The 72,089-nt window shown below is 35.9% G+C and overlaps 3 protein-coding genes across 5 annotated transcripts; 2 read left to right on the top strand and 1 right to left on the bottom strand.

The window, feature by feature from the left end:
- The first annotated feature begins 14,054 nt into the window (after window positions 1-14,054).
- LOC136209399 (dihydroneopterin aldolase 2-like) lies at window positions 14,055-23,391 on the top strand. Of its 3 annotated transcripts, XM_066000849.1 has the most exons (4): window positions 14,055-14,241; window positions 14,469-14,561; window positions 20,825-21,029; window positions 23,021-23,391. In XM_066000849.1, exons 3-4 carry the CDS (start codon window positions 20,833-20,835, stop codon window positions 23,223-23,225), a joined length of 402 nt encoding a protein of 133 aa, XP_065856921.1. In that variant the 5' UTR covers window positions 14,055-14,241; window positions 14,469-14,561; window positions 20,825-20,832; the 3' UTR covers window positions 23,226-23,391. The 3 variants fall into 3 exon arrangements, with proteins under 3 accessions (XP_065856921.1, XP_065856922.1, XP_065856923.1); XM_066000850.1 differs by lacking the exon at window positions 14,469-14,561; XM_066000851.1 differs by lacking the exons at window positions 14,055-14,241; window positions 14,469-14,561 and adding an exon at window positions 19,003-19,074.
- Window positions 23,392-25,297: 1,906 nt separating this feature from the next.
- LOC136209729 (uncharacterized) lies at window positions 25,298-36,949 on the bottom strand. Its single transcript, XM_066001301.1, has 7 exons — window positions 36,796-36,949; window positions 33,799-34,018; window positions 32,733-32,812; window positions 31,467-31,628; window positions 28,082-28,192; window positions 26,964-27,030; window positions 25,298-25,840 (listed from the first exon to the last, which is right to left on the bottom strand). Exons 2-7 carry the CDS (start codon window positions 33,926-33,928, stop codon window positions 25,557-25,559), a joined length of 834 nt encoding a protein of 277 aa, XP_065857373.1. The 5' UTR covers window positions 33,929-34,018; window positions 36,796-36,949; the 3' UTR covers window positions 25,298-25,556.
- Window positions 36,950-59,278: 22,329 nt separating this feature from the next.
- LOC136208682 (large ribosomal subunit protein uL3y-like) lies at window positions 59,279-64,214 on the top strand. Its single transcript, XM_065999793.1, has 6 exons — window positions 59,279-59,435; window positions 60,529-60,633; window positions 62,425-62,535; window positions 62,717-63,021; window positions 63,110-63,519; window positions 63,754-64,214. Exons 2-6 carry the CDS (start codon window positions 60,549-60,551, stop codon window positions 64,010-64,012), a joined length of 1,170 nt encoding a protein of 389 aa, XP_065855865.1. The 5' UTR covers window positions 59,279-59,435; window positions 60,529-60,548; the 3' UTR covers window positions 64,013-64,214.
- The last annotated feature ends 7,875 nt before the right edge of the window (window positions 64,215-72,089 follow it).

The following is a 72,089-nucleotide window of genomic DNA, read 5'->3' as shown; positions in this document are numbered from 1 at the left end:
TTTACTAATGGTTAGAAACCGAAAAAAAATGTTAACCGGCCGAAATAATTGGTTAACCGATTAGTGGTTAACTGAATTTAATAGACTAGTGTATGGTTAGTGTTTTTAAAAAAACCGATTAAATGGTTAACCGACCGAATTAACGTTAATGGACTGGTTAACTGACCATGTGCACCCCTAGATGTTACAAGTTTAGTTTTTTTTTTAATATTGTTGAGATAATAAGCCAATATAAATATATTTTGAAAGTATTGTAATTTTTTTTTTGTTAAAGATAAATTTAATAAAAAATAGAGTATTTTTTATTTGTTACTTTTTAATTTTTTAATTTTTTTAACTAATTTAGTTTGAACAAACTGAATATTGGTTCGACTATATTTTGCTTTTACATACCCACTCACAATGGCACGTGACCTTTTTAAACTAAAGCTCTGTTCTTTATCACTTAATTTCAGTAACAATCAGTTCAATTCAGTTCAGTTCAGTAGCAATCACTTCACTTCAGTTCAGTTCAATTCAATTCAGTTCAGTTCAGTTTAGCATTCAGTTTCAGCAGTCAGTTTCAGCATCCAGTTTCAGTATTCAATAATTTATCATTATTTATTATATTATAATTATTTATATATAATTAATTTTTTTTGGTAGAAACAGGAAAGGAAAACACAACAACAAAACACCTAACCTGGGATCAGCCTAGGAAAGCTAACCCCAATCCTATCCTCTAACAGAAGAGAAGAAAGAAAGGTAGGAGGAACAGAAAGGGTAAAAACACCAAGCATCCCCTCATGCCCAGCTGCCGCCAAGCGATCCGCAACCCTGTTTTGCTCTCGGAAGATGTGGCTGAAACTTAAGGACTCAAAGGACGAGGAAATCCGTTTGATCACTTTAATAAGATTACGGCTACTGAAACAAATAGCATGATTCTCAGAAATCATGTTGATGGCTTCCAAGTTATCGGACTCCACAGCTAACCTCCTTACACCCAGATTTTTGGCAAGCTTGATGCCAGAGAGAATACCCCAAAGCTCAGCAGAAAAGGAGGAGCCCATCCCCAGATTCTAGGTAAACCCAGACAGCCAGGCGCCCCCCGAATCTCTGAGAACCCCACCGGCAGCAATCTTTTCATTATTGAGGCAGGAACCATCCGTATTCAATTTAACCACCCCATCATTAGGCCTGCTCCAACTGACAAGGTGGACATCTCTACTCTGGGTGGATCTAGCAAGGGAATCCCTTTTATAGCTCTCAGTAATAACAGAGAGTTTTTCGAGAAGAACTCAGGTAAGTTAGGAATAAACATCTTTTTAACACCAAAAAGCTCCTCGTTCCTCCACTTCCAAATTTGGTGACAGATGATCGCAAAGAAAATGTCACCATGCTCCAAGTTAGTCAAAAGTTTCCCACAACCCCCATCAGAGAACCAGTCATGCGCAGCATGGGAAAGGAAGGAAGGAAGAATATGGGGAGGGAGAATCTCCTTCCAAACCTCTTTACTCTTAGAGCAGTCCCTAAGAGCATGGCAAACAGTTTCCTCATGGCCTCTGCATCTACTGCAAGCTCCCGAGTCCACCAAATGCCGTCTGTGCCTATCCGAATTCGTAAGCAACCTGTCCTTAACTCCCAACCACAGGAAGCTCCTAATACGGTAAGGGACTTGAAGGGCCCAAATGGCCTTCTAAGAAAAAGAGAGAGAGTCGGACTTGTTGAGGGTGAAAGCTTCAAAGGCCGATTTGCACGAATAAACTCCATTTCTGGACAGAGCCCAGCAATGCCTATCCTTGTCATCCTCATGATTGCTAATCTTCACTCCCCTAATTCTAAGGAGAGTATCCAGACTAAGGAAGGTTTCAAATTTCGACCAAATCCAGTCTCCTTCAGAGTCAACCACATCAGCAATCCTCCAATTGCGGAAAGACATAGGCGGGGGGAGGCTACAAACTTCTAAAAGCGGTTTATCTCCAACCTAGATATCATTCTAGAAACTGATGGACTTGCCATTACCCACCTCAAGGACAACCCCTGAGCAGAACTCGGCAAACACAGCACTAAGCCCTTTCCAGAGGAAGGAACAGTTGGCAACTCTCTCCTTAGGGCCTCCAAAAATTTTATCTCTTCGGTACTTACCACAGAGCAGACGAACCCAAAGAGAGGAGGGGCATTGCCACATTCTCCAGAGAAGCTTCATAAGCAATACTTTGTTGTTATCTTTAGCTTGTCTGATACCAAGACCCCCAATGCTTTTAGGCTGGCAGACCTCCTTCCAAGGGACAAGATGAATCTTCTTCCCTCCTCCAGACTCTCCCCAAAGGAAACGCCGGTTGATTTTATCTAGCTCATTGAGAACAGGCTCAGGCAGCCTACAAGCTTGCATGATATGATTGGGAGTCGCACAGTTGACCGACTGGATTAAGGTGAGGCGGCCTGCCATGGACAGAGAATTAGCTTTCCAACTAGCGCACAATCCATTAGCTCTATCCAAAGTCTCTTTAAAAGAGGCTTTAGAAACTCTGTCGCTATGGATCAGGACCCCAAGATACTTTCCCAAGGAAAGAGTAAGAGGAATACCAGAGACATCACTAAGTCTCTTGCACACACTTATATCCATATTCTTGGAGCAAAGCATTCGAGACTTATGGACATTGATTTTCTGGCCAGAAGCGGCGCAGAAACAATTAAGAATCTCCAAAACCACACCAATCTGCTCCTCATTCCCTTCCACAAATAACATAATATCATCAGTAAAGAACAGATGGGTGATAGGAGGGCAGAACTTGTTGATGGCCACAGGATGTAAAATCCCCTTGCTCACAGCCTCTTGGATCAAGTGAGACAGCCTTTCCATAGCAATTACAAAAAGGAAAGGGCTCATAGGATCACCTTGACGGATTCCCCTGGAGTGGGAGAACTCATCAGACATATCTCCATTGATCATAACTTGGAAAACAGGGGAAGAAATACAATCTGCAATCAATCTCCTCCAGTTGTCCGGGATCCCAGCTCTCTTTAAGCTATCAAGAAGAAAACTCCAATTTAAACGGTCATAGGCTTTCTCCAGATCCAGTTTGAGCGCTACAAAACCTTTCTTACCCTTCTTCATTTTCATGGAATGAACCATTTCCTGGGCAATGACCACATTGTCCATCATTTCCCTGCCAGGGACAAAACTGCCTTGGTTCTGGCCTATAATCTCAGGAAGAATACGCCGGATCCTATTAGCCACAATCTTAGTAATAGCTTTATATAACACATTGCAAAGACTAATCGGTCTCATCTGTAAAAAGGAGGAAGGCTTTTCCACTTTAGGGATAAGGACCAGGAGGGTTTTATTCACCAGACTGATGTCGTTGGAACCACTGAAAACACCTTTCACAAAACTGTAGATGCCTTCCTTCACAGTATCCCAGTGTTTATGGTAAAAACTTGCAGGAATACCATCAATCCCTAGAGCCTTAGTAGCCCCAATACTGGAGAAAGCAAGGTCAATTTCTTTCAGGTCAATGGGATGGAAAGCTTCTTTGATGGCATCCTCCTCCAACCTAGGGAAAGAAATCCCAGAGAGAGCTTTATCCAGATCAACCTTGTCCTCTTTCAAAAGGACTTTGTAGAAGTCGAGGGCCAGACGACGAATCTCTTCATCCTTATAGACCCAGTCTCCATTGGAGTCTTTAATAGCATCGATCCGGTTCCTCTGTCTCCTAACAATAGTCGAGAGATGGAAAAACATGGTATTCCGGTCTCCATCCTTAATCCAAGCCTTCCTAGATTTCTGGAACCAAATGAGCTCTTCCTGTCTGAGCACAGCTTCCAATTCATTCTGGAGAGATCTAAGTTGACAACTCAGACTATGATCGAAACGGATCTCCAAACAGCGCTGAATGCCATCAATTCTTCTTAAAAGTTTATTTTTCCGTCTGATAATATGGCCAAAGATGTTTTTATTCCATCCCACCACATTCTTCCTAAACCCCTCAGTGGCGAGGAGAACATTAGAATGAGGCTGCCAATTATCTTTAACAAAATTCCTAAACTCCGGATGGGACTCCCAGGCCACAAGGTACCTAAAAGGTCTATTCCCTTTACGCCGACATTTAACCAGATTGACCAGGATAGGACAATGGTCAGAATGACGGAAGGGGAGATTCAGCACGTTCATCTTCAGAAATCTACAAATGGCCGCAGCATTCACGTAGACTTTGTCCAACCGAACAAACGCGCTATTTCTTTTCCAAGTAAACTTATGGCCAGCGGCTCCCAGGTCAGACAGCCCGTATAAATCCATATTCTTCTTGTGGTTCAGGCACCGGTTGATATAATGATTCCCCCCCCCCCTTTCTGGTCACTCATCAGGGCAATATCATTAAAGTCCCCAGCAACCATCCAAGCATCCACCATGCTTGTACTAAAAGAGAAAAGGATTTCCCAGAGTCTTTTCCGGTTAATTAGAACCGGATCAGTATAGACAAAGGTAACAAAGAAAGGTTTGTTGCCAGGGTAACACACCTTACTATGAATGAATTGCTTATCCATACTGATAATATCAATACTAACGCGACCTGGCTTCCAAAAAAGCCAAATCCCCCCTGTCCGACCAGTAGCCTCCGATCTAACACAATTCCAATGTTTGAACTTTTTCACCACCTCATATGCTTTAGAACCACTAACCTTGGTTTCAAGAAGAGCAAAACAAGAAGGATTAAACTGCTTAATAAGATCATTGACATGGATGCGGGTCGCCTTGCTAGCCGCACCTCTAACATTCCAAACAAAAAAGTCCATCAGAAAGAAGACTACTGACCACAGGCCCAAAACCTAGCGCAGGTATTTATTCGGGGCTCCTGAGAGCCTAGAGGAGGTGCCAGCAGGCCCTCTTTTGTCCCAAGAATCCGAAGAACCATGGTTCTTTTTATGGTTAGCCTTAGGTTTCTTCAAATTCAACTTATTAACTCCCAGAGACTTCCCAGGTGGGGCATCAACAAGAGATTGCAAATTACTAACCTCATTAGGCTTTACAATCCATGTTGAGCCAATGATCTGGGATTTCCCCTTAGCAGAAACTTTAGAGTCGAAAAGAGGATTAATAGAGTCACCTAGGATTGAAGCTGGCTCGGCAGACTCAAGGCCTGGCATGCTTAACTCCATGTTCTCATTAGATAAATCTGAATCCTGACCCTCCTCAAGAGATAGGACTCCGAATCTAGAACCTGAACCGGAAGCAGAAGCAATACCAGCACCAGTCTTAGTATCAGGAGGCCTAGCCTTTATCTCATGAGCAACTTGGGGAGAACTTAACTCTTTCCTGTTATCAGGAATTTGATTCCGAATAGCATTAGCTCGTGGCTTTCTTCTGGCTGGCCTTTTGGCCAGCATCCAGGGACCAAAGTTCTTCCCTTCCCCTTGCCTCTCTTCAGCTTGACCTATGATAGGCACCACCACCTCCTCAACCACTTTCCTTCTTTTAGGGCAGCCATCATAAGTGTGGCCAAACATTCCGCACTCATAGCAGATATTGTGAATACCTTCATATTCGATAAGAAAGACCTTATTCCGAACTGAGAATTTGGACAGAAGAGGCTTAGCCAGATCAATGTCAATACAAACCCTGGTAAATTTGCCTCTCTCTGCCCCAACGGTAGTTTTGTCAACATGGTGAACTCTCCCAACCAGGCCACCAATCTTATTCAAAAATCTCTCATTATAGTACTCAATGGGTAACCCTGGGAATCTAACCCAAGTAAGGATCCTATTCACAGAGCAATCATGAGGATTAAAATTTGGGACCCAAGGCCTCGGCGCCATATATATATATTTTTTTTGGTAGAAAAGGAAAGGAAAGCAAAGCAAAACAAGCAACTACACCGGGATTAGCCTAGGAAAGCTAACCCCAATCTTATCCTCTAAAATAAGAGGAGAAAGAGCGATAGGGGGAACGGTAAGGGTAGAAACACCTAACACCCCCTCATGGCCTGCCGCCGCCAAGTGATCTGCAACACGGTTCTGCTCTCGGAAAATGTGGCTGAACTCAAGGATATCAAATGAGGGGCTAAGCCTCTTAATAGCTTTAATAAGGTTGCGGCTATGAAGACCCATGGTATGACTACCCAAAATCATATTGATGGCCTCCAAGTTATCTGACTCCACAGAAAGCCTCTTAACACCCAGCCTAATCGCCAGCTGGATCCCAGAGAGAATGCCCCAGAGCTCCGCAGAGAATGAAGAACCCAAACCCAAATTCTGGGTAAACCCAGAAAGCCAGGCGCCTCCCGCATCCCTAAGAACACCTCCGACAACAATCTTACCATTACTGAGGCAGGAACCATCAGTATTCAGCTTCACAACCCCCTCTCTCGGCCTGCTCCAGCTCACGAGGTGGACATCACTACTCGGCGAAGATCTGGCAAGGGACTCACCTTTGAAACTATCAATAATAGAGGAGAGTTTCTTCAAGAAGAACTCAGCTAAGTTAGGCAAAAGCACAACTTTATTATAATTTATTATAATAATAATTATTATTTATCTATTTCTTATTATTATTATTTATAGTTTATCATTATCTATAAATTAGATAAAAGTCAAGAAATGATAGTTTATTAAAGTATATATCGTTTAATAAAAAAAAATTAAAACTAAAAGTATGCATCCATATTTAAAAATTAGGAATTGCATCCATATTATGAATTATTTCTCAAATTTACCGAATTTATCAATGTTAGGGATAAAATTGCACCATTTTATACGTTAGAGGTAAAATTACTCCTGACCCAAAACATTATTTTTGCACTTTAACCCTTAATTAGAATAAAAAGTTAAGAGTTTGTATTCATATGAAGATTTGTATTTAATTTCATAGGCTTTAAATTATATGTAAATTTGTGTTTGTATGTAATTTGTATTTTTAATTTAAATTAGACTCATTTTTATTTAATTTCATAGGCTTTTATCGAGCCAAGATTTTATCAACCGTGACTTTTATTTGATATTCAATTTAGTTTTATCTTTAATAATATATTTATTTATTATTGATATTATTAAGTTTATTAGAAGAAAGGAGGGGAGAAAGACCGCAAGAAGAATCACGGAGGCTTTGAGGGCTCTGCTAGGTTTCTGGTTTTCCGTCGTCTGATCCTTTCCTCCAACCGCCGACGCCGCGCCTCTCGCTTTCGCGCCTTCCGTTGTGCTCTCTCTAAAGTCGTTCTCTCTCTCCGCTGCTGGGTTTTTGCGGTCCTGTTTCGCCGGGTTCCGCCTGCCGTCATTCGCGCCATCTCTGCCGCTGCGATCTCTCGTCCGCCTCGCCACTTCTCTCAGATCCTCCGCCTGCCGCTTCGCCTGGGGTCGGTAGTTGTTCGGCGTTGTGGTGCCGTGGATCTCTTGTTGTTCCGTGCTTGCAGTGGATGATTTCAGAATAATTTTTAAATCACTTTAATTTATTATTAAATCATTAAAATGAATAAGAATCTTCATAGGATTAAAATTGAATGATGCAATGAGGGTTCTTCTAGGTTTTGGTTTTTTTCAACCGCCGTCTGCGTCTCTCTGCTCACTGCCACTGACGTCCTTTCGGGTTTATTTTGTATTCATAATTTGTCTAAATTTTTTTGGATTGAGCGGATTGGTCTAGTTGTTTGTGAGACTGTCCCTCGTTGATCTGATGGAGATGGATTGCTCCATTGCCCATCTTTTTTCTAGATCATCTTACTTGAAAAATGCTTTGCCTGGATCTAATAATGCAGGGATCTGTCCTCCCTCGACAAATGGGCCCTCTGCTAGACCTAGGTCTTATGCAGCTACCCTTATTGGCGCTGCTTCTTCTGCGGCTTTTTCTCCGGATGTTCCTCCCGTAGTGGATCGATCACTTATATCTGAAGAAGGCGGCTTTAAAGCCGTCAAAATTCAGCAGGATATTTACAACGAAAGGATCAATCTTTGTAAGCACTCTATTATCGGGCGTATCACTCTTGCTAAAGGGGAATCCCCTTGGAAACAGCCGGACTTGAAGGCCAAACTTTCATCTATTTGGGGTTGCTCTTCTAATTGGAAATTGATTTCTTTGGGTAGAGGCTTTTACCACATCATTCTTTTGTCCGCAGAGGCTCTTCAATCTGTTTGGAGTCATGGTGCCATTGCTCTTAGGCTTGGGATTATGCGTTTCATTCCTTGGAGCCCGGGATTTAACCTAGACTCTCACAAATCCACTTCTGCTCAAGTCTGGGTCTGTTTCTACAATCTTCCTTGGGAATTCTAGGATAAGCGGATCATGGCAAGCATTGCAAGGGCGATTGGGGTGCCCCTTCGTTTTGACAAGAATACTGTGGAGGGTGAAATGGGTCATTATGCGCGTATCTTGATTGATGTGGAGCTTTCTAATGAAATCCAATACAAACTTTGGGTGGATACTGACACCTCTATGCATTGGATTTCCCTTGAATATGAAAGGCTTCCTGACCTGTGCTCCATTTTCCATTCCATTGGTCATTCTGCTGGAGCTTGTAGGAGGAACCTTTATCGTGAAGAACATGTTGATATAAAGCAAAAAAATGGGAAGCAAAAGATGGGATCTCCTGAACCCCGTGGTAGGTCTGTTACTCGGATTTGGAAACAGAAGCCAGGAGTTCACATTGGTGAATCCTCTAAAGGGGCTCCTGCCAATGGTGAGTCTGACAAACCTAATAACTGTGATTTGCAGATGGTACTTCATAGTTCAGTCAAGATGGGTGAGTCGGTTCTTGACTCTGATTCTGACACGGCCCCCGCCTCTCATTCTCTTGGCTTTCTATCCTATCAACGTGATAATGATCTGGGAGTCTTGGGTTTGCAAACATCTCACTCCAAACCCCAGGTTTCTGAAATTCCTAATTTGCAAATCATTGAGCATTCAGGAAATTGTGACAGTTTACAGGTGGTTAATGATTCAGAGGAAAAGCCTTGGTCTAAAGTCCAAAAAAGGAAGAAACACAAAGATAACAGCATTCCCCTTGAGGTCAGTGGTAAACGGCATAGCAAGCCGCCTGTGCGGTTTCAATGATTGTGCTATTTTGGAATTGTAGGGGCATCGGTAATGATCGCACTCAACGTGCCCTGAAACTTCTGTGCCAACAACATCATCCTGATATTTTGTGTCTTGCTCAACCTCTTGTTTGTTTTAGTGACACTGCGGATCAATTTTGGAGATCTCTGGGTCTTTCTCTCTTTGCCTGGAATGATAAAGATTCGCCGTCTCTTTGGCTTCTTTCTAGGGATGCTTCTTCTCTTTCTCTTCACTCTTCTCATGGCCAACATATTACTGTTCAACACCAGCTCGGTGATAAGTCTTTTCTGCTTTCTTTTGTCTATGGTAGTAATCTAGCTTCGAAAAGAAGGGAGTTGTGGTCTTCCCTTTCTAGTTGTGCCTTCCCAATTAATAATTGGTTGGTGTTTGGGGATTTCAATGCTATTAAGGGCTCTCATGAGAAGCTTGGTTCCCCTCATGCTGCTGGATCCTGCAGGGAATTCAGGAATTTTATTGATGATTGTGATCATATTGATATTGATACTTTGGGTCAGAGGTTTACTTGGTCCAATGGTCGGCATGGGGCGGCTCATGTTGAGTGTCGCCTAGATAGAGCTTTAGTGTCTGAGGGCTTTTTGGATTCTTGGGACTCTATCTCTTACGCGGCTTTGGCAAGATATAGTTCTGATCATTGTCCGATGCTCCTTCAATGTAGAATTGGGGAACCAAGGACTGCTAGGTTCAGATTTCATGCAATATGGACCACTAATGAATCTTTAAAGGGAGTAATTGCTAATCACTAGACTACATCCCACATCCCTCTCCCTCCTGCTCAACTTTTATGTCATAAACTTTGCACTCTTAGACCTATTCTCGGGGATTGGAATAAAAATGTGTTTGGCAGAATTGATTCTAATATCCACCTGGCAGAAGTTCATCTGGCAGATATTCAAAAGCAAATTTCTGAGCACGGTGATTCTTCGGAGTTGAGTAGTGCTGCTTCTGCTGCCTGCTCCAACCTTGATTTACAACTTCTTCGGCAGGAGATGATGTACAGAGAGCAAAGCTGTGTTAAGTGGCTTAAAGAAGGAGATAAGAACACTAGTTTTTTCCAAAGGTCAGCTAGAGTTAGTAAGACTTGGGCCGGCATTAATCATTTAAGGATCGGCGATGGGGTCCCATCACTGACACGGTAAGATTATCTGATCATGTAATTGAGTATTTCTCTAATCTCTTCCGTAGTCTAGAGAGCATGTTGATCTTTCTCCAATTAATGAGGTAATTTCCAACTTAGTAACTTCTTTGGAAAATGAGGAATTAATTTCTAAACCCTCCTTTGAAGCTATTAAAGACACGATCTTTTCCTTGGATCCTGACAGTGCCCCTGGTCCTGATGGTTTTGGGGGGACTTTTTATCATTTCTTTTGGGATATTGTGGGGAAGGATGTTTGCAATATGGTTCAAGCTTTCTTTGGTCATGGTTGCATTATGCCTGCATAAACTCTAGCATTATGGCTCTAATTCCTAAAGTTGCTGAAGCTGGCAGAATTGAGAATTTTCGTCCAATTGTGATGAGTAACTTTGGTTTCAAAATTATCTCAAAAATTCTTGTTGATTGCCTTGCAGTTATTGCTGCAAGGATTGTCTCTCCCAACCAATATGGTTTCCTTAAAGGTAGAAGCATTCATCAATGCATTGCCTTAGCTTCTGAGAGAGTTAATATGCTTGACAGGAAACGTTTTGGTGGTCACATGGCTTTAAAAATCGATATTCGTAAAGCTTTTGATACTTTAGACCGGAACTTCCTCTTGGCTATGCTGGACTCCTTTGGGTTTTCTCTCACTTTTAGAGATTGGATCCTTAACATTCTGGCATCTGCTCGTATTTCTGTGATGATTAATGGTTCTCCTAAGGGTTATTTCTCTTGTTCTAGAGGGGTTAGACAATGGGACCCCCTCTCTCCTCTTCTGTTTGACATTGCTGAGGATTTTTTCTCTCGTTGGCTTGCTAAAATGGTGAGGGAGGGTAGTTATTCTCCTATGTATTATTCTGGAGGAAATCCTTTTCCCTCTCATCTTCTTTTTGCTGATGACATACTCATTTTTGGAATGGCTTCCTTGAACAACTTGCATGCTCTCAAAGATTTCTTCCTACTCTATGGACAGATCTCCGGTCAGCAGGTTAGTTGGGACAAATCTGCTGTCTTTTTTGGTTCTCATGTGAGTTCTCCGAGGAGGGTTCATCTCGCTCACTGCCTTGGCATCCGTTTGGAGTCTCTCCCTTTCAACTATTTAGGAGTCCCTCTATTTATTGGAGCTCCAAGGGCTCGTCATCTCAGCAGCCTTGCATACAAATTTCTCTCTCAATTTAGCAAGTGGAAAGGTAGCTCCCTTTCTTTTGCTGGGCGCTTAACTCTAATTAAGTCTACTATTACTGGTTCTCTAGTGCACTCTTTCTTGATCTATAAGTGGCCAGTGGGCCTGTTGAATAAACTCAATCGAAGTGTTAGAAACTTCCTTTGGACGGGTTGTATTGATCAGAGAAAGCTAATCACGGTTCCCTGGCAAACTTGTTGCAAAAGTTTGGAGGGTGGTGGATTGGGCATTAAGGACTTTAGGATCTTCAATCAGGCTCTCTTGGGTAAGATGTGTTGGGATTTAATTCAAGGCAATAGTCTAGCTATTACTCTGTTGAAATCTAGATTTCTGGCTATCTCTGATTTACCTAAAGCTACCATTTCTCCTTCCTCGATTTGGTCTTCCTGTAAATTTGTTTATTCTTCCATTTGGGACTAGACCTTTTGGTGGATTGGTCAGTCTTCTAAGCTCAATTTCTGGACTGATCGATGGATCATTCCTTCGGTGGCGGACAGATTGGGTCTCGATCCTCAGGAAAAGCGTTCACACTATAATTCTGTTGATGACCTTTTGGTAAATTCGGAGTGGCTTGACTTAGGTACTCTACCTTCGGTTGTTCAAAACAGTATTCGATCTATTCACAGGGGTAGAGATGATATTGATTTCTGCGCTTGGCAACCCTCTGTGAAGGGTATTTTCTCTGCCAAAGAGTTCTATTGGGTTCTCAGTCCTAGTTCCTCTTCGGTGGACTGGTATAAATTTGTTTGGAATGCTCACACTCCCCCTTCTCGCTCCTTCATTTTCTGGAGAGTTTTGCATGGATGGATTCCGACTCATGACCTCCTGCAGCGTATTGGATTCTCCATTGCCTCTCGTTGTGCTCTATGTGGTAGGGATGTTGAGTCCATTAACCATTTATTCATTAGATGCTCTTTCGCAGATTCTCTTTAGAGGGCTCTTGAGATTCATTTTGATTGCGCTTTGACTCGGCATTCCCAATTCATCCACTTCTTTAGCAATCTTCGTAGCATTCATTTTGGCTCACAGGTGTCGATGATCTGGCGTATTGATGTTGTCACTTGCATCTGGTTTATCTGGCATTGCAGGAATGAAGCAATCTTTAAAGAAGTTTCCCCTTCTATTCAGCACTCGAAGATCACCCTCTTTCGATTGATTCGAGAGTCCTTGGCCACTTCTAAAGGTTCTTGTTTTCTCAGAGAGATGCTGCTATCTTATCTCGTCTTCTGGCTTCTCCTAGGCCGCCTCTTGCTCCCAACATTATTCCGGTTCATTGGCTTAAACCTCCTCCAGGCTGGGTTAAAGTCAATGTGGACGGCTCTGCTTTTGGCACTCCTGGCGAGGCTGGAGCGGGAGGAATTTTTCGCAACCATCGAGGATTTCCCAAAGGTTGTTTTGCTTTTTCTACCCCGCCCTCTTTTGCTTATATGGCTGAATTGAGAGCCGCTATTTTCGCAATTGAACTTGCTTGGGAGAAAAATTGGCATCAGCTTTGGGTTGAGTCGGACTCAATGTACGTAGTTAATCTGCTTAGACACTGCTCCATGGATGTTCCTTGGAGTATTCGTCAAGAGTGGTTACATTGTCTCAGCATTTGCTCTAGAATGAACATTATCTTTTCACACATCTTTAGGGAAGGAAATAGAGTTACTGATGCATTGGCAAAGTTTGGAGTCTCTTCCTCCTTGATCAATTGGTGGCCTTCAGCTCCTGCTTTTTGCCACAGGTTTATCAATGATGACATTGTAGTATTTCACAATTGCGTTTTTCTTAACTTTTCCTATCTTTTCTCATTCCCCTTTTTTTATTTGTTCTCCTTCCTCTTCTCTTGTTCAAACACCCAATTATTTCTTTTATTTATATATTGAGGGTTTGTCAGTTCTTGGGTCATGGGTGCTCATCCCATCCAAGTTTTGTCTCGTTCCAATTTCTATAAAAAAAAAAAAGTTTATTAGAACCATTATTATTATTATTATAAGTTTATTAATGTCCAATATTATCATTAAAATTATTTTAAAGTCTAATATCATCATTATTGTTAAGTTCGGTAGCATTCAGTTAAGTTCAGTTCAGTATTCAGTAGCATTCAGTTCAGTTCAGTCCAGTTTAGTTCAGTTTCTTTCAGCGATAAAGAACGGAGCCTAACTCTAAACCTAGTATAAATAAATTATACTTATGGTTACTGAACTTTATCCATTTTAATATTATAACCACTAAACTTAAATTTTTAATGGTATAGCCTTTGAACTTTACATTTTTTAATACCAGTGGTCACTCAACTTTAATTAACTCCTCAAAATGAATATATTCAAGAATTAAAGTTGTTTAAAACAGTATTTACCATGAACCATATTTTTTATTTCCCAAAATTATCTTTTTCGGAACTTTTTCTCTCTAAAAATTATCTCTTTCCTAACCAAACAACACTTAATGACCTTAAAACGAAAAATTTCAAGAATTAAAACTTCTTAGAATATCATTAACTCTTCGAATTTTTTATTTTTAGTCCGTCAATGGTCGTTTTGAGGCGTTTAATAGCCACCGATGTTAAAAATTATAAAATCCAGATCTTAGCGTTAAGAATTAAAATTCAATAGTCATTTTAATAGCCATAATATTAAAATGTATAAAATTTCAGTGGCCATGGGTGTAATCTACCCTCTGAACTTTATTGATTATCAGTGCAATTAATCCCTCTTTTGTCACTTCCACCTCAAAAATTGCAGACACAGTCGCACACCCCTTTGTGCAACTTCTCTCTTTCCGTCGGCCTTATCTCCTTCTTGCTCTGAGTTTCGAGGATTCACAATTTCGGTTTACATCTTTCCAGCTTCTCTTCTTCATCTCCGACGATTTACTTCTCTCCTCGCTTCGTCATTTCAGGTGAGTTTATTTTGTTGTTGCTTGTTTTGATTTTCCGATTTGATTTTTTTTTTTTTTTTGAATTGTTATTCATGTCCACGGTTGTTCTTGCGGTTGCCTGAAACCGGAACTTTTTTTCCGATTTTCATCTCAAAAAATATCCTTAGATGTTTTTGTTTGCATTGTGTGAAAACGAAATTAGGAAGGGAAGGAAGAATTGATTAGATTTTCAATTATTATGGATTTAGGAATTACGAACCTTTGGAAATCACAAGATCTAGAATTCTGGGTGAAGTTCTTCATTCATGGGGTAAATTGCATTAATGCTCACTAAGTTTGAGGTAAGTTTCATACAGGATACTAAACTTCTTTTTGCTTCAATAAAATCTTGGGTTAAGGGGTAAAAATACTTAATGTTTTGAGCCAGAAGCAATTTTACCTATAGTGTAATTTTACCTTGGGTCTATGATTTCATTTTTTTTATAATTTAATAATAAAATTAGAGATTAATATTTATAAATTCGGTGAATTTTTTTGAATTTTTTTTTGTTTAATTCGTACAAAAAGACAGTATTCTTTTTCATATATCAATATTTGCTCTTGGCTTCCAACGTTACGGTAAATTCCACAATTTTAGACGTTAGAGGTAAAATTGATCCTGACCCAAAACGTTAGGGGTATTTTTGCACCTTAATCCTAAAATCTTTGAACTTTGACCTAATACATCACCCGCTCCCTGAACTTGTTCATAATAGTAAATTCACTCTCTAAATTTGCAAGTGTCTAACCAACTCTTTGAACTTGATTATTCTTGTATCACCAACTCTCTGAACTTGTCAATAAAAGTATATTAGCTCTCTAAACTTGCTTATTCAGTTGTTACAGAATAAGAAAGTTCAGGGAGTTAGTGAGATACTTATAAAGTTCAATGACTTAATCTACTGTTATGAATATGGACAAGTTCAGGAAGTTGATGATATGAAATAATCAAGTTTAATGAGCTGGGGAGACACTTGTAAAAGTTTAAAAAACCAATCTACTATTATGAACAAGCAGTAGTTCAAGGAACTGGTGATGTATTATGCTTTAAACTTTGCTTTCTCTTTTATATTTTAATTGGTTAAGATAAAAAAAAAAGGTAAATTCCAAAAAAAACCTTGTGGTTTGGCCGATTTCCAAAAAAACCCCTGTGGTTTGTTTTTACCAAAAAAAAGGACTGTGTTATACGCCGTTACCCGAAAAGCGGAAAATGGCTTAACACCGTTAAAAAGCTGACGTGGCGCAGAGGTAAAATTGGAAAATCGATTTTTTTTTATTTTTTTTATTTTTTTCCCCCTCTCTCCTCCTTCCTTCTTCCTTTTTCTCCTCCTTCTTCTTCATCTTCAACCCTTAATCGATTCAATTTCAAACCAGAAGAAGAAAGAAGCACAACGATTTGATCTTTATTCAGATCAGAAGTTCATAATCATGGTCTCTGATTCGATTTTGAACTCAACCAAACCCACCCAGCTCCCGACTCAAGAAGAAGAAGAAACAACCATTCAATCCGCTGCTCTTCTCTCTTTCAATACTGATTCCGATTCTTCAAATCCTACTCAGAAACCTACCACCACAATCGTCTTCATCTCTCTCCTTTTACTCACTTGCATTGCTCACACCGCCGCCTCCGCTTTCGCTTTCCTCTTCTTTTCAACTACTCCGATTCAGCAATCATCTTCCCTGGAAACGACGTCGCGCCCGTTGACCAAGCTCACCCGTCCTGTCGTGATTTTAGTTTCTTTCGATGGGTTTCGATTCGGTACCAATTTAAAACTCCGACGCCGAATATTCACCGTCTGATCAACAACGGGACTGAAGCAGAAACAGGTTTAATTCCGGTGTTTCCTACTCTTACTTTCCCTAATAATTACTCAATTTTCACTGGGCTTTACCCTGCTTACCATGGAATTATCAATAATCATTTCGTTGATCCGAATTTCGGCGATGTTTTCACGATGAGAAGCCATGAGCCCAAGTGGTGGCTCGGGGCTGCATAAAAAATGGAAGAAGAAGAAGGAGGAGGAAGAAGAAGAGGAGAAGGAAGGAGGAGGAGGAGGAGGAGAGAGAGAGAAAAAAATAAAAAAATAATAAAAAATCGATTTTCCAATTTTACCCTTCTGCCACGTCATCAAATTAACGGTGTTAAGCCATTTTCCGCTTTTCGGATAACGGCGTATAACACAGTCCTTTTTTTTGGTAAAAACAAACCACAGGGGTTTTTTTAGAAATCGGCCAAACCACAGGGGTTTTTTTTGGAATTTACCCAAAAAAAAGGGTCATTGGATTATTGACGTGACATCACTTTGAAAAGAACTTGCGATCCATGATTGTTAATGAACTCAAAATAAAAAAAAAATTAAGAATTGATAATATTTTAAATAATTTTTTAAAATTTTTATTTTGAGATCATTTAAATATTGTTTAATAAGAGACAAAATGTGAATTTTGATAATGAAAAATTTCTAAAAAACAGTGATTTTGAAAACTAAAAAAATTTAGTTTCATGATAAATATAGTTCTATAATTTTTAAATATTTCTATTTTAAGATCATAAAATTGAACTGTAATGTAAAAAAATATAAAATTGAGTGGACACATAGTAAATGAGTTAGTGGCTATGGATATAACATTTTATATGCCACGCGTAAAAAATAAAAATATATATTCTTTTTTTTTTTTTTTGGTAAGAATAAAAATATATATTCTAATTGTCACACTATAGTTTTAAGCAAATTAATTTAATAATACAATTTTTTATTTATTTAATTTAACTTAGAAAAAAAAAAAGTGTATTTTGTATTTTGTTTCCATTATTATACGTAAAATTTACAATGTGAATTTTTCTCACTTTATTAAAATGAAATTAAATTAAATGACTTTTATAAAATTGATTCCAAACTCAATAAACATTAATGTAAAGGTAAATAATTTATTAGTTCCTTCTTTTTTATCTAATATATTATTTAGTTCCTTTCTATTCTAGAAAACACATTATGAGGTCCTATCTTTTATTAATATTAACCTTCTGGTCATTCTGTCTATTTATTTTTGGATTTTTAACCGTTATATTTAGCATAAATAACATGGCCATTTTGTACAATACTACGACTATCCTGAAAACTAAGATATATATGGTCAGTTAAAAATCTAAAAAAATAGATAAAAGGATCATGTGATTAATATTGATAAAAGATAGAAAAACTAAACAATACCTTACATAAAAAAAAAGGTAGATACTAATAAATTATTTACCCTTAATATAATTTACCCGCTATTATGTCATTATTTTTTTTTGTGAATAATGTAAAATTATAACTGTTCGTTAGAAAAAAAAAATAGAGATGCTGACTTTTTTCTTATGATGTGATTCTATTTTTTTTTTTTTATAAATAGAGTAAGAAAACTAAATAAAGGAGAATGGAAAAGATATATGGTCTGCATAATTAACTACTCTTTTTTAATGATATTTCAGCCACTAATTTTCAAAAGTGACCAATAATTATATTCGATAACCTCTATTCTTGTCATTATTCTTGTTACTCATCTTGTGCTCCCGCCGGTTGATATTCGAAGGCTGCTGCTGGATGATCTCGTGGGAGCCGGCTTTTCTAGGATGGTTCCGCCTTAGTTTCTTTTCGTTTTTTATTGTTTCCTTTCTTATTTTTATCAAAAAAAAAAAACCAATTTTGTCTCATTATATTCAATAACCCCAAAATTTTAATTGTCCTGTAAACTTTCAAAAGTTCCTAATTATTTCATTTTGACACGTGGCAGAGCGTGTCTCCCATTTCTGCGTCCAACAAATTCTATTGAAAAATAAGAGATTATATTAGACATAAAGAGGGGCCATTTTGGAAAATTTTAAAGTTGAGGGTCAATTGAAATTTTATACCAACTACATAAAATTGGCAAAATATATGGCCGGCATAATCAACTACTCTTTATAGTAAGGTATAATACATTTCCAGCCCTCAAAGTTATCCAAAAATTACAACTAACTCCATAAACTTCAAAGCGTTACAATTAATCCTTCAACTTACTTATTTGGAACAAATAACCCTTCAAATATCACGTGGCAGCGCGTGAATCACGCGTTGAGACATGACATTTGAAGGGCTATTTGTTCTAAATAAACAAATTGAAGGGTTAATTGTAACATTTTGAAGTTTAGGATCAGTTGCAATTTTTGAACAACTTTCAGGGGACTGGGATGTATTATGCCTTTTAATAATATTTCTGCCACTTTCTCTTTTTTATTTATTAATGTAATCAATCATCCGACACGAAGGTAGGTAGCCCATCCCTTTCGCAACATAAAAAAACTGTTGTCCCATGAAATTAGATATCAATTAAAATAGGCATAATAGCCATTTTGCTCCCTAATCTAAGGTTTCAAAATCAACTAGGACATTAAACTATCAAAATCATCAAATTATCAATTGAATCCTCATTTTAAGCTAAAATCATCAATTGAGACCTTATCGAAAATCATCCGATTGAACAGTTTCAGACCCTTTTCCTCAAAATCATTTTGAACCAATACCAGTCTATATCAAATAGTTACAATTTCTGTTTTTAGGATAGGATGGAGACTCAATTGATGATTTTTACTTAGTTTAGGGACTTGATTGATGATTTTGATAGTTTAGGGTTCTAATTGACTTTAATGCTTAGTTTAAGAGGCCAAATAAGTATTATGCCATTAAAATATCTTAATCAAGATAATTTATTTTTTTTCAACTCTCATTTTTATAATTATCATTTATCCCTTTAAATACTCCAAATTCGGTATGAGTCTCATATTCCTGTTTTGAGGTTAGTCTCTCTTCATCTTTTGTTGTTTCTAGTGATATTTTCTGACTTTGCTGGATTTGATTTTGATAGTTTTTTTCATTTAATTATAATGAAAAGATTTGCTAATTAGGTTTCTCATTAAGATTTGCCAATTAGGGTTCTTATTAAGATTTGTTAATATTCCCTGTTCAAATCTCAATTATTCATCTAGAGGGGACAAGACGGTGACAGATCGAGGATTCACTGAGAAGGGGTGCTTACTGTGATTTATTGGTGCTAAATTGATTTTTTTTAAGTGTTTTTACATTAAAAGAAAAAAATCAAAGCCTCATTTACAGTTTCCATAGAATTTTCGGCAACTAGTAGGTGCTTAAGGCCCCCTAAACCCCCCCTTGGATCTGTCCTTGGAAGGGGGCAATCGCCTCCCTAGCTGGCCTTCCAGTGTTCCGCCCCTGCTAAAAATCATTTTGCCCCTTTTGTTGGGTGTTTCTTTAGCTCCCAAAATTGCTTACAGTGATATATTGGCTATCTGAATTTGTTTAAAGTGACCCAGTGATCTCTAAACTTGCTTATAGTGATATATTGTCCTTTGTACCTGCTTAATATGACATAGTTTTTAATTTGTTCAAATTCTCTCTTGTTCTGCTAAGTGGATTTAGAGAGTTAGTTATATTACTTTAAACAAGTTCATGAGGTTAACCTCTTGCCAGCCTGCCCTGGTGGTTCCGCCACTGCTAAAAGATCATTTGGGCCTTTTTGTCAGGTGTTTCGTTATTTCCCAAACTTGCTTAGAATGATATATTAGCCATCTGAATTTGTTTAAAGCGATTTAATGACCTCTAAACTTGCTTATAGTAATATATTGTCTCTTGGACTTGCTTAATATGATATAATTTTTAATGAAATTAAGGGTTAAAATGGTCCTGAAGTTAGCATGTAAGATCAGTTTACCCCCAAATTAAAATTTAGGTATCAACTCAGCCCTGAAGCTGCCAATATTTGACAAATTAGCGAAAATTTGACAAATTTTTAGGTATTGAAACTGATTCTATTTGCGCTAATTTGTAAAACATTATCAACTTCAGCACTGAGTTGATACCTGAACTTCAAATTGGACTAAATTGAATCTGTCTGCTAACTTGAGGACCAAATTTACCCTTAATTCGTTTTTAATTGTCTAAATTATGTCTTGTTCTACTACGTGGATTTAGAGTTTTAATCATGTTACTTTAAACAAGTTCTGAGGCTAACGAGACACTCTATAAGTTCAGGATGCAATCGGTTTTTTGGAACAAGCTCAAAGGGCTCCTGATGTAGGAAATCTATTATAACAATATCTTATTTATCCGCTAATTTCTCTTAAATTACGAGATCTTTTTCCGGTTTGATTTTTAATCCGTAAACCCAAATATCCACCTAGTAGAATAGGTCTCTATTTTCATTCCTTGGATTTCCAAAAAAAAGAAATAAAATCTTGAACACCGTTTTCAAAATTGCCCTCATCTTTGATTTTTTTATACTTGTTATTTTTGTTGTTCAACATAATTGAACTCTCAAAACTGTTTTCCTTGGATTGAATTGAAGCAAAGGAACTTCAAAAAGAGGTGGCAATTTCGTGTTTCGTGTTATCTCATATATATGTTTCATATGGTTATACATGACATAAATTTTTGAAAAATGACTTTCGTATCAATCATGTCGTCTTATAAATAATGTTTTCATGTTCTATTCCTTAACTTCTATCTAAAAAGAAAACCTTGTTATTGATCAGGATTAGTGATGGAAGATGAGGAAATTATTGGAGGAGACAAACTCATATTAAGAGGGTTGAAATTCCATGGATTCCATGGAGTAAAACCTGCAGAAAGAACACTTGGACAGAAATTCTTGATAGATGTTGATGCCTGGATGGATCTCAGAGCTGCTGGTAAATCCGATCAGCTCTCCGATACTATTAGCTATACCGATATTTACCGGTGAGCAATTTTCAAATCCTTTATCTGTTACAAAATCTAACAATTAATCTATAGTTTACCATTGATGTTTCTACATTTGCATATGTTAATCATATCTAAATCTGTGTGTGGAACTTAAAATTTAGATATGGCAACAAAATTTAGATATGGCAACAATATTTATGATCTATGTTGCACGGACACTCCTCTTTAGTAGTGTTTCTGCGTTTTGTGTCTGTTTCGATTGTAGTTTCAAGGCTATTTTATGAAGATTATGTTTTGTAAATAATGTTTCCCGTGTTCATGCCTGTGTCTGTTTCTGTGTCCGTGCAACATAGTTTATGATAGTTTATGATGTGTTTGAGTTTGTAGGTCAGATCATGACAGCGACTATAAATTATATGCGTTTATTAATCTTTATATGTGTAATTGTGGTTATTGCTGAACTAATTTTCTGCGTTTTCGTGTCTGTTTCCATTGTAGTTTCAAGGCTATTTTATGAAGGTTATGTTTTAGAAATAATGTTTCCCATGTCCATATACGTGTCTGTTTCTGTATCTGTGCAACATAGTTTATGATGTATTTGAGTTTGTAGATCATGACAGCGACTATAAATTATGTGTTTATTAATCTTTATACGTGTAATTGTGGTTATTACTGAATTAATTTACATACAAATATCTCTTCTAGCCAGGCTCAAACTTGACCGTAACATGTTTTCGACTGCGACTGAACAGGGAACGGGTACCATTAGATTCCGAAAATATGTTATGTGCTGCACCTTGCGCTATCATGTGCAGCAAGTCGTCTTTATAGTCTTCGAGACTTAGATTCCGAAATTATGTTTTGTGTTGCACCTTGCGCTATTACGTGCAGCAAATTCTCTTATATTAGAGGATTAATAAAACAAACGAGCCCTAAGGTATTGGGTCGGTGTGGAAGTGAACTGATCTCGCCTTTGTCTTGTAGTCTTTGAGACTTAGATTCCGAAATTATGTTATGTGCTGCACCTAGCACTATTACGTGCATCAAATCGTCTTATATCTGTCTTGTAGTCTTTGAGACATAGATTCCGAAATTATGTTATGTGCTGCACCTAGCACTATTACGTGCATCAAATCGTCTTATATCTGTCTTGTAGTCTTTGAGACATAGATTCCGAAATTATGTTATGTGCTGCACCTCGCGCTATTACGTGCAGCTAGGGCTGTAATCGAGCCGAGCTGAGCTTTGGCCTGCTCAAGCTCGACTTGCTATAAAATTAACGAGTTCGAGCCCGAACCCGCTCAGCTCATTAGAAAATAAACGAGCTCAATCCGAGCTTCGAGCTTGTTTCGAGCCTAAAATCCTCTTTGAACTTGGTTCATTAAGGAAATTACAAAACCATGAATTGTTTGTGAGTAAATCGTTAATTATATTTATGAAGTTTGCTCGCAAATAGCTATTTAATTGTGTACATAAACAAGCTAACAAGCAAAGTTCGTGAATAACTAAACAATATGCATACAAATAGTTCATCTATTACTCATTTATTATGTTTGTGAACGAACTCATCTAATAGAAATGAAATAATATTAAGTTTAGATATTTATGAACTAACACAAAACTATATATTTTTCTAGAAAACTAAAATTTGTTCATAAATGTTCTAATCGAGTCTGCTCACGAGCTTTCGAGCCGAGTTTTGATATGCTCAAACTTGGCTCGTTTACGAATCCATCCAGTAAATCGTGCTCACGAGCGGCTCGTTTACAAATCGAGCCGAAGAGCTTTTATCGAGCCGACAGCCGAGCCGCTCATGAGTGGCTCGGCTCATTTACAGCCCTACGTGCAGCATATCATCTTATATCTGTCTTGTAGTCTTTGAGACTTAGATTCTATGTTATGTGCTGCACCTCGCGCTATTACGTGCAGCCAATCGTCTTATATCTGCTATAGTCTTTCCTGAGAATTGCAGTTTTCTTTTGAGCATGATGTTTGTCTTGATTGTTGTTAACTTGGCTATTCAACAGCATCGTTAAGGGAATCGTTGAGGGAACACCGCAGAATCTACTTGAGTCGGTGGCTGAACAAATCGCCTCTTCTACCCTGACTAAGCACCCCAGAATATCCGCTGTGCGCGTAAAAGTTGGGAAGCCTCATGTTGCTGTTCATGGTCCATTGGATTATTTGGGAGTTGAGATTCTCCGGCGCAGAGGTGTTCATACCGCAGACTAAACTGTCGTTTCGGCAGTTCTTTTGTCTCGGTAATTTCTGCAGTTGAATTTCTTTTATGTAAAGTAAAATTAGTTCATACTTTATGATAAGTGTGAATAATGTATTTTTGTATTGAGGACTGTATTTTCATCAATGCAGAGCTTTTGTATGTATGTTGTATGAACAATTAGTTAATATGCTCGTCTCGTCTGCTCGTATCAGATGAATTGTCTCTATATAAATTGTGTTCTATAATAACAAAAATTGAAGGCTCTAAATGTAACACGTACATTCAATCAAATAATTAAAAGTTGCTTGACAAGAGTTGCTATCTATGAAGCACCGACTCGGGTGCGGATACGGATGCGGACGCGGTGCGGACACGGCAAACGGTATTTTTAGAAAATATGAGACACGGGTGCAGTGGGACACGGCAAATTCTATATAATTAATTAATTAATTATATATATATATATATATATATATATATATATATATATATATATATATATATATATATATAAACTTGCTAAATCACAAATAAGTCATTCTCTAATAGCAATGATGAAATCGCAAGGATTTTGGTACGGATGAAATTAGACAAGACAACGACAAGAAAGAAGATGAAATCGTAAGAGAATCGCAGGAGATGAAAGCACAGGAGAATCGTAAAACAAATCAAAAAATGAAGAGAAAGAAGCCTTAAGCGTTTATAATTGCGATACACAAGTGAGAATTAGATGGAGTTTAGGTTTTTTTTTTTTGTCAAATTTTGTAATTGAATCATAGGTTTTAAAAGATTTTAAAAAAACCCTAAACTTTTACATATTTTCACCATTAGCCGAGTCCCTACCGTGTCACTGCCGAGTCCCATCCGTGTCCCATGTCACCGTCGTGTCCCTGCCGTGTCCGACACGGCCACGGCGACCCCGGAAAAGAGTTCGTGCTTCATAGGTTGCTATTCAATTATTAGAGGTCACAGGCAGGCTTCATTCATGCATTATAGATAGGGTCGTAATAAATGAGACAAGTTTGAACACAATTATAGGTTATAAACAAATTCAATTATAATATATTATAATACTTATGAATATGTTCGTAAGTTTGGTTCAATTATTTTATTAATAATAGTATTTATATAAAGAGAAAATATAAAACAATGTAGTTAAAAAAAATTAGTTTTATAAATTTCAAAATTATGTAGATTTATATTAAAATAAATCAAATGAATATAATTAATGAGTTATTGATGAGCTAAGTTATTATTAGGGTTAAATGTGTCGTTGGTCACTGAGCTTACATGGTTGTCTCAAAATGGTCACTTAACTTTAATTTGTCTCAATAAAATCACTGAATTTTGAGTTTTGTCTCAATTAGGTCACTCTGGCGATTCCAGTGATTAAAATGGATTGGAACGATGACATGAGTGACACATAGCATGAGCCAACTTAGATATATGGTCAAAACGACACATGATATCCATTTATGTGCTACCTTTAGTTACGTGTTGGTTATTTTTATGAAGAAAAAAAAACAAAATTTAGTTTTTTTCATAAAAATATCCAACATGTGGCTGCCACATGTGGTTTCGGTTAGATATTTAAGTTAACTCATGGTCATATGTCATCCATGACATCTTTTCAGTCCATTTTAACCATTAAAATTGCCGGAGTAACCTAATTGAGACAAAACTCAAAGTAGAGTGATTTTTATTGAGACAAAGTGAAGTTGGGTGACCATTTTGAAACAACCATGTAAATTCGATGACCAACGGTACATTTAACCTGTTATTATTATATGGATAGAAATTCATTGTTATATGAACAGAAATTCATTAGCGAGCTAAGTTATTATTATATGAATAGAAATTCATTCTTACATGAACAGAAATTAATTTCAAATGGATATAATTAATGAATTATTCATGATATAAATAGAATTAACAAACTGCTCGTGAACAAGCTCGTGAGCAACTAACATGATTTTGAATTCAAACTCAAGCTCTAACGAGCCGAGTAACAGGTCAAAATTTGGCTCAGCTTAATTAGAATCCTAATTAGAGATGCTATAAAAAGTAAATTTGTGAAAAAAAATAAAAAAGAAAAACATTTCTTAGTCTCCAAAGCTATAAGATTTTTAATGAACATAATGAAAAAATTGTGAATCTTAGAAGCAGCAAATAATGCTTGCCTTCCATGGGGCGCACAATTCTAAAAGACTATCAAAATAATTCTGTGATTCTCCACTCCCGTCGGTTTGAATCCCCATGGTTTTCGAGAAAATCCTCGTAAAAACATGAGATGGAAGTGTTAAAAACTTATTACAACTTGAAACATGAAAACTGAAGTTGCCTTATTCCGCGACACCACTTGGTTCACGAGGGGTGGTTCGTTTGCCTTTGCGGTTCCAAACTGGAGTGGTCTCAATAAGCTTGTGTGGCACAAGTCTCTGTTCCCGTTTACTGAGGTGGCGGAAATTGTGCACTCGTAGCCTCGCAATCTTGGCCTCCTCCTCAGGGGTTGTCTCCCTCACAATTATTGTCAACCGACACTCCGGTCTCTCTATTATTCCAGCTCTTCCTTTCGAATGGTAAGAAACTTTCTTCTTAAAATTTCCCTTCCCAACAAACGCTTCGGCTGTACGGCACGAGTGGAAATTTGATGTTAAATGCAATATTAATAAAATGGTAAATAATTTATTAGTCATACTGCTTGGTCCTCTTATTTTGAAAAACACATTTTACTTAATATACTGCTTGGTCCTCTTATTTTGAAAAACACATTTTAAGGTCCATATCTTTTCCAATATTAACTCTTTGGTCCTTTTATCTATTTTTTTAGATTTTTAACCGAACATATCTTAGCTTTTTAGGACAGCCACAACACAATACAAAATGGTCATATTACTCTGTTATTTTATATCTGTCAGTTTATACCAAATATAACTATTACAAGTCTAGAAAAAACTAGATAAAAGGACCAAAGGGTTAATATTGGCAAAAGTTAGAGACCTTATAATGTGTTTTTCAAAATAGGGGGACTAAACAGTATATTAGGTAAAAAGTAGGAGACTAACAAATTATTTACCCTAATAAAATTGGGTAATTACATCCATGGCCACTGAACTTTACCCATTTTCACATTATGGTCACTCAACTTCATTTCTTCCTGGTATGGCCACGCAACTTTACACTTTGTAACACCGGTTGCCACTCAATTTTAGCTAACTTCTTAAAATGACCGTTAACGATCGTTAACGACCTCAAAATGAAAATATTCAAGAATTAAAGTTGTTCAGAACGAAATTTACCATAAAACCACATTTTTTATTTTCAAAAATCACATTTTTTGGAGCTTTCTCTCTCTAAAAATTCGCTTTCTCTCTCCTAACCAAACAACACCTAAATGACCTCAAAACGAGAATTTTCAAGAATTAAAGTTTATTAAAATATCATTAACGCTTTGGATTTTTTATTTTTAGCCATCAAAGGCGTTAAGTGGCTACCGGTGTTAAAAAATGTAAAGTTCAGTGGTCATACCGGGAAGAAATGAAGTTTAGTGGCCATTATGTAAAAATGGGTAAACTTCAGTGGCCATAGGTGTAATTTACCCTAATAAAATTCACCAACTAAATTCACTTCCATTATACCAAGTTATCGTTGCAAAACCCGAGATATTATTACAGTGAGGGATGAACAAAAATCTAGAGCTATGATTCAAAATTATCTCCATTCATTTCATCCCCACAGGAGGAACTTACCGACAAGGAGACGATTTGGATCCAAACCATGATTATGAGTTGCATTTGCTCTGGCTGAATGAATAACCTGCAACGGTTTGATTTCGTTATTTTTAAATCCAGTGCTAGTAATTGAACAAGGACAAAATCAAGAAATTTTAGGTACTGGTACCTAGAAGCTATTTGCACCTTGTACATTCCTTATTTATTTCACATTTCGTGACAAAACACGGATTTAACGGGTTAAATGCACACTGAACTTTTATAGTTGTCTCAAAATGGTTACTCAACTTTAATTTGTCTCTCAATAAAATCACTCCGGCGACTTCAAGAGCAAAAAGACACTGAAAATATGACTTGGCTACAAATCAGCCACACTCAAACCAGATCGCTGACATGGCAGCCACGTATGCGCCACATATCGGTGATTTTTATATTAAAAAAAAAAAAAAAAAAAAAAAAACTAAATTACTCAACTCACCCTACCTAATTATCTAACCACAGTTAACATCAAAGGAATCAGTATGGGTTCGTTCCATAAAATCGGAAATCAAGGGTGTCATGTCATATGGTGTTTGAGAACCGAAAACTAGGTTTTGAGTATTGAAAGTGTTATATGGTCTTTTGGATTTTAGGTGTTGATGTTGAAATAGGGTAGAGGTTAACTTGGGTGAGTTTATTTCAGATAAGGTTTGAAAAAAAGTTATGTTTTTTTAATAAAAATCGTTGACATGTGGCGGCCACGTTTCGGCCAGCGGTGAAAGTTGATTACCGCTAATGTGGCAGTCACGTCACTTTCTCATCATTAAATCATCTTTTCTGAAACAGGCGGTCGCCCCCATGCCTTGATCGCCTATAGCCCGGCAAGGTGGGGCGGTCGCCTTTAGCACCTTGCCTACCTTTCATGGCGTCTCTCGCCTAAGGTGACCGCCTTTCAAAACTATGGGTCAGAGTGACTATTGAGACAAAAAAAAAAAATTAAAGTTGAATGACTTTCTCAGACAAATTGAAGTTTAGTGACCATTTTGAGACAACCATGAAAGTTCAGCGACAAACGGTGCATTTAACCCCAGATTTAACATATACTAAAACCTTATTAGTAGTTATAAAGAATGAAGGTTGAAGGGTAGTAATGAAACCTGATAAACAGTTTTCGAAGCTCGTTTTATCGTCACCTGCAACTGTAACAGTGCATCTTCAACACGCATGCCACGAACTAATGCAGCAACCAGGTTGATCTTCTTAGGACTCTGAAACCAGCAAATCTTAAATCAATCAAACAACTAAGGCACACCCTGTAGCCGAATTTTGAGTAGAATAGCTATCCAATAGGCAAAACAATATTTTGGTCCCTGTGGCCGAATTTGGGGTTTGGTCCTGGACTTTGATTTAGTGAGATTTAACCCTGAATTTTGATTTTTGTTAAAATGCAGTTCGTAACAAGTGGAATTATCACGCTTGAAACAGCATGAACTTCGCATTCTGAATGAAGAAAAGTGATGCTTTGTTCATTAACAAGTATATGTTCGAGTGATTATTGTGTTCGAAGACTAAACTCACCAAATCAAATTCACAAGTCAGTAAATTTGGCCCAAGGAAGCCAAAAATCGTTTTGCCCTATCCAAGATGTCAATCCAAAGTAGAACAAGTATACTACCTGTCCAAGATCTCAAGCAGGAATTTCTAGTACAAACACCGGATAAATTACACTCATGGCACTGAACTTTACTCATTTTCACGGTATGGCCACTAAACTTCAAAATGTAACATAAAAGCCACTCAATTTTACATTTTCTAACACTATGGCAACTAAACTTTAACTACCGCCTCAAAATGGAAATGTTCAACAATTAAAGTTGTTTAAAACAACATTCACCATGAAAACACTTTTTTTATTTTCAAAATTCACCAATTCTGGAGCTCTCTCTAAAAATTCACTCTCTCTCTCTCCTAACCAAACACCACCTAAATGACCTCAAAACGAAAATTTTTGAAGAATTAAAGTGGCTTAGAATGTCGTCAACGTCATTTTGAGGCGTTAATTGAAGTTTAGTGGCCAAAACGTTAGGAGGTGTAAAGTTAAGTGGCTTTTATGTTACATTTGAAGTTTAGTGGTCATACCCAGAAAATGAGTGAAGTTCAGCAGTCATGGGTGTAATTTACCCAATTTTCAATCATAATAACCAAACAAAATAACGAGTACACAGTAAATACCCTAGAGGATTACCTGACACTGCTAAATTAGCTATAGGAGAACTTGATTGCTAGAAAACACCAAGTTCCCAACTTTATATCAAGTTTTTTAGAAAAGAGTATTTTGGATCAGAACAACTGTAAGTTTAGTATTATACCAAATGAAAAGAGTCTTGAGTAAAAGAGCACCAATCCAGGACCTATAATCTGAATGTGTGTAAACTGGAATTTATTCAATAGTTGCAGAAAACGTCGTTCTAATGTATGTTAAACTCAGTTGGATGAAGCAGCTTAAAGAAATTATTGAAATAACAGCAATGTTTAACCACAACTTTGCTTTGGGTTTAAAGAGTTATATTTGTGAAATTCACACTGACCAAAGGTACAGAGATCATGAGCTTTCTACATATGCAGTGTTTGCAACCTTGCAACATTTTAAACAATGTATTGATTAATACCAATGTTTTGGATAATTCATTGGTAGATCTCCTCTAACATTAATAGGCTAAACCATAGTTGTTAAATCGAGATTCAACTCGTGACTCAAAATCCTCATTTTGAATTGGGACTCGTGAATCGAATTGAATCATAAGATTCGGATCAAATTCAAAATATTATAAGGGCGGCCCGGTGCACTATGAGTCCCTGCTAAGCGAGGGTCCGGGGAGGGGTCCCACCACAAGGGTGTATTGGGGGCAAGTCTTCCCCTGCCAATTTATTTTGACAAGAGGCCGCTCCTAAGACTCGAATCACACGACAACAACGTTTACCGTTGCGCCAAGGCTTGCCCTCAAATTCAAAATAAAAAAAAAAGGGCGGCCCGGTCGCATTACGCGTCCCCGCTGAGCGAGGGTCCGGGGAGGGGTCCCACCACAAGGGTGTATTGGGGGCAAGCCTTCCCTTGCCAATTTAATTGGCAAGAGGCCGCTCCTAAGACTCGAACCCGTGACCTCTGGTCACACGACAACAACGTTTTACCGTTGCGCCAAGGCTCGCCCTCAAATTCAAAATATTATAAAAAAAAAATAAAATATGTTTAACTTTAAATATTAGTCTCTAAAAATACAATTTTAATGTCAAAATAGAAATTATATAAGTTATCAACCAAGCACCTAAGTTAGAATTTTTTGTTTGTGAAAGAAACAGAGAAAGAAAGAGAGTTGGCGGAAGGGAAGGGTCGGAAAGAAACGGAGAAAGAAGAGAGTTTGCAAAGTAACAGAATTTGTACTCTCAGTCTCCTAGTAGAATTTGTACAGTCTCCTAGTTTTCTTCAATTTCTTATTAATTAGGCAAGATCCGTTTCTTATTCCATTTTTAAACAAATAAAAATAAAAAAAATTGTGAATGTTAACATGAATCACCTGATTAGGCCGATTCACCGCCGATTCGGGCGATTCGATTCAGGTATGATTTCGAGTCATACCATAGATACGACTCAAAATCATACAGAATACGATTCTAACAACAGTGGGCTAAACCCATAATTAAGCCCTTGAACTTTCACGGTTTTAAGGATTGAGCCTCTGATCATTTACTTTAATATTCTTAAGGATTAAGTCATTAATTTAATCTTTAATTTTCACACACGTTGAGGCCCTCGCTAACGACTCGATTTATTATAGGTTAGCTAATTTAAGGTGTTTTTATATGGCGTTAGTCAGTATAACCAATTTTACTAAAAAAAAAATTATTAGTCATTTTTCATATGTATTAGTTTAGAAGTGGAATTCCATGTTAAATTAAATGATATTGTTTGAACTTTAAAATCAGAAACACAGATTCATCTTCGTTGATCTTTCATTTTTCATTTCAATTTCTTTAATGGTTAAACATATATGTATTCAAAATTTTAAAAAAAATGAAAAATTAATTATTTGTTATTGATTAAAAGTAATAAGATGATTAAGTAAACAATATCAAAACACGTGATTAAGCCCATGAACTGTTAAGTTTTTTAAGGATTAAGCCCCCGAAGTTTTAAGATTTTAAGGATTAAGTCCCTGGTCTTTAATTTCACATGCATTGAGCCCTTCTAACGCTTTAGATAACGGGACCTTTAGTGAGCGGCTCAATGTGTGTGAAAATTAAAGATCAGAGGGCTTAATCCTGAAACTTATTAAAGTTCACGAGCTCAATCTGTAAAAATAAATGACCAGGGGCTCAATCCTTAAAACCATGAAAGTTCAAGGGCTTAATTATGATGGGTTTAGCCACATTATATTAAAATCATTCTTTTTACATTAATGTAGTAGTACATCATTCAAAACTTAAGCAGCAAAGAGGATTTTGGTAGGGAGAAAGATAAATAAAATGCAAAGATGCAGACCCTACCTGTTTTATGCCCTTTAGTATAGCTTGAACTGTTGACGGTTTAGAGGCTGCTTTCTGTTCTTCAGTTTTTTCACTGGTTGATGGAGTCAAAGCTGGAATCAAAGGAGATCGAATCGGTGTCTCAGAAGAATCGGCCAGCAATATCCTTGAACTGGAAATGCCCTACAAAATATGGGACAGAACAAATTACGAAAAATATATTATGAAAAAAGATAGAAAGACAGCTTCTGCAAGAAAAAGAAAATCTAATGATGCATTCTTTATCAATAGCAAGTAGAAACTTAGGTGCATTATCTTAATAGGCTATTGTAGTTACGTCAATTGAAGATACTACTCAAACAATCAGAGATCTAAAAAAACACAGGTGGTACGGACATTCTTTAACCAACAAATTGTGGGATTCATTTTAGATTCTAGGATGATGTATGCCAGTCTTAGTGGTAGAAAACTGCCACAGATCACAGACCAACATCAGATCACATTTATACTTGAAGATGGTCTCCAGAAAATATCAAGTGTCGAGGAAACAAAGGCATGCTTCATAGGAATGTAGGCAATAAGAATATGGCATGCAGGGATCAGGTACAGAGACACATACTAGAAAAAGGATTAAAGTCTTATTTGGCCCTTGTGATATCCAAAATGTTGGCATTTGGCACCTGTGGTATCCTAATTTGTGGCATTTGACCCCTGTGGTATGATTTGATAACTTTTGGCCCATGTGGTATCCTAATTTGTGGTATTTGGCCCTCGGATAGATGTAAAGATAACGGATTTGACAAGGGCCAAACATTACCAAATCATACCACAGGGGTCAAATGCCACAAATTAGGATATCACAAGGGCCAAATGTTACAAAATCATATCACAGGTGCCAAATGCCAACATTTGGATACCGCATGGGTCAAATGTTACAAAATCACAACATAGGCGCCGAATGCAACATTTTGGATAGCCAAATAAGGCTTTAATCCATTAACAATTGATAACTTATTCAGTACAGGAAAGCACATGCATACACTCATGTAGTACCTATTAAATGAATGTGACAAACTATTGTAAACTTGCACATAATGTCACTCAAACATACGTAAGTTTTTTAACATCTACCAATGTTTGATAGAGAGGTTTTGGTGGCACTGATTTAAATTGTGTATAATGGTTTTACCAAATACATTAAGTCGCAACTATAATCTAAACATGAACAGCTGGAAATTTATATAGTCCTACTGCAGTAAAGGGTAAGATAATCAAAGACAGCATTACCAACTGTTGCAAATACTGATAAGGCCTTGGATTGTTGACAGAAGTAGATTTCCATAATCTCTGTAAATATGGTAATTTGCCTGCAAAAGTGATCCACATTACTAAACCCCAAGTTTGAGAGAAAAATCTGGCACGCACAGTAGATATAAAAATAATTAAATCTATGAAGCTTTCTACCCTATCTAGCAGCCATGTCTGGCATGCATAATGCCCATACGTTGCACAACCTGTCTGATTTTGGACCTTGTTATTTGGCTTTACTGATTGATTTTAACATCTTCAAACACGTGTCTCATTAGGAGTCCTGGCCCTAATTATTTTAAGAGTAAATTCCAAAAAGAGCCCATGTGGTTACACGAAGTAAGAGGATCTTTTAGTTTGACACTCTAAAAATGACAGTTATATAACTCAAAATGAAAATTTCCATTTTGAGGTCATTTAGGTGTTCTTTAGTGAGGAGAGATAGAGTGAATGTTTAGAGAGAGAAATCTCCAAAAATGATGATTGTGGAAAATAAAAAACGTGGTTCCATAGTAAATACGATACTGAACAACTTTAATTCTTGGAAATTTTCATTTTGAGGTCGTCAATGGTCAATTTCACAGTGTCAAACTAAAAGATCAAGGAACCTCAGTCATCTCTTGGTCGCAATAAAAAACACAGACATGCGTTTGACAATTCGTGTAACCACATGGGGTTTTTTGGAATTTACTCTTATTTTTAATAAGCAACAAACTTCCTTCTGAACTTCACATCCAGTTATGTTACTTTGGAGAGAGCAATGCAAGATCTAGAATTGGTACATAATAAATAAAAGCCTTCATGTGATTAACTTCATAGGCATTGTTACCCTATGAATTTCACAATTGCAACAATATATCATGCATATTATATTAACTATATAAATGAGTAAGATTTAGAAGTCGTGTATTCCATATTTCCAATGGTGATCTCTTAATGTAAATATCATAATAAGCAAACCTCAAAACTATGGGCCTGCCCACCCTCCCTTCACACACCAAAACACAAATGCAGAGGTTAATCTGAGGTAGTGAGATCGACTAACCATGTAAAATAGGATGCTCCACAACGGAAGAAGAGGAAGAGGAAAAGTTTGAAATAGCTGTATAATTATGCTCAGCTCTTTTTCCAACCTGGTGAAGCAAGGACTGCAAATGTCTGTGCCAACCCACCATTGTTATGTAGCAAAGATAGATCTTTCGTTGCTATTGTGAAGGAAATGAAATGAGCAGCAAAGTGCTGAAGCTCCCAGCTAAAGCAAGCAGCTGAGAAGTGTTGCAGAGATCATTAGCAAGCAACACACTAATTTAAAATGAACAGCTCATATTTGCAAGTAGTTTACTTTGACATTGTTTCACACTAGAATATGTTAGAGACAAACAGAATCTTCATCAACCATTAAGGGGGCGGCCCGGTGCACTACACGTCCCCGCTAAGCGAGGGTCCAGGGAGGGGTCCCACCATAAGGGTGTACTGGGGGCAAGCCTTCCCCTGCCAATTTTTTGGCAAGAGGCCGCTCCTAAGACTCGAACCCGTGACCTCTCGGTCACACGACAACAACGTTTACCGTTGCGCCAAGGCTCGCCCTCCAATCTTCATCAACCACTAACCCAAAAAAATTATAACAAAACAGCAATCAGAGTGTGAAATCATAGAAAAACACACATAAATAAACAAACAATTCAAACTTAATTCTGTTCTGCTCACTTGCACATATATAAAATGTTTTGATACAATTTAATCTTCACGCAGAGGAATAAAAACCTGTCAACAGATGAATATTACAAAATTTTGGCTTATAAACACCGTCAGATATGAAAACTTGAAGAGTGATGGAGTTCTACCTCGCTGGTGTGGCAAGAGAATCAACGGAATGTCATCCAACAGGACTGGGAAAGACTCAATGAAATTAACAAATCCTTGATAATGCACACAGATGCTAGCGAAGAACAGATTCACAGAGAAAGAAGCAACAAAATTATGGAGAGAAAGAGGGAAGAAAGAGAAGGTGGGGCAGATGAGGGGTGCCCAAGATGCTTGAAAGTAGGGGTGAGCATGGACCAGTTCGGTTCAAAAACCAACCCGAAATATGCTGCATTTTTTGAATCGGAATGAATTTCAGTTAGGTTTGGTATAAACCGAACAGAAAATGGAGAAAACCAGACTTCTTTTATCTAAGAAAACAAGAAATCATCTTAGTGTAGCCAAATTGTTGGAAAATCTATTAAAATTGCATGATAACAGTAAATGGCGGCCTGTAACCATTCCAAATGCTTTCAAGTTACTGCAAAATCCACTAAAATTACATAAAAATCTCCAATTCCTGCAGCTGTCCAAAGAACAATTAAAAATGAAATTTCCAGCAGTTCTATCATTGCATGCCTCAACTGGCCATTGGTCCAAAGCAAAAACACAATGAAAATGACAGGAAATGGAGCGCAAGTTCATCCAAAATCCTATTTACTATCTAAATTGGCCCTTAAAACACTCAATATCTAGTCTTATCTTATCAATAAGATAACAAGATAAAATAAAAATCAGCATGCTTCAGGAAGGCTGTCCAGATTTTTGTCCTATAAATACCCCATTTCCAGCTGCAAGAATGGAGGGGGATGAAAAAGGAGAAAATTGGAGAGGAAGAAGGTAGAGAGAGTAAAAGTTGAGGTTCATTAGAAAAGGATTACACAACCAATTTGTTAAGAAGTCCCAACTCAAGACAATCATCTAAACTATATGATCACAAACAAGGGCTTTCAAAGTGCAAGGAGCAGCAACCAATAAACACAAGGAAAAGAGGAACAACAGTAACTTTGATCAACAAGGTATGCACACCATACACATATCATTTCCTATGACATTTTAAAAGTACACTATAGCACTATCACATTAAAACAAAATCATCTTTAACAAATTGAAGTTAAATAATTGCTTATAAACAATGAACCTCAGTTTCCCAATTTAAGCAACTATATGCCCTTCTTCAACAAGCAACAAACATCTTTCAGTTGGTCACAACTTTTAGCTCCAAGTACTAGCAAACCAGACCAAAATAGAGTTGCAATGCAACTTTCTTGGATGTCTATAATTGATTCCACTTTAAAATTGGTATTGTGTTTACGAATGACAAGCATGCGATAGATTCAGTATTTGATTAAAATTCTTATATTTATCTGCCTATTTCAACCCGAATCTTCACGGAAAGAAAACAACTCAAACAATTCCCAACCAAGAAAGAGAAAAGGTAAAATGTTGAACATTTGTAAGTCCAACTCAACTTCGCTGCTATGTTGCATGGAAAGGAAATGGAAATGGACACGAAAACAGAAATGGACACCGGGAAACGTTATTTCCAAGAAACATAGGAAACAAAAACATGGGGAAACATGTAAATATTAAAAATATAGGGATATATTTATAAATACTAAAAGTATATGACACTGGTGAGCAGAAAATATAAATAATTAGAAATTGTGGAATAGATTTTATATCAATGAAGAAGTTATAGAGAAAGAAAAAGTTTCAGTAAGCTAGAATCATAGTCAGAATTGGAATTAGATTGTGTTTACCGGAGAAAGGTTTCCTAAACAAGAAAAGAGTTTGCTTATTTTAATTTTTACTGAAAAAGTGTCAGTATTGGTTTCCGGGAGTTCCCAGAAATGCAGAAACGCTACTCAAGCCGAGTTTCTGTGCAACATAGCTTGGCTGTATCAGTTTATAAAAACGAAGCATGAAATTACTCCAAAATCTGCTAATGATTTAAAAATTGACGTAATTTCTCACTGAACATTGGTTTACACTATAGCAATATCACATTCATCTATAACTGGAACTTACCAGTACAAGTTCTAATTAATTTAATGGCAAAGAACAGAATTAAGCAGACTCTAAAACAATTCGAAATACTAAAACTACATGAAGATCTTTGTTCATTCATCCATTAGTCACATTTCATTGTAAGAAAATATGGAATTCTTAAGAAACAATCCAATTTACCATCACAAAACAACTAAGAAGAATCATCATCAGAAGAAGAAGATCTCACCTTAGTGCTTAGCCATCCGCTTGCCGCCTGTTGCTTGTTGGCGGCGATGATCGGCGACGGCGAGGGGAGTGTTAGGTTTTCAGATGGTCAGAAAAGGAAGCAGAGTAGGAAATACTAACAGCAGGCACTCACGCAGCGCATCGGAGCCAAAACTCAAAAGCAAATGACGTAAAACGACGTCGCGTTTCGGTTCGATTCGAACCCAAAACCAAATTGGTTACTACAAAATACAAACCGCATCCAATTTTACAATTGGATCGATTCGGTTCCATTTTTCGGTTTCTATTTTGCTTTTCTGCTAAAATCTGAAAAGGTTGTCCAATGAAACTGTGTCGTTTGAATGGTGAATTAATAGGAGTCGTAATGGGACAAATAGTTTCCAAAATCCATGGAAATTCGAACCCAGGAGCACGGAAAATCCTGAAATAATTAGGGTAGGAATGGGAATGGGAATGGAAATGAAGATTGGAAAAAATTTATTTCCCAAACCAAAATATGAATGGGTGGAAATTACTATACTCATCCCATTTCAAAATAATGTAAACGTTATTATCGTCTTTAAACTTGACAAGTTTTGTCTATTAACACCCTAAACTTTTAAAATAATCTATCATACACTTAAAGTTGACTTGTTCGCTGTACACAAAATTGTTGAACTGTCATCTTTAACAAATGAGTAGACCTGTTCATGAGCTCGTTGGCCCGCCCAACCCGCCCAGGCCCGCACTTCATAGGTTGGGCTTGGACATTGATATTTGATCTTTGGTCCGGCCCGGTCCAAGCCTGCTCAAGCCCGCATATAAAATGGGTTGGGCTTGGGATTGCTCTCAAAATCCCAAGTGAGCCCGGCCCGGCCCGATTTTATATTATATAGTAATATTTTTAATTGTATATATATATATATATATGTGGTGTATTTAAAAAAAAATTTACCCCTGTTACTAAATTTGGTAGTTGAATCTAAAATTAAATTACTCTAAAGTCCTAAAATAATTACATTAGAATTTTTTATTTTTTAATATTAACATATTAGATGGGCGGGTTGGGCCGGGCTTTGGAATTACTTTTTATAGTCAAGCTCAGCCCGGCTCGAGCCCGATATAAATATAGGTGGGCTAAGGGATGTAAACGGGGCGGAGCGGGGCGGGGATTGGAGTTCCCATCCCCGTTCCCCGACTAAACGGGGAATCCCCATACCCGCCCTGCGAAACAAACGGGGACAAAATTCATTCCCGTCCCCGCCCCACGGGGAATCCCCGATCCCACGGGTATCCCCGTTTACCCATTTAAAGTTTAAAAGCATATATGAAAAAAGAAATAAATGAAAAGAATAGAGAAAAAAATAAAAAAAAAATAAGATAATAGGATGAACAAATAAATATTGAATAGAAGTAAAGCATTTGGATCGGATTAATCGTACGTTTGATTTATCATATGGAAAATTATCCTATGAAAAATTTGACATAATTTAAGGGATTTTTTTAATTTTCTCATGAGCTTAGAGAGATAATAAAGGCCAAAGAAAAAGCATTTTATTAATATAAATAATTGTACACACCAGGAAACTCATCCTTTCTTCCAACAGTATGAGATCTATACACGGACAACTTTCACAAAGCTCTATCAGGGAGTAAACTACAAATTTCTGAGGTAAGGTAGATAACATATTTAAAAAAAAAAATTAGGAAAAAAAGAAATTTAAAAAAGAATAAAATAAAAATTGAAGACCTAATTTTAATACATGTAAGTAAATGAAGAAGAATGGTCATTCCAAAAGTTTTAGATGGCACTTGTATAGTTGAATTTTTGTTGCACATAAATTCCTCTTCAGCAGCATTGTTTTCGTGATTCGTATTCATTTCCGTTTCCATTTCCATTTCCTAACTATGTTTCTCGGTTTTCGTCTTCGTGCAACATAGTAGTTTCAAGTTTTTCTATACGTATTTTTTTATTTTCTATGATTAATAATATGTTATCGGGGATTAAACGGATAATCCGTCGGGAATCCCCGCGGGGCATAATACGGGCGGGGATACCCTTTCCCGTCCCCGATGGGGCGGGGCCCCGTCGGGGACGGGTAATCCCCGCCCCATTTACATCCCTAGGTGGGCTGGGTTGGGCTTGGACAAGATAATTATATGTAAAACCCGGTTAGGCCCGGCCCGGCCCAGCCCATGAACAGGTCTACAAATGAGGGAGCATTTGTGTGCTGCAAAAGAAAAAAAAATGTGTAAGCTCTCATTATACATGCGTTATAACGGTAAAAAAAATCATACTTTTATAACATTAATTGGCCTTTTTTCTTCTTTTATAAAAATATGATTTTTTACCGTTATAAGGCATACGGAACAAATTTACACGCTTTGTTTATAGTATGCACATGTCACCTGATTTGTCAAAAATGACAGATCAATGATTTTTTGCACAAAAAGTCTGAATAAGCCAACTACACTATGATAGGTTATTTTGATAGTTTAGAGTGTCAATTGACAAAACTTACCAAATTTAAGAATGTAAATATGCACTAACCCTAAGGGAGGTCCGTTTACATATTTAGACCTATTACAACACCTCTTACCAAACTGAAATAACTTTCTCGAAATACTCTTAGTATAGTCTATTATCACTTAACATATCTATCCTCTTTCTTTCATTATCTCTTTTCTTCTCAAGTGCCCATGGTTTCTTTGTGATTTTCTATTGAAATTTATGCAAAAAATTTATATTTTAATTTGTTAGAAGTAAAAGCTTCTTTGAATATATTATTTTAGTTGTTGTATTGATGATTAGTAAATATAAATATTTTGCCAAAAAAAGAGATTGATGAAGAAAAATATTAAAATTAATTGAGCGTTCAACGACAATTGTCTTAGCGGTTCTTACAATCCCTTTGCAGTGGAAGCAACTGCTTAAACAATTGTTTAACAATTCATGCAAGTCCTTCATAGTGGAAGCAACTGTTAAGACAATTGCTTAGCAGTTCATGCAAGCCTTTCACAGTGGAAGCAACTGCGAAGAGAATTACTTAGCAGTTACTTCCACTGCGAAGCAAAATCGTAAATTACGAACTCATCAGGTTGGATAAAATCTCCAAATATCATTTGATAAAGGTGTAAAGTAACTTAAAATACCCAAAACTAACTTATACAAAGGAATTTATGGATTTTGGATTGATGTATGAAATTGAAGTTGGATTGCTAAGGATGGAAAGTGGAGTGAAAGTCGTGATATATATACTAAGGATATTTTGGAAAAGTCTAATTTGAAAGTGTGCATGGATTATATGTGTTGCCCCCGAGTCTTAAGCAAGCATTGGTCGGTGACGCTGTCTCCTTTTCTCAATGGCATACTCGACTTGGACACTGCCAAAATAAGACAATCACTAAAGTTGTTCACAAGAATAAATTACAATCATCCGGCACTGCTGTTCCTTGTAGTTATTGTCCTCTAGGAAAATCCTCTAGAGCACCTCTCCCTTTTATAAAGAGAATAAGTAGAATGCCATTTGAAAATATTCATTCTGATGTTTGGGGCCCTGCTCCTGTTATTTCCTTCTCTGGTCACAAATATTTTGTTGTTTTTATTGATGAATTTACTCGATTTTCATGGGTGTTTTGCATTCATAATAAAAGTGATGTCTTTGATATTTTTTTTTCAGCTTTTATTCCTTAGTTGTTAATTAATTTGATGCTAAAATTAAAAAAAATTATTCTGCTTTTGGTGGCGAATTTCAGAAGCGTACTTCATTCTTTAAGCAAAAGGGCATAATTCATAAGATTGTCTGTCCTCACACCCATGCATAAAATGGAATTGCCGAACGAAAAATTCGACATCTTGTAGACACAGCCTTAACTCTATTAGCTCAATCTGCTCTACCCCTAAAATTCTGGAATTTTGCTATTTTACACAGCACCAGACTGATTAACATTTTACCTACTCTTGTTCTTCATAATGATTTTCCATCTTTTCATCTGTTCAAAGTTCATCCCAAGTACGATAAGCTTCGTATTTTTGGTTGTGGTATTTTTCCTTTTTTATGTCCTTACAATCGTCACAAATTTGATTACAGGTCAAAATTATGTGTCTATCTTGGTCCGTCTCCTAATCATGCAGGTGATCTTTGTTTTGATCTCCAATCTGATCGTCTATACACGTGCAAACATGTTGAATATCATGAAGACATTTTTCCTGCTTGTAATATTTCGTCCAAAGCGCCATCACCGACCAGCCAAGACTCGGGTATCACATTCTCCATGTCGTCTTGCATTCCTTTTATACATTGCTCCTCTTTGGCTTCTATTCCTACTACAAGTTCAACTTTCACTCTTACTCTAAACTCTACACATCAGCAAAATGCTTTGCCACACATATCGACTGCTTCCCATAGTAATTTTACACCTATAACTTCCCCACGTCAGCAGCTGTCTCCTATCTCTACTCCAATTTATTCCTAGTTCCTTTCCCTTGCGTCTGCTACCTAATATTGTCCTCCCCAATTTGGACTTAGTAGGCCACTCGCCTTCCTCTTCTATGCCTTCAAATTCTGGTCACTCATTTATTGCACCATATTCGCCTATCACAACAACACTCGACCGCCACTCAGCTCCTGCTTCATCGGTTGCAGTACTTTCACCTGTACGAGTCATAGTGGCACCATCTCCCTCGCCTTCATCTGTCACGACAGCCGCGATAATCCCCTCTTTAGCACCTTCCCCCATAGTTGAACATTCCACATTACCTGATATTGCCTCCCCTAGCCAGCGTCCCTGCACTCTTGCCAACTCCCCCGTTTTGACAACTACAGTCTCCCCTAATTCTTTAGTAAATTCCATCAATCCCTCCCACCTATCTATTGTTCCTGTTAGTTCTACTCTGCCAAACAATCATCACATGTAATTACGGCCCTCAACCTATAACTCTCTCAGCAGATTCACTAGTCTTCTTGCTTCTCATACGTCTGATAACATTGATCCCACGTGTTTTTCCAAGGCAAACAAACTTCCTGAATGGCGAGCAGCAATGTCCGCGGAAATTAAAGCTCTTCTTGACAACTCCACGTGGGTACTCGTTCCTCGCCCAACCAATAGGGACACCATTATGAGTCGGTGGCTGTTTCGTACCAAACGTAATGCAGATGATACAATTCAACAATCCGGTTTGGACTTCAAAGAAACTTTCAATCTGCTTGTCAAAGCCACTACCATTCACATTATCCTTGCTCTTGCCGCATCCCATGATTGGTTTGTCAATCAGCTTGATGTCTCTAATGCCTTCCTACACGGCCACCTGACCGAGACAATCTATATGGAGCAACCTCAAGGTTTTTGTGATAATGATAAACCTAATCATGTCTGTCTTCTTAAAAAATCGTTATATGGTCTTAAACAGGCACCACGGGAATGGTTTACACGCCTTAAGCAATACCTAATGAAAATTTACTTCGTCATGTCGCTTGCTGATAACTCTTTGTTTGTTTATCGACAAGGTAATGAGAAGATTTAAATCTTATGCTATGTGGATGATATTCTCATTACTGGCATGTCACCCTCTCTCATCACAAAAGTTGTTTCCCTCATTGAATTAGAATTTCCCATTCGTAACTTAGGCCAAGCCTCCTATTTTTTAGGCATTGAGATTCGTTATACCAAATCCGGCATTCACCTCTGTCAAGCTAAATATGTCAATGATATTCTGGAATGGGTTAAGATGACTGACAGTTACCCCTGTCTCACCCTTATGGCCACCACTCATATCTTATCAAAGGAAAGTGGCTCTAAACTCCCTTCTCCCACAGAATATCGCAGCATCGTTAGGGCCCTTTAGTATCTTACGATCACTCGTCCAGGCATTGCTTTTCCTATTAATAAACTCTATCAATTCTTGCATTGTCCAACTGATACACACTAGAAAGCCGTCAAACGTATTCTTCATTATGTTCAAGGAACATCTGACTATGGACTTACACTATCTCCTACCCCCACTCGTCATATTCACTGGTACACTGATAGTGACTAGGGTGGATGTCTTGATGACGGTCACTCCACTGGTGCCTACTGTATATATCTAGGAAAACCTTTGGTCTCTTGGCACACTCGCAAGCAACCTACCATTGCTCGCTCCTCAACGAAAAACGAACACAAAGCCCTTGCAAATGCCACATCTGATCTTCTCTGCCTGCGCTCCTTACTCTGTGATCTTGGCTATCCAATGCTTACCCATGTTCAGCTATGGTGTGACAATGTTGGCACCATTTATCTCACTGTCAATCCAGTCTTTCATGCTCGAACCAAACACATTGAGCTTGATTACCACTTTGTTCGCGAACAAGTTCAGTCTGGCTTCCTCAACGTACAGTTTATTCCTACTGATGATCAAGCTGCTGACATCCTCACCAAGCCTCCGTCTTCCACTCGGTTCCAGCTACTTCATTCTCGATTGCATGTTCTCCCTCGTCCTCAACTTGAGGGGGGGATGTTAGAGTTAATTACCTCATGGTAAATAACTATTTCTCTATTAACCCTCTTTACCTAGTCATAAGCTAGTAAGACTTATTCAAATTATATTTGTTAGACTAGAATCCTAAAATCCCTTAGTATCAACCTTCAATCTCCAATATCTTAGTTGGTTGTATATAGTCATATAAATACTCTATGTACCTCACTGTAAATATCATTCAGAAAATCAATACAATATATTTCTATTATTATCCCTCCACATATATCGACAACCACCACCACCACCATCATCATCAAGAATATTAATTAAATACTATTAACAGATAAATAATGTAAATATTGAAATTCTTGTTTCCCATTGTATATACCTGAAGCTATTTATTTTTGTCAATAGATTCGAAGTCATCACGAATGTATAACAATGCACCAGAAAATAACTCTTAAATCACATTATAACAATTAATTAATCATGGATTAATAATTGAAATTTGACTTGCATAAGAAATAACTGCTAACCACATTATTAATGGATTAGTCTATCAAACAAACTACAAATGATTGAAATTTGGACTTTGATAACATCATCAATTATAATTTGATTTGCCTAAGGAACAACTCCTAAATTAGGGGAAACTCAACTCTTAACACAATAACATGATTTATAGAGAAAACTTATTTGACACTTTCCATTTGACGCGATTTACAGAGATAACTATCATTAGTAGATTGTAACAAGTAGCAGCATATTAATTGAGAATTAGATATGTAAACTTGATCATAATGAAACACAAAGCCTCTAATTCTAAATATGTCACCAAAAATTAAGTATTGAATATATGAATTTAAATTGAACATTTGTTACATAATGTTTATATACATAGGTGTTTTCTTAAAATCTTGAAAGAAGACACTTTCCTCTTGATCAAAATTTCATCATACACTAGTTTCAGATTGCCAAAACACATGCCCCACCATCTTACACACAAATACTTGTGGATCTTTAATCAGATGAGCTGAAATCTATATCATTGTCAATGCATTCCTTCAACTTTTTAATCCTATGTTGATACAACAATTATGAATATCGTTTTTGATGAAAACCAACTGATATTCTGCTTGGAATCTTTATATTTTCAATGAAATGCTCCAAATTAACAGAAATAAATATTCCACTTTCTCAGCAACTTACCAATATTATTATAATAATAGCATGTTAATAAATCTATATTACAAAAATTTAAGAACAATTAAGTTGTGTAATTAGATAATATATACTTGTTATCATGTAATGGTAGATTTTGAATTTCTTCAATGATGAAGGAGTCTCTAGTACTTGTTCCATTGTAAGGGCCAGTATTAAGATCAATGTTTGTTCGTATTGAATAAAAGCCAGAAAGCTCAATAAAGAATACAAGTATTTCACAGTATGCTTGTAGTGCTATTCTTGCTTCTCATGACATCAATGGAGTCTTCAACATGTTGTATAAATAAATCTTTCGATCATGAAATGACAAACGTGCTAACACCCAATGATTTCCTTTTTTCCCCAAAAAAATAGGAAAGAACATGATCTACCTTGAGCCATGATGTGCTACACCCCACACAATATACTAAAATAATGGGAAGAATATCTCGATCTTTTTCAAAATAAAATCATCAAGATTACTCGTTATATTGCTCATATAAAGATTGAATTTGTTGATCAAACATATATTTATAGTTGTGCACTTTATCAATCTACAATTACCATATTTTACTTTCTTCCTCAAATAATAGAATATTACATTGACATGCTACATAAAAAAATAAAATTTTGAATTGATTATTAAGTAATATATATTGTGAATTAAATTAAAAAAATATCTAACTTTATAAATAGATGGATCAGGGTTAGACATAATAATTTTGAAATTAATTAGATTTAATAGAATATTGTATTGTAGAAATTATTTGCATAGTATTTGAGATACTACATCCCAATGTTCGTAGATCATACAACCAAATCTTCCCCCATATTACATCGACCAAAAAATCGAGAGAAGTAAAAATCAAGTCATGATCCTTAATATATATCTTCCCCTATTTCCGAAAAGGATTTACATTATAAAACATACAGTTTAATATGAAAATTTGGGTTGTTCATAGTGATAGTATGACTTGATTTTTCCAGTTGTTAACTCCAAATATCAACCACTTAGCAAAAATATCGATTTGAGGATCCAAAAAGTTAAAACTTGCTAAAGGGACTAGTGGAGACATCCCTTTTCACTAACACTGATTTAGTCATCATTTTATATGATGAAATAGTCTGACTATTGAATGATTGTGGATTTCTTGTATTGGTATACGATCTCTAAAACTTGGAGTGAGACCAATACCAAAAGATGGTTCATCGTGTTGAAACACCTTTCCACATGATTTTGATTTGACAAAATTATTTAAGTTAATCCATGATTAAGGGGTAATTAAATTTAAGTGCTTTGATTTAATTGTACTAATATGTTTGTTCAATGTTGAGTATAAGTATAAATGAAAACAGAAATAAAAAGTAAGATAGGACGAAGTCAGTATGAGAACATAGCACAAGCTGAGTGAAGTGCAACCTAGTATAACAGAAGAAAAGTCATCTTCAAAACAAACGCTTAAAGATGAAGCTGACCAAAGAATCTGAGTGGAACGCAACTCAGAGAAGTCTTCCTCTAACCTTAAAGCTTGCAGACGAAGCTGACCACGGAAGCTGAGTAAGAATATGACTCAGAAGCAAAGAACAAAAGCAACGTCAATAAAGTCAAGCTGAGTGTTCGTCAGGACAGCATGATTGATCTGTTTGCTAAAAGACAAGATCTGACATCTGTCTGCACCAATAACAGAAGCCTTGGAATTACGCACAGAGTCAATTTCGAGATGCATGGGTCAACTGTCCGTTAGCTAAAAGACGAACTGGCACTAGAAGACGCACCTGCGGGAAGAAGACAAGCCTGACGCCTGCGAATTTCAGACGACAGGATTGGCCTGAAAATCTGAAGCTGACCAGAACAATGACGCAAGAAAGAGCCGTTTGTATTCAACGGATAGATCCAGATTCAAATCATTAGAGCTTCAGACCTCAACTATAAAAGGACAAGTTCATTCTTGGATCCTTGGCCGATTGCCGAAATACAAAAAGAGAAAAAGAGCATATACATACAAAGTACATTCAAACAAGAAAAAGATCTTACACCAACACTACAAGAAAATCCCTTTTTGGCAACAAGTTTTGGCCACGACATCAAATCTCGTTGCGAAAAACATTTCTTTCGCAACATAAATTCTTTGGTCATTACCAAAGGTCGTAGCCATAAATACTCCTAGAATCTCCCTCTCAAAAAATTGGCGGGGTGTATATGTGTAAAAAAGATAACGTGTTTGGCAACGAGACAGTTGTTGCGATAAACAAAAGTATATACAGCAATGATTATATGTCGTTGCTGTAAATAGAAGTATGTACAGCAACGACTAGATCTTGTTGTGATAAATGGATGTACTTAGAGCAACGACTTTGTCTTGTTGCGGTAGTTGGAACAATTTATAGCAACGACGTTATGTCATTACTGAAAATATTAGTTAGATTGTTTAAAATATAAGTTCATTAATACATATAGCCACAAAAATTGTTGTTGCAAAACATTAAATTTAGATACGAAGATTTTAGTCGTTGCAAAACATTGTTGAAATTCCCTCCAAAAATTTCGTTTGGCGGGATTATAGGAAATATTGGTCAATTTTGGCAATAAGGGGATCGTTGCAAAACATTGTTGAAATTCCCTCCAAAAATATTTGTTTGGCTACAATTGAGTAGTTGTAAAACAATACCCCTAACGTTTTAGGCCAGGAGCAATTTTACCATTAACGTCTAAAATGGTGCAATTTTACCCCTAATGTTGGAAGCCATAGCAATTTTATCCCTAACGTTAATAAATTGGGTCAATTTGAGAAATATAGTTCCTTTTTGTACGAATTAGATAAAAAAAAATTCAAAAATTCACCGAATTTATAAATATTAATCTCAAATTCTATTATTAAATTATAAAAAATATGAAATCTTTTTTTAGAACGAATTGTTATGCAATTTGTTCATAATAAGGAACAAAAATATCTGTGTTTTTATAATAGTGTCTGAAATTGACCCAATTTATTAACGTTAGAGGTATAATTGCTCTTAACTTCCAACGTTAGGGGTAAAATTGCACTATTTTAGACGTTAGGGGTAAAATTGCTCCTAACCCAAAACGTAAGGGGTATTTTTGCACTTTAACCCATTAAAAATAAAAAGAAAAGTATTAATATTAATATATTTAATAATCCCCACTTTAATTTATTCAGAAACTTTTCACCTACCACACTTTACCTTTCGGCACTGTGATTCCCAAACCCTGCAATTCCCTTTTGACGCCGATTTCAACCCCACCTCGACGCCGGTGCTTTTCATCGCCACACTGACACCGTCACGCCGGCCCTTTCCATCGCCACACTGATCCCGGCGTTGACCTAGCTTCTTCTCTTCTCGTGCTCTTCTTCTCTACTCATCTCTGGTGGCGCTTTCCTCCTCTTTATTTAAACCGGCGATTTCAGAAGCAGTCATTGTTGAAATAAGCACACAACAGGTACCATAACTCATACTATGATTTAATTTAAAAAAGCTGCTTAGTTTTCTCAAATGTACAAAACCATAAAAAATTCAAACCAAGTAAACTATCTAATTACCCAAGTAATCTAAGAAGATACACAAACCATTGATGTTAGCACTTGAAATCTTTTGATATAAATTTGAAGTATTATGCATTTTTTGAGATTTTTTAATAGATAATTTGTTGTAGATGGTGGTTTAACTTAATCAAAGAATTAAGTAAGAAAACATCTGCTTGAACTTGTTCCTTCCAAACCAAAAAGTATTAGATCAGTATAATTTCCAGTGGAAATTAAGGTTTTGTGAATTATTGTGGTATATATAGTACGAATTATAAAACTAAAGGCAATCAATGTTTGTATTTTGGTAAATTAAAGACAAACACTTGCTACTCTAATTATTTAGTGGGTACATTTTGGCCATCAAAGTCAAAATTAATTGCATTAACTTTTACACCTTAAACTAATTATTCATTTTTGTGCATCCAAATCCCAGAACCCCTCAATTGTGAATTAACCCACTTGTTTATACTGACCTTTAAAAGGCACATTCAGATTCCTATCCAAAAAAAGAAGAAAAAAATGTTTCAGTAGAGCCTGACTAATATGGGCATATGAATGAATGATAATATTCCAAGAAAGGATAAATCTCTCTAGAAGACTGACTCAATTTTCTATTGTGACTTTATTCACAAACTGTAAATTTTTGTTAAAAATATGAAAGTCTATAACACAGGATCAGGTACCTACATTTTGTTCCCTTAAGATCAATTCTTCAAGTTGTTTCTTACGCACTAGACAAGCCTGTATCTATTATGCTAGCTGTCAAGGCATTCTAGTTCAAAAATGTTCCTAATGGATTACTGAACCAGCCTTAACCTTCGTGGATATCATGTACAAACTCAATATCATGATTCATTCTGTTGTAGCTATTATAAACTATATATAATCACACAACACAAATTAAAGAAAAAACCTTTTTACAATCTTTTGAAGTTCTTCTTCCTCCGGCTGCTGCTGTACTTGGAATTAGTCTATGTTTACCTAAGGATTATGGTTGTAAACAAGCCAAGCTGAGCTTCGGCTTACTCAGGCTCGGATTGCCAAAATCTTAACGAGCTCGAGTTGAGCTGCAGCTACTATATCACTTCTGATGAAATTAATTCTATTTGCCTAGCAACAATAAGTATATGAATAAAGTAAACAGCTCCATAATAGTAGCAAAACAATTACAGTAACTCATTTTTAGAATTAAAATTTTCTACATGTATTTAATAATAGTATATAAATAAAGTACACAGCTCTATAAATGTCTCATTTTTATTCATTTATTACTTGTCACTGGTTCTGTTTGCAGAAAGTGCGCACCTTGGAAGATTTCAGGCGACAAAGTAGATTCTTGTTGGTTGCGTTCAACTGGAAAAATTAAGGTCAGACACTTATTTCAACATATGATCTGCTTCTTTTTCTGATTTGTTGCAATTAGATGGCAAATTCATTGGTAACATGAACTGGATAACATGAAAACTATTTCTCTCTTGCTGGAACTTGGCACATGCTTTTATTGGTCTTATTGCAATTAAGTACTAGAACTAATTGATTGGTTTAAATAAACATTTCTCTTGCACGTGATTTTTAATCATCTTGAGAATTTGAGGGTATGATTTCATTCCATATATGTTTCTGTAATTTAAAGTTTGCATCTTTCATATATATAACTAACTAAAATTTGAATTTTCAGAGCATGATAAATTTAGGTTATTCACCTTTTACAAACTAGTATGTTACTACTTTGAACCAGTATTATTGCTGGTTTCTGAACCAGTAGTGTATTACTGATTTAAATAGCAATAATATGATAATATTACTAGTTTAAATATTAATACATTTTCTTGTTTAAAAATCAGTAAGTTTATTGGCATTTAAGCTAATAATAAAAAGGGGATTGAATATAAAATAAGAGACTATTTTATTGATCTGGACTTGTGTTGTTATTATTGTTATGGATTTTTTAAATGTTTCAGTTGAATGGTAGAATGAATGTATAACAACTATGTCTGGATGCGTTTAACCAATATGAGTTTAATGTTGAAGGGGGATTAAAATATATCCATGGATAAAGAATGGATGAAACTAAAAGATCGAGGTGCTTCAGATTATGTACAAGGGATAGACAAGTTTTTAGATTTTGCATTCGCAAATTCTAATGCATATGAAGACAACAATGTTGGAACAACAATTAGATGCCCTTGTAGTAAGTGTGCGAATGTGCATTTGAAAACTAGAAGTGCTGTTCGATTTGATATATTGAAGAATGGATTTCTGCAAAGCTACAGTATATGGGATAAGCATGGTGAAAAGCATGCTGATCTTGATTCTGAAACTGACAATCCTTGTGTTGCTGATGGTTTTGATAATGAAGACATGCTTGATATGTTACAAATGGGATATGGTGTGGCTGGAATGGGAGTACTTGGAAATGATCAGAGAGATGAGGATGGTAGTAATAAGGAAGCCGAGGAACCCTTGGGAGAAGTGGCTCGATTCTATCGCCTCTTAGAGGACTACAAAGAGCCACTAGTTGTGGATGGTTTAAAAGTATCCAAGTTGGTTTACATTATGAAATTGTTGCACCTTAAGTGCTTGAACCATTGGACCGACACCTTAAATGCTTGAACCATTGGACCGACACCTCTTTCAGTTTTTCTTTAAGTAATCTAGTTCTGAATGTTATTTAATCTCAATTTTCTTAACTGTGGTTTAATTTTTGGGTGTTCTTAATTTAATATTTACACCTATGTACTTAGTTTTCATTGTTTAATCGCTGTCTTACTAAGATAAATATAGTGGTAGGTTTACTTAATTTATTGTTGTTGTAAATCATGACAAGGCACTACATGAACTTATTCAAAAGTTTGGTAACTTCTGTCTTTTTGTTTTAATGTAGATATGGTGGTGCAAAGTCAGGAAAATCTATCGAAGAAGAGGATCGGGGGTGGACTTGCAAAGTCTTTTAACCCTTGTCAGACTGAGCTTCAACGCATTCGGGAAGGTAATATTGGCAACCCGAATATGGTGGAACAAGGTCAAGCTAAAATAATGAGGAAGAATGTTGAAGGTGGAAAAAAAAAATCATGTGAACTCTGCCAATAATGAGCCTTTACATATTGGGGAAGATAATATTGATATTGGTGATATTGGCAATGGAAACATGGTTGGACAAGGTCAAGCTAAGATAGTAAGGAACATTGTAGGTGGAACAAGAATCTATGTAAACTCTATCCATAATGAGCCTCCAGGCTTTGAGGGAAGTAATATTCATATGGATGATATTGGCTCTAATACTCATAGTCCTGCATGTGAAGAAAATGGATACAATGATCCAATGCAGCCTTCAAATGAACCAGGTAAAATTCTTATCTACTGCTTTTATTTTATGTTTTAGTTTTCTAATTTGTACATAACTCAGTTGGTCATATATGCCATTATTTGCTTAACCGTTGTGTGTATAGAACCTATACATTGTTTTTAATTCCTGCTTTTTTTGCTTTGCTCACTACACAGTTATGTATGCGTGTACAGAGTCCAACAGATTCAGAAATTATTGACTTTTGCTTTGCACACAACTCAGTCCTATATATTGTATTTACTTTTTTGTTTTATTTTTCTGTTTGCACACAACTGAATTGGTCAAAATCTGCGTGTACAGAGTCCTAATGTTGTTCTGTTTAGTATATATGGTTGTACAAAGTTCTTTGTTTCTTCTTCACACTTATTACATGGTTATGTATTTTAAATTTTTCAAACCAATTCTGTGTTATTCTGTGATTGTGATGCATGATTAATTTTAGGTGAATTTGAAATCAGAATCTACTTTTCCATTCTGAAATTCATGGGGTGCTCTACCTAGATTAAGTTTGTTGATAAGTTTACTTCACATCTATAAGTAGTCTCTGTTTTTTTTGACAAATACATACGCTTTTTTCCCAGCCTAACTAGCATATATTAGATATGTTCCACAATTTTAAGTGTGTTATTGCACTAGTCAAAGCGTGTTTAAATTCTTGCATTTGGTTAGTTTGGTGGGAAGAAATGGAAATGGGATTTCAAGAAACATACTAGGTCCAGCTTAATTCTACATTGCAAAGGTCTTAAACACACATTGATTATATTCTTAGTTGACCAGAATATTCTCTTTCTATTCAGTAGCATCTAATTTAAAATTATGCTAATCAATTTATGAAATGATGTATAAGGGGGGAATAAACGAAAACATGCAAGCAAGCTTGTAAGTAGACTTCAAACAGCTTTAAGATCTCATGAAGCAGCAAATCCCACTCATAATGAAGGTGATATAGCTGAAGAAAATCCACCTCGAAAGGTCAGAACCAAGTATTTACATGAAAATAGGCCAATAAGAGTTGGAACCCAACAAAATGATCTACATAGTTCTCAAGGTAAGTAAGATATCATTTATTCAACTTTTTTTGTAATACTTGTATCCCTACTTTAAATGTTGGTTTTCTGGTGGTATCATTATAGCCTCTGCCACAAGTGCCAAAAGAAATACAAAACTTTAGCACTTGAAAAGAAGACTATGGGTGGTCAATGTAAGCTTGATGTTGAGATACCTGACTTTGTACTCCAAGCCGTGGGTGAAAATGCCAGGTCCATAGTAAACTTTTGTGGTTATGTTGTGAGAATTACTGCTCCAATGGATGCAGGAGATTGGTCTGATGTCTTTGCTAAATATGGTCCGGCAATGTGGTTGCAAGTGAAGGTATATTTTACCATTTTACTGCAAGTTAAGACATTAATTAACTTTCCAAATTTTGTTAGTGTTTTCTTGATAAGATGTTTATAGTTATAACCTTAGCCTAATATAAACAGAATAAGTTCAACATTAAAGATTCTTGTACACAACTACTTCGACTCCAAGCTTTTGCAACAGATGTCATGCAGCGCTTGTATCGATATTGAAGTGTCGCTTGCATTCTTATTACAAAGAATGTGGTGATACATATGAGGAGCGCTTAGCAAATCCTCCTTCTGATTTTCCAGTTGCTAATTGGAGAGCTTGTTGTGCTACATTTAATTCAGATAAGTTCAAGGTAAGCTCTCGATAATATGATTATCCTTGTTTTGTTGTCTTCATATTTATTTTTTAAAATCTGTCCATAACTTATTGCAGATTTTGTTATATTGTTGGTTTAAAGAATCAGTAACATTACTAATATTTCTAATTTACAAATGCAGCAAAGAAGTGAGAGAAATAGCAAGAATCGAAAGTCAGAGAAGTGGTATAAACACACCACAGGGAACTTGACTTTTACTGAGGTGGAGCATATGTTGGTAAGAACTAAGTAGCATAATGTAATAAATAGTGTGACATAAATGAACAGGTACTAATACAAGCTAATATTCTATTTAGACTAAAGAAAATGATGGTGTGCTTCCTCCTGCGGGTGTAGTATGGCTAGCTGAACATACACGCACAAACGGTCAAGGAATACTAGAGTGGGTCAATGATAACCGCTCTAAAAAAATACATGTAAGTTCAAAGAATTTGGCTTATGTTAATATATTTCTCTTATGGTTGTTGCTATTGAATCTTCTACCATCACAGTTAAATGAATATTGGAACTTAGTTGAATGAAATCTTTGTAGGAACAACTCCATCAACTTGTGGAAGACAAGGATAAAGAACCTGAAGGAGATGAAACTCGTCCTCAAACACAATAATAAATGTTGCTTCATGTACTTGGCCCAAGATCTGGCTACACCCGAGGCAAAGGCAGTGGGTATGGAGGTTCAGCTAAAGCACAATTGCAACATGAACAACAACAGAACATGCGCAAACAACAAGATCAGATTACTCATCTACAAAGTGAGTTGGAAGGAAGTCAAAATCAGATTGCTCGTCTAGAAAGTGAGCTGGAAGCAAGTAAGAAGCAAATGGAAGAATATAAAGCAGAACAAACATCCTCTATGGCATATATGGAGAAGCGTATTATGCAAATGATAACAAGGAACAAGATGACTAGGTACAATTATAACTTCATATCCCTTATTTTTTGCACAGATTAGTTAGTATATGTAGTAAATTTGGTATACACTATCTAATGTTTAATATATGTAGTAAATTGATATATCACCCTTTCGTGGATGTAGGATTTAGTATACATGTGTCTGTTATGATAAAAATTCACTGCTAAACAATTTCCTTGATTTTTCTCAATATTTGAGTTCAAGTACAGTTCTACTATGGAATTTCACTTCTGAACTTGTATTTTTGTTCATCAAATTTATTGACGTGGTTAGTGTTTTAATGGCTAATCAGTGCAAAGTCAATTTAGATTAGTTATGGGACAATTTAGGTTAGAAATTGGAAAATAGATAATCATAATTATATAAACCATTGCTTTTGACTTTTTATTCTTGCTAATTGGCATAGCAATAGCAACTAGTGGCATATACTTGAGAACCACTTGAAATTTACTTGGAGATATGCCTGCCACACATTTCAATTTAATGCTAAAAATATATGATTGAACTGTATCACTCTAATACAATATTCTTATATATTGATTTTGGATATTTAATTAGTATTATGTTCCTTTATCATATAGGGCAAATTACTTGAAGCTTCATTTAAGTGTGTATTTTTTAAACCTATAAATATGCTTATCTTATGTTAGTCATGAATATTTTATTAGATCATGGCCACTAACCTATAAATATGCTTATCTTTTGTTTTCTTTTTCTTATTTAGGTTGGAGTTTGATGATGATGATCATAATGATGATAATGATGATGACTGAAACTGAAGTATAAAGAGGATCTATGCTTGAGAACATACCACTTTTTTGTATAGCTAACTAGCTTGTGGTTATAATTTTTTGTGAACTTCACACTCAAGCTTTTTGTCATCTTTGATAATTTTTGGACTATGTGATGGTGATTCATTAGATTAGTTTTGAATGGAATTAGATATAAGGATTTTCTGTATGTAAAATTACAAGAATATATGTTGAATTGGTATTTAATTATGGTTATTAATGATTAAGCTTCTTATCATGAATTATTGTGAATTATATATATATATATATCTTTGTATATTTACAAATAAAAAGAAATTATATATATATATATATCTTTGTATATTTACAAATAAAAAGAAATTATATATATATATATATATTCAGGTGTTTTGTTTGTTTTGCAACAATAAGTTAATTGCCAAAAATGAGGCTCTATGGTAACGACAAGATATTGTAGCGAAACAATTGTATATATGGCAACGTTAATGTTGTTGCTAAACGTATGCAATATGGCAACGATGACTCTTGTTGTGAAAAAGGAAATATATGACAACGCTTCATATTGTTGGTAAACATAAATCTATTTATTGCAACGATAACCCTTGTTGCTAAATATAAATATATATAGCAACGTCGTTTGTTGTTGCAAAAGGAATACTCTAGTTCTTCGCATCTACGTTCCATATTTGGCAACGTCAAATCTTTCGCAACAACGATGTTGTTGCGAAATACGTATTTTTGGCAACAACGATGAGGTCGTTGCGGAAATCTTTAGCAACGGAATCTGTCATTACGACCGGATGTCGTTGCAGAACATGAAATGTCGTTGCCAAATATAGTTTTGGCAACGACAACTTTCGTTGCCAAAAAATGATTTTCTTGTAGTGCAAATTTCTATCTCTGTGTAAAAGCTAGATTGATTTTGTAATCATCTAAAGTGTTCTTCATCTAGAAAGAACAAGTTTGTATCAATTGTAAAATTGAGAGAGTTGTGCTGAGTACTCGGTTTTAAGTACTCAGCGGTAGAGGAATCTAGGTGTTTGGTTATAGCACTTAGTAGGAGTTGAGTAGACGAATAGAGGAAGGTACTCTTGCATATTCAACTGCCTTGTAAACGGTTTGTGCTCTACCTTTAAAGAGCTCAATATTGGATTGAAAAAGCCCAGAGGGACTCTGGGGACTGGACGTAGGCGGAGAGGCCGAACCAGGATAAGTCGTGCTGAGTAATTTCTAACTCTCTCTCAATATATCTATATGTGTGTTGCTTGATGAATTTGCTCAGGATATAAATTGTAAAAGCTGACACTGAGTAATCTTGGTGCTGAGTTGGAAGCTGACCTCAAGTGTTAATTCCCAACTCACAAGTAAAACAGTTCTAGTCAGCGTCTGACTGAAGCTGTCTTACATCTCTTGGTCGTGCTGACCTAAACTAAGTCAAGTAACTTAAAGAATTGATTAAGTCAGCATAATTAAACGAAAAAGTTACATTAGTTCCTAACCCCCCCTTGGAACTAATCACACGGGACCAACAAGTGGTATCAGAGCACAGTAGCTCACTACTCAAAGATATAACTATCTTGAGTTGATCCCGATAAATGGCTGAGAACAGCACTCGTTTCCTTCCAGGAAATCAAACAACACAGATACTCCCTGAGGGATTATCAATTAGTCGGCCTCCCTTGTTTTTTGGATCAAATTATACATTTTGGAAAAACAGGATGAAAAACTTTATTCAAGCGACAAACATGAGCGCGTGGCTTGCAATAGTTCAAGGCCCATATGTGCCCTACAAAACTGTTGACAACGAAAAAGTTGTCAAGAGTGAATCTGAGTGGTCAGAAGATGACCTTAAAAAATTACAAAATAATGCTTCGGCTATCAATATGCTTCACTATGCGCTAGATGCTGCAGAGTACAACAAAATTTCAGGTTGTGAGTCAACACAGGAAATATGGAAGAAGCTCGAAGTAACCTATGAAGGCACGAGCAAGGTCAAGGAGTCAAAGGTGAACCAACATATGAGACTGTATGAGCTGTTCGAGATGAATGAGAATGAAGATATCTCTGAGATGAACTCAAGGTTCACAAATATTATAAATGAGCTTAAACGACTTGGCAAGAACTTCACGGAAGAAGAACAGGTGAAGAAAATCTTGAGAAGTCTACCCAAAAGCTGGCAAGCTAAGAAAACAGCTGTGGAAGAAGCTCAGGACTTGACCACGTACAAATACAACGAGCTGATCGGATCTCTGCTGACCCATGAGATCTCTATGAAAATTTTTGAAGCTAAAGAAAAGTCAGAGGACAAGAAGCAGAAATCACTTGTCATGAAAGTTGACTGAACCGAAGCTGACTCATCAGATGATGAGGAGATGGCCATGTTCACAAGAAAGATGAAGAAGCTGTTCAAAAAGAATGACAAGAACAGCAAGAGGCCATACAAAAGAGGCGATAGGTACAAAGCTGAGTCCAGTGACAAATACAAAAAGGACAGCTCCAAGCCTATCACGTGCTTTGAGTGCCATCAAACTAGGCACATTAAGTCAAGCTGTCCTAACTTAAAGAAAGAAAAGAAAGGAAGCAGAAAAGCTATGGTGGCCACATGAAGTGACAGTGATGAGTCAACCTCATCTGAAGCTGATGCAAATGATACAGCAAATATATGCTTCATGGCCGACGCCGCTGCTGACCACTACCAATCTGAGCAAGCTGACCTCTCTGATGACACTGATCAAGAGGACCACTCCAATGAGGTAACATCCTTACTCTTGCTTAGAAATGAGATGGTTAACACCCTGAGTGATTTATACACACTGACTAAAAAGTGTAACAAGAAAATAAAGGCACTCAGCAGGCGATGTGATGAGATTGAAGAGGTCAAACTGAGTGACCTCCAATATCTTCTCCAAGACAACACCAGGCAAGATGAAAATTTAAAAGTCATGCATGGTTTTGTCTCGGAAGTCCAAACTGAGTCAAAGAAGCTTAGAAAAGACATCACGACCATACAGAACCAGCTGAGTAAATCGGCTAAGAAAGGGTTCTATCCCAATGCTGAGTATCAAGGTACTGGTCAGCATAAACGGTTCACTCAGTGTGACTGTTGTGGGAAAAGAGGACACACCATTGATATGTGTTGGTATACTCGGCGAAATGTCCAATGTGACTTCTGCGGAAAGAAAGGCCATACCACTAAGGTATGTTGGCATGCTCAGCACAATTGTGCTGACCAAAAACAAAACCACTCTAAAAAAGTGACCTATTGTGACTTCTGTGGTAAAGCTGGCCACACAATAAATATATGTTGTCACAAATTAAAACATGATGTAGCACCTGTCTACGATAATCGACGAGGACCCAAAAAGAATTGGGTACCTAAAAAATTAAAATAAAAATATACTGTCTATGGTACGAGTTGGACAAAAAAAAAATTCAAAGTATTTCAGCAAATTTATAAATATTAATATACAATCATATTATTAAATTACAGAAAATATGAATTTTCTTTTGAAACAAACTAATAATGAATTGGTGCATAATAATGAACAAAATATTTGTGTTCTATAATAATATCTAAAATTGGCCCAATTTAACAATGTTAGGGGTAAAATTACTCTTGACTGTCAATATTAGACGTAAAATTGCACAATTTTAGAGGTTAGAGGTAAAATTGCTCGTAACTGTAAACGTATGCGTATTGCACCTTATCCCTATATCATTGGTTTTATATTTAGGGAAAATTACACAAAAATTCATCTTTTAAAAACTTTTTACAATTATATAAGTCATAATTTAAGATTAGGTCAAACTAGTAAAATCAATACTTTTAATATATTTTAAAGATTAGAATTTATAAATTAGAAGTCTAGAATATATTTTTTAAGATTTATGATTTATGAATTGGAGTCTAGAATTTATAAATTATGGTGTAAAATTATAATATATAAAGAATAATGATATATTAAATTTTTTTTTGAGAAAATAATATATTAAAAAGTAAGTTTGTTGATATTTAATTATGATATTTATGTACTTGACCTTTTTATTTACTCTTAAAAGAAGCACTTTAATTTCTCACAAAAAAAAAAAAAAAAAAGAAAGAAGCACTTTAACATTTGGGCCCTAAAAATAAAAGGGAAAATTACACAGAAATTCATCTTTCATAAACTATTTACAACTATGTCAAGTCATAATTTTGGATTATGTCAAACTAGTAAAATCAGTACATTTAATATATTTTAAAGATTAGAATTTATAAATTAGAAATCTATAATATATTTTTTAGGGTTTATGATTTATGAATTGGAGTCTAGAACTTTTAAATTATGGTATAAAATTATAATATTTAGAGAATAATGACATATTAAGAATTAAGTTTGATGATATAATTTAGTTGTAATTTTATAGTTAATTATGATATTCATGTAATTGACCCAAAATAAAAAAACCCATGAAATAGCCTTTGAAAGCCCAATCATGAAGTGAGTAATGTATGCTTCACCATAAAACCCTAATTCTTATCCTAGTTATCCATCCTACGGTCTATAATGTCCATCTGATGTTCTTTCCATCTGTGCCGTTGGATCTCATAGCAACCTCATTTAAAACCCACCTTACCATCTCCAGGTTACACAATACACACAGAGTAGATCCACTGCCGCCGAGGAGCTGCTCTTCATCGTTCAAGAACCTGATTTCGGTAATTGAATATTTTACGAAGATCTAATTTTACGATGTATTGATTCAATTTTTCTATTAGATTGGATTTTAAGTTTTAAATTTCTTTCTTTGTTGTATAATTGTCTTGCAATGGTAGATGTATTGATTCTGCTCTTGGCCTGGTAGTGATATGAAATGTGTTCCCTGTGTGAGATTGTTGGTTAGTAATCAAGGCTGGAGTCTCAGAATGGGCTCTCTTCGCCAAATAACTGAAATGGTTATTTGGTACGGAATACCTCGGAGCCCGAGAATTGGTATCTTATGATGCCATAGGCCTTTGGTTGGGAATAATTTCACTTCATTTACTCAGGTCTGGTGTGGATGACATACGTTTACCGTTGAAGAAGGAATGCATAGTTTAACAGTTCAATATATATATATATATATATATATATTTTTTTTTCTGAAAAGAGTTCAATAGTTTTATATCTATGAAACTTTCTACATTTCAAATAGTTTTTTTTTTTGTTCCCAGAGGATTTTATGGTTTTTAGTCGAATCAGTGATTATTATTTTTTTAGTTCTATATGATCCGGGCATTTCTGAATTTCTCGGAGTAGATAGTTGGGATTTCCATAACTTTATGCTCAAATAATTTTCTGGAGGGTGTTATGGTTTTTAACCGAATAATTGATTATTATTTTTTTTAGTTCTATATGATCTAGAATTTTTTAAAAGCTCGTTTATGATCTAGACATTTCTGAATTTTCTGGAAGTAGATAATTGGAATTTACTTAACTCTATGTCAAATAGTAGTTTTTCTGGAGGATTTTATGGTTTTAATTGAATCAGGTACTATTATTTTTTCAGTTCTATATGATTTAGAATTTATTAAAACCTCATATGATCTAGCCATTTCTGAATTTCTCAAGTAGATAATTGGATTTTACATAAACTTTATGTTCAAATAGTCTTTTTCTTTAGGATTTTATGGTTTTTAATCTTATCAGTGATTTTTTTTAGTTCTATATGATCTAGAATTTTTTAAAAACGCCTATAGATCTCGGCATTTCTGAATTTGTTGAAGTAGATAATCGGAGTTTATTGGGTTTTTAAGTTCTTGAGTTTTGCAGTTCTTTAGCTGAGGCTAACAATGTCTCATCGTAAGTTTGAACATCCCCGACATGGATCTTTGGGTTTCCTTCCAAGGAAGAGGGCATCTCGTCAAAGAGGAAAAGGTTGGTAACTCATTTTGGAGTTAGTTTTATATTCATGACTGATATCATTGCTTGCTCTAACCATGTATGTATTGCTCTTGAGATTGGAAGTTATTTTGCTGCAGATTCTTTTCATTTGTACCTTAATGTCACATTGTTTGTGTCTACGTTTTATAATTTCACAGTTACTGGCTATTTCATCGTTTGAACCTTCTTGTTTTCTTTGAGGTTATGCATTTTGTTGTTATTCTAGGTTATGAGTCTGTATTTAACACTCAGGTTGATGTTTTGTTGTTTTGCTTGAAGAAACAAATTCATTTTTCTAATAACCTACATTAGTGCCACATAATCTGAATGTTGCATCGTTTGTGTCTACTTTGTGGTCGTTGTGATTTATTTCCTTATTTTCCTAATTAAGTCTTTATGGGTGATTGCTGGTCTTTAGGAAACTTGGTCTCTTTCCTTATTTTCCTAATCAAGTCTTTTTGGGTGATTGCTTATCTTTATGAAATTTGGATTTCCTTCCTTGATTTGTTTTCTTCCTCTGTTGGTTTTCCCTTTTGTATATATATTTGTATGTTTTTCAATAAAAAGCAATAAAATAAATTTCTTTTTATTGAAAAACATCCATATATATATACAAGAGTGAAAACCAATAGGGGAAGAAAACAAATCAAGGAAGGAAAACCAAATTTCCTAAAGACTAGCAATGACTCACAGGGACTTAATTAGGAAAATAAGGACATCACTCATAGATACTTAGTTAGGTAAATAAGGAAATAATTGCGACAGTGTTTTTCTTTGAAGTTGTGCATTTTATTGTGATTCTAGGCTATGTTGTGCGGAGACTTTTCATCACGAGTGTATCGTGTCTGTTTCAGTTTCTTTTCCGTTTCCATTACCTTCCCTAGCTTTATTTTTATAAAAACGTTACCCGGTGTCCGCTTCCATTTTCTACTCAGTTTCCGTGCAACATAGATTCTAGGTTATGAGTGTGTATTTAACACTTTGGTGGATGTTTTGCTTTTTTCTTGAAGAAACAAGTCCTTCATTTTTCTAATAGGCTAGATTAGTGCCACGTAAGAGTGAGTTATTCGTCTATTTTGTGTTAGACCTCTGCAATATATTATGTGGGGATATGTATCTGAGAATTAAGAAACGATGAAGTTTGACATTTGCTTGTTAGATTATTATCTAGTATATTGCCCTAAAGATTTTTGAACTTGAACTGTATTTTTGATAATCTATTATATTCATGATCATGTTTCTTATGTTTGTGTTAAGTCATTTTGTGTTTGGAGTTATTTTTATATTCATGACTGATATCGTTACTAACCATTTATTCCTCTTGTGATTGGAAGAGTTGTTTTGCTCCAGATTCTTTTCATTTGTACCTTGATGTCACATTGTTTGTGTCTGCCTGTTTATAAATATTTGAATTAAGGGTCAAATTGGCCTAGGCATTATCAGTTTAGCTCAAAGCTAAGTTTGGGTATCAACTTAGCCTAAAGTTGGCAAAATTTGACAAATTAGCCCAAAAGCAATCTGTTTTGCCAACTTGGGGATTGAGTTTATACTTAAACTTTGATTTGGGCTAAACTGACCCTGCCGGTCAACTTTAGTTGCCATTTTGACCCTTAATTTATAAATTAATTATAATTTCAATGTCACTAGATATTTCAATCACTTTATCTTGTTATATTGGCTAAATGATTTTTGAACTTAAACTGTATTTTTGATGATCATTGTATTTCTTACTTTTGTTTGCATCACCCATGGTCCATTAGTTTAACTCTTTGGCAATGTTTACAGTGAAGGCATTTCCCAAAGATGATCAGACAAAACCATGCAGACTGACTGCTTTTATGGGTTACAAAGCTGGGATGACTCACATTGTCAGAGATGTCGAAAAGCCAGGGTCAAGTGAGTCTTTCTTGTTTATGTTTGGTGTTTTCCTAAATAGAATGCAGATTTTAGCAAAGTGAAGAATGATATTCCGAAATTCTTTGCAGCAAACTATGAATCTTATTGTATTATAAAGGTTGTGTATTTTCTTTCTCATTTGCTTACAAAGTTTTTTTGTTTTTGAACCCTTGTCTTTCAGAGCTCCACAAGAAAGAAGCCTGTGAAGCTGTTACCATCATTGAAACTCCACCCATGATTGTTGTTGGAGTTGTGGGTTACGTGAGAACACCTTCTGGTCTTCGCTCATTGAACACCGTTTGGGCTCAACACTTGAGCGAGGAGGTTAAGAGGAGGTTTTACAAGAATTGGTGCAAGTCGAAGAAGAAGGCATTCAGCAAGTACTCAAAGAGGTTTGAATCTGAAGATGGGAAAAAGGATATGGAATCTCAGCTGAATAAAATGAAGAAGTATTGCACTGTTATCCGTGTATTGGCACACACACAGGTACTTTCAAGTTTCATGTTCGTTTTGCACATCTTAAACGTTTATATTGATGTTGCATTATTGAGTTTCTATTTTTTGGTTCGTGCAGATTAGGAAGATGAAAGGGCTGAAGCAGAAGAAAGCACATCTGATGGAAATTCAGGTGAATGGTGGTGATATCGCCAAGAAGGTTGACTTTGCCTACAGTTTCTTCGAGAAGCAGATTCCTATCGATGCTGTTTTCCAAAAGGATGAGATGATTGACATTATCGGAGTAACCAAGGGAAAGGGTTATGAAGGAGTTGTGACTCGTTGGGGTGTTACTCGCCTACCTCGCAAGACTCATCGTGGTCTTCGAAAGGTAGCCTGTATCGGATCATGGCATCCGGCTAGGGTTTCTTATACTGTTGCAAGGGCTGGGCAGAACGGTTATCACCACCGTACTGAGATGAACAAGAAAATCTACAAACTCGGGAAGACCGGCAATGAGTCTCATTCTGCAATCACTGATTATGACCAGTAAGTACTTTTAACCATATTATCTCTCATAAGCTATGTTGCATGGAAACTATTCTTCATTAGCTTTTCGTGTCTGTTTCTGTTTCCGTTTCCATTACGGTTTCCTAGCTAATTTTTTTTTTTTTAAAAATAACGTTTTTCAGTATCCGTTTCTTGTTTCTATTTCCGTGCAACATAGCTCATAAGTTGTTTGAAATGGGTTCTGAAGATGCTGATACTTGTTATAAATTGCAGGACTCAAAAGGAGATCACACCTATCGGAGGCTTCCCGCATTATGGTGTGGTGAAGGAGGATTACCTGATGATAAAAGGTTGCTGTGTCGGACCGAAGAAGCGTGTGGTGACATTGAGACAATCACTCTTGAACCAGACATCAAGAAGTGCTTTGGAGGAAATTAAGATCAAGTTCATTGACACATCCTCTAAATTTGGGCATGGTAGGTTCCAGACAACACAGGAGAAGGACAAGTTCTATGGTCGTGTCAAGGCTTGAATTTGCGATGGAGAATAAACAGAGCTCTCTGCCTGTTTGTTTTCGAACTTTGCTTTGAATTTCGTTTTTGTTCGATGACTTGAGTTAATTTTGATTTGGTCGTTTTTTCGAGATTTTAATTTATCAGATATGTTTCTGTAGTTTATAAAGATTGTTGCAACAATATGATATTATGATTAGCATTTCCCATTGGGCATGATTTTATGGTTTGTGAGGCTGCATATCTTAAGATTTGCTGACATGAAATCTCCATTAAGCAAATTCTTGAGCAGATTGAATATTTATACTACGAAACAGGGAGGTGTGGCCAGGAGCCGGGAGGGGAGGCCAGGCTGATAGCTGTAAAAAGTTATCGAAATATTTGGGAATGTGGTTGTAGATATTTTGCCTCTGCAGCCTAAATTGGTGAAGTATTTAGGGATATGGTTGTGGTGAATGAGTAGTTTGGTGCTTGATTAAACTTCTCAATGATTTGAGTTTAAGCACTCTGGAAGTTCTGTGATAAAACTTCGTAACTTAACGTGTGAGTTTAAGCATGGTGAAATGGCATAGGTGGGTCCAGGTTTCTCGTGTTTTTCGTGAAGCCAACTGCTGTGCAGATAGCTTGGCAAATCTTTCTTTTAGCTTGCATGTTGGCTACCACGAATGGAATGAACCCCCCGATGCTATTCGTGAGCTGCTCCGGCAGGATAGGATGGGAGTGGTGTATCCATTCCCTGAAGTTTTATCATAGTGGGTTAATATCTATATATAACCATAAAGAAATCATAGTTTCTTTGCTAAATCAAAGTTTCTCTTGTTTGTGTAGGTAATACACAGTTCATCTGAATGATACGCAACGTTTAATGGAAGAGGTTGAGGCTTAGTTGTTTTGGTTGCTTTTGTTGTTGTTGTTATTGTTATTGCTGTTATAGATCTACGGTTTTTAGAGAAGCATCAATTTAGGTTCCGCTTACAAAATAGCGTCAATATAGGCTTAATGTTTAAAAAAAATATCAATTTAGACCTCGATAACGGAACGAGACATGACATTGATATTACTCCATGTCCAATTGGTTTCCTAGGAATAACGTGTCCTATCCGTTCTCAAGACCTAAATTAGTACTTTTTTAAATGTTAAACATATATTAGTACTATTTTGTAAATGGAATCTAAATTGATAGGGTTACAGTGCTTGTACAGCAGAATGTCTTTTTAAAGGAAAGTCTCTTCTTTAATCGAAAGAGAAACAGAAAGTACAACTATAATAACATGTTTAGAGAAACAAGTTAGACACCCGTTAGAAATGTATTTTTGTAACTCTTTGCACGTGCAAAGAGTTACAAAAATACATTTCTAACGGGTGTCTAACTTATTGCTCTGAACATGTTATTACACAACTTGTACATTCTATTACTCTATCGTATAAAGAAAAGACTTTAATTTGAAGAGAGACATTCTGCTATGGCTTAAAGTAACTAATTTAAAAGTTAGGGGGGGATAGGATTTACTATTTTGGAGGCCAATGAAATTTGGTTTATTTATATAATAGAATAGGGAAATACCTAACTTCAAATCACTTTCTCTTAATTTGAATTGTTCTACTATAAGAAAGAACAAAGAAGGATAGTTTTGGTGCCGATGGAAAACAAGAATGGGTTTTGCGATTTGGGTTCAGATTTATAGATCGAAGAAAATTATTATTGGAAGAGGTTGAAGCTTTGTTGTTGCTGTTGCGGGTTGCTATTACTTCTAATTATGCAACATCAACATCAGGGCCGGTCCTGATGCGTCGGTCTATGATTCAAGGCTGGAGGTGTCAAAAAAAAAAAAAAAAATAATAGGTCTATATTATATATGGAAATTTATACATAGATTAATAGCATTTAGGATTCGAAGGGTTAAGATAATTGATGTTTTAGACTTAAAAGGAGGTTAATTTAGCGGTATGACTATTGGGCTTTACACTTTTTAACACTCGTTGCGTTAATGTCTCAAAACGACCATTGACGACCTCAAAATAAAAAATTTGAAGAGTTAAAGATATTCTAAGGAACTTAATTCTTGAAAAATTTCATTTTAAGGTTATTTAAGTGTTGTTTGGTTAGAAGAGAGTATGAATTTTTAGAGATAGAAAGATCCAAAAAAGGTGATTTTGGAAAATAAAAAATGTAGTTTCATTGTAAATATCATTCTGAACAATTTTAATCTTAAATTTTTTATTTTGATTTCGTTAATGGTCATTTTGAGGAGTTAGGTAAAATTGAGTAGTCACCGGTGTTAAAAAGTGTAAAGTTCAGTGGCTATACCATTAAGAATTGAAGTTCAGTGGCTACAATGTTAGAATGAGTAAAGTTCGGTGGCCATGGATGTAATTTACCCTTTATCATTTATTTCCATATATTTTAAAATTTTATGTATAATTTTTTTTTATTAGGAACCTTTATCTTTTATTTCTCCTAGAGCCTATAAATTGTCAGGACCGGTCGTGACCAACAAAAAAACAGCAACAATAAGAGCAAGAGCAACATTTGATTCCAGTTTTCATATCAAGTTATGTATGTTAAAATAATAAACTTAATTTTATTATTATATAAAAAAATAAAAAATAAAAAATAAAAATAAAAAACAAGAAATAAATGTACATTTAATTATTTTTTGTCATGAAGTCTAAAATGTCAAAGAGAAGTAGTTGGGAAGGATGGAGGTAGACTTTTGACAATCAACATTATCTTTGTAATAATGTAATATGTGAGTTATTTGCCTATAAAGACATTATGTAATCTTCCTTTTTGAGTGAAAATAATAAAAAAAAGTTGAGTGTTCTTTTGTCAAGTAGATAGTATTTTGTGCCATTTCTTCATTATTGGAATTACAAAAAAATATTCTTTCAAAATTACACTTAAATCCTTAATAAATTACAATTTGAGTCTTTTGTACTTCAACAATGTAATCCCAAAAAAGGTTCTACAATCTCTTACCAAATCATGTATTTTGCTTAACATTTTTATAAGGTAAACTAGTTGCATGTGCTATATAATATCGTTTAAAGGTAAATTACACCCATGGTCACTGAACTTTATCCATTTTAACATTGTGGCGACTGAACTTCAATTCTTAACGGTATGGCCACTGAAATTTACACTTTTTAACACCGGTAGCCACTCAATTTTAACAAAGTCCTCAAAATTACCATTAACGACCTCAAATTGAAAATATTCAAGAATTAAAGTTGGTCAAAATGATATTTACAATGAAACCACATTTTTTATTTTCCAAAATTACCTTTTTTGGAGCTTTCTCTCTCTAAAAATTCACTTTCTCTCTCCTAACCAAACAACACCTAAATGACCTCAAAACGAAAATTTTCAAGAATTAAAGTTCCTTAGAATATCATTAACTCTTCAAACTTTTTATTTTCAAATCGTCAGCGGTCATTTTGGGACGTTGAGTGGCCACCGGTGTTAAAAAGTGTAAAGTTCAATGGCCATACTGTTATGAATTGAAGTTCAGTGGCCATAATGTTAAATGAGTAAAGTTTAGTGGCCATGGGTGTAATTTACCCTATCGTTTAATGATAATTTATAATATTGTATTAGTGTTGTAATTTCTTTTATTGTTTATTTAAGGGTGTTGTTATTCCCAGCCTCAATTTCCCACCCCTAGCCCCCTGAAAGGACGAAAATTCCCCTTTAGGTGTTGGGGTGGAAATGGGGGTATTTTTTCTCCCCCAACATGCGGGTGATAAGTGTCCAATTCAACGTTCAAATGTCCACTTTAGTGTTAAGTTATTTAATTAATTTAGTGTTATTTCGGATATTATTGCTTGTTTTGGTATGATTTGCCTCCACATGACTCAAATGATTAAAAGGAGCGGAATTGGACTTAACTTGAAACAAATTTGGACTAAAAGGGAATTTGGAGCTGATTCAGAGGAGCTGAAACGAAAATGGAGTTAGTCTTGCCCAAGACTAAGGATTTTTGGAATCGCAGACTCCAGAATTGATCAGGACTCTCCTTTATTCTATCAAGAATGAACCTGGACAGTTGGGAATGACTAAGCATGCACGAAATTAGGAGATATGGGAAGATTAGAAAAGATTTGTGATTGGGAAAGATATTATTTTGTTAGCTAATTTTTAGGGATATATTTTCTCTACAAAACATTAGGTTTTAGATTAGATTATCTCTCTCTTCTTTCTTAGACTTTTACATTCCCAGAGAACGTATCTTTCAGACGGGAAAACTCAGAAACATTTATTTTGTTCTTTATGGCTATTCGTAGCTAAACTTCTTTATTTCGGTTAAGGGATAATTCAAAGGCAGGAATCTTCAAGTATTGTGAGATCGTTTCTCTTCTAGTATTTTCTCTTTATTCATATCATTTGTTTATTCACTGTGTTTAGGGATTTTATCTCAATTGTTAGTTTGCTTTTGAATGATAAGGCCGATTGTTCATTTGATTAAACTGGCATATAGCTGTCTGATTAAACTAGATAATCAACGAGTCATTATTTAGTTGAATCTGAATAAGTAGCAATTGATGCTATAAAGTTGAAATCTAGATTGTATTTGGGGATAATCAGATTGACAACTGAGAACTCTCCATGTGACATTAATACATCTATTTTCGACTTTATCACATCAAGTGAATGAGTAATTAAGTTTCTGAATCGATATCGCTGAGAATCGGTTGGTTTAGATCATGTTCTTCTAATTCCTAACGCTGTTAACGAGTTGAATCTTAGCCGCTGAGGTAAGGTTATTTGTTAATTAGGAGTTAACTACAGTCTTACTTGGTTAATTCATTATTTAGGAAGAATATACCAAACTAGTCTGATATGTAATTTAGAAGAAACATCATTTCTGTCAATGATCAAGACTAACTAAATTCCTTGCCTGAGAATCCCTTAGCTGAAATTCTAATTAATCATTTTATTCAATTTCAACTCAACTCTATTACTTTTGTCAATTTAGCAATCAACTATTCCAATTCCCCCTTTTTAATTTTTATTTATTTGCTTGGTTACATTTACAATTAGATCAGTATTAGTCCTTTGGGTACGACCTTTGCTTACCCTTGTGCAAGCCCGAGGGCTGTGAAGTTATATTTTATTTTTGGTGGATTCGACAACCGTCAGCGGGCGTGAGGTAATCATGCCTCACCACGTGGTGAGGCGTGATTGCCTCACGCCCCACCATGTGGTGAGGCTTGATTTCCTCACGCCCCACTCCCCTGATAATTTTTTTTACAAATAATACAATTTAAATTAAAACCTGTAACAATAATATAAGTTGATAAATAAATTAAATTTAAACACGTAATAATAATATAAATTGATAAATAAATTAAATTAAAACACGTAACAATCCTATAAGTTGATAAATACATATTGACAGTTAAAACACATAAATTCATATACATCAATGTAATCTATTCCAAGCCGTATCAATCTCGAAGCCGTAAGTGATTTGTTGGGGAAGAAACTCAAAAAGAAAGGATTCATGCTTTCTCGATAAAATCAAAACCGTAGTAATTTTTCTGCTTTTAGGGTATGGTCTTTCATCTTTATTATATTTTAAGTGCAAATATTCAATTCGAGTTGTTATATCAATAATCAATATGGGGTAGAATTGTAAATATACAAGTTGCATTATTTCTGTAATTTTCCCAGGGCACGCCCTGTGTGGGTGCCCATTCCGTTGACAATTTCTGGCATATGGATCAGGTTCAGTCTTGTTATTCGGACTACGCCCCGCGTGACCAAGGGTACGCCCCGCGTGTTTGCCCATTCCATTGATAATTGACTGTGTGTGGATCAGATTCAGGCCTGATGTCATGAACACGCCCCGCGTGGACAGGCAGACGCCCCGCGTATTTGCCCATTCTGTTGATAATTGTCTGCATGTTGATCAGATTCAGACTGTTTGTCATAGCCATGCCCCGCATAGGTTGGAGTACGCCCCGCGTGGCTGAGTCTCTAAAGTTTATTCGCTCGAATCATGACTTTGGCACCTCGCGTGGCTTGGGATACGCTCCGTGTAACTGAGCTTCTGAAGATTATATTGAAGAATTTCTCCTGTACGCCATGCGCATTGATAGAGGCGCCCCGTGTGGATGGTGGATTTTACTCCTTTGCTTGTACCTGCGAAATACAATTGTCGATGGCCGAGTTAGCTTGGCGTTTATTTCTCCGAAATTATCTAAAAACAAGGGAAATCAATCAAAGGAGTAAAATTTATTTTCATTTTGTTATTTTATTAAAAAAAAAAAATTATTTTTGTAACTAAACTCACTTATTTACTCCATAATTAAACCGTAATTCACGCTAAAAGATAGGGACAAAATGCCCCTATCAACACCCATCTAGAAATGTATTTTTGTAACTCTTTGCACTCCTCATCTTTCTCAGTGAGAAAGACGAGGAGTGGAAAGAGTTACAAAAATACACTTCTAGATGCGTGTTTAACTTATTGCTCTGAACATGTTATTACACAACTTGTACATTTTGTTTCTCTATCGTTTAAAGAAGAGACTTTACTTTGAAGAGAGACATTCTGCTCTTCAAGCACTCCAACACGATCATGGAGCCTCTACTCTTGAATATCATTAACAGATTAAAATGGTGAAGCCAACACTGAAATCCCTCTTTTTCATTTTATGCATAGTTATATTATGTTCATCTTCCCTTACTCAAGGTATTTTTTAATTTATTTTATTTTTAGAAATTCAATATGGACTTAGCGAAAGATAAATAATGAGAAACGAAAACAGACATTGACGTGGTTCACCAACGTTATGTTGACTAGTCCACGGGCAGAAGGAGAATAGCTTTTATTAAGGAGGCGACATCATGGGGGCATCATGGGGTCCAAGTCGGTTTAGGATAGATTGAGTACTACGAATACTCTTTTATGTAAACCCTAATCTGTAACCGCAGATTGAGATGTTCGCGAAGTAAACTCATATTCGTGAATTGGTCGATTCTGCAAAATTAAGTCGCCACAACTGATTTTAACTATTTCTAAGTATCATTCTTACAAAACGAAGCTATGAACTAACGAAAAAACAAAATAGTCTATGTATGTAAGTTGGTTGATAATGGGTCTGAAAATGTAAATAGGTCTCCCATTACACCCAATTGTAATTTACCCTTTAAAGTTTTCCAATGCACTAACTAAAAATCTAGTTTAAACATTTTAAACTCTCAGCATAAATCTTGCAATTATTACTTTCTAAAAAAAAGTATACCAATTATTTTGTGCTATTTTAATGTTTTATTTAAAATTTTTATTATTTTAATTAAATCTTTGAAAGTGGTTGCTATTTTAGCAGGAATATTCACATGGACCTTAATGACCAGGTGAATTTGGTCATTCACTGTTAGATGTAGGCTTATCAAGTCTAAGCCGCAATATGCTTCGAATCTCCACTTTAGAATTCTAATAAGTCTAGATCTAATGGTAAATGATCAAATATTACATGGTCATTAAGGTCCATGTGATCAAAATCGCTATTTTAGATAGAGCATGTACCCGAAATGGGCACAACACGAACATGATAATTCTGGCAACCCTCTCTATCTACCCCTGCATGCAACTTTAATATTATTTTCTTGAAGTCCCTATATTTTAAAATCGAACATAAAAGGTTTTGAATTTTCTTTTCCTTTTGTATGACTTTTTTTATATTCTTCTTTCATAATATTGGGTTGAAAGTTTGAGTTTGCTTTCTATTAGGGATGGCAACGTGTACTATACCTGCAGATACCTGGCACTATGTGATTTTAATGAGACTATCCGTACTCTGTATAAAAGGGTATGAGATTAAAACCATTACACGTGACCGTTATGGGACGGGCATGGCCGTTCCTGACCTTTTAGAGGCCCGGGGCGAGATGATAATTTGGGCCCCCGTATATACATTCTACTCTTTTTTTTAAGTTGTAGGCCAAATGATTTTTTTATTATTACAAATGATAAGGTACAAATTTAGTCATATGGTTATTAGGAGGGAACAATCAGCATTCATGCATAAAATAGTGCAATTTTAAACCAAACGTTTATCAATTGGTACAGTTTCGAGCTTAATTGACAA

This window comes from Euphorbia lathyris, chromosome 10, assembly GCF_963576675.1.
Source record: "Euphorbia lathyris chromosome 10, ddEupLath1.1, whole genome shotgun sequence".
Lineage (NCBI taxonomy): Eukaryota > Viridiplantae > Streptophyta > Magnoliopsida > Malpighiales > Euphorbiaceae > Euphorbia > Euphorbia lathyris.
Note: the sequence above shows the minus strand (reverse complement) of the source record. Positions and strands in the feature narration are given on the sequence as shown.

Excerpts from the sequence above, each read along its gene's own strand:
- LOC136208682 (XM_065999793.1), top strand. The coding sequence starts at position 60,549 with ATGTCTCATCGTAAGTTTGAACATCCCCGACATGGATCTTTGGGTTTC. Across the intron at positions 63,022-63,109 it reads GTGTATTGGCACACACACAG|ATTAGGAAGATGAAAGGGCT; the intron begins GTACTTTCAAGT and ends TGGTTCGTGCAG. Across the intron at positions 63,520-63,753 it reads GCAATCACTGATTATGACCA|GACTCAAAAGGAGATCACAC; the intron begins GTAAGTACTTTT and ends TATAAATTGCAG.
- LOC136209729 (XM_066001301.1), bottom strand. The coding sequence starts at position 33,928 with ATGGTGGGTTGGCACAGACATTTGCAGTCCTTGCTTCACCAGGTTGGA. Across the intron at positions 31,629-32,732 it reads ATCAGTATTTGCAACAGTTG|GGCATTTCCAGTTCAAGGAT; the intron begins GTAATGCTGTCT and ends CATATTTTGTAG. Across the intron at positions 25,841-26,963 it reads TCCAAATCGTCTCCTTGTCG|CCGAAGCGTTTGTTGGGAAG; the intron begins GTAAGTTCCTCC and ends CGTGCCGTACAG.
- LOC136209399 (XM_066000850.1), top strand. The coding sequence starts at position 20,833 with ATGGAAGATGAGGAAATTATTGGAGGAGACAAACTCATATTAAGAGGG. Across the intron at positions 21,030-23,020 it reads AGCTATACCGATATTTACCG|CATCGTTAAGGGAATCGTTG; the intron begins GTGAGCAATTTT and ends GCTATTCAACAG.